This window comes from Oncorhynchus kisutch, linkage group LG5 (genome assembly GCF_002021735.2).
Source record: "Oncorhynchus kisutch isolate 150728-3 linkage group LG5, Okis_V2, whole genome shotgun sequence".
Classification (NCBI taxonomy): Eukaryota; Metazoa; Chordata; class Actinopteri; order Salmoniformes; family Salmonidae; genus Oncorhynchus; species Oncorhynchus kisutch.
The window spans coordinates 35377841-35438788 of record NC_034178.2 but is presented as its reverse complement, the minus strand read 5'-3'; the positions used below and the strand labels follow the sequence as shown (position 1 = coordinate 35438788).

General features: G+C 42.5%; 3 protein-coding genes across 11 annotated transcripts; 1 reads left to right on the top strand and 2 right to left on the bottom strand.

Moving 5' to 3' along the window:
- The first annotated feature begins 411 nt into the window (after positions 1-411).
- On the top strand, positions 412-28874 carry LOC109890970 (death-inducer obliterator 1). Of its 9 annotated transcripts, none has more exons than XM_020483179.2 (16): positions 412-643; positions 4653-4766; positions 5641-5756; positions 6034-7258; positions 7517-7835; positions 8300-8506; positions 12858-13074; positions 16081-16627; positions 18500-18659; positions 19421-19537; positions 19756-19911; positions 20336-20483; positions 20649-21322; positions 22483-22572; positions 22681-22876; positions 24468-28874. In XM_020483179.2, the coding sequence occupies exons 3-16, from the start codon at positions 5675-5677 to the stop codon at positions 28196-28198; spliced, it is 7869 nt and encodes a 2622-aa protein (XP_020338768.2). In that variant the 5' UTR covers positions 412-643; positions 4653-4766; positions 5641-5674; the 3' UTR covers positions 28199-28874. The 9 variants fall into 9 exon arrangements, with proteins under 9 accessions (XP_020338768.2, XP_020338767.2, XP_031680842.1 ...); XM_020483178.2 differs by lacking the exon at positions 412-643 and adding an exon at positions 1887-2017; XM_020483181.2 differs by lacking the exon at positions 412-643 and adding an exon at positions 1898-2029 and having other exon boundaries at positions 16099-16627.
- Positions 28869-34810, bottom strand: LOC109890972 (opioid growth factor receptor-like protein 1). The gene is made up of 8 exons (XM_020483185.2): positions 34204-34810; positions 31391-31456; positions 31208-31246; positions 30999-31053; positions 30837-30915; positions 30702-30768; positions 30407-30555; positions 28869-30240 (listed from the first exon to the last, which is right to left on the bottom strand). The coding sequence occupies exons 1-8, from the start codon at positions 34630-34632 to the stop codon at positions 29622-29624; spliced, it is 1503 nt and encodes a 500-aa protein (XP_020338774.1). The 5' UTR covers positions 34633-34810; the 3' UTR covers positions 28869-29621.
- Positions 34811-41829: 7019 nt separating this feature from the next.
- LOC109891524 (opioid growth factor receptor-like) lies at positions 41830-42983 on the bottom strand. Its single transcript, XM_020484078.1, is given in 5 exon segments — positions 41830-42178; positions 42329-42477; positions 42624-42690; positions 42761-42839; positions 42923-42983. Coding segments are annotated over 5 exon segments (693 nt in total). The 5' UTR covers positions 42972-42983.
- Between the last annotated feature and the right edge of the window lie 17965 nt (positions 42984-60948).

The window sequence follows — 60948 nt, the reverse complement described above, 5'->3', positions numbered from 1 at the left end:
AAAAATGAGATTGTGATGGCAGTTGTAGAGAGGTATTTGGGTGTGTGAGACTTTGTCAGAAGAGTAGCAGGGTGTGTTAAGTGGTGGTGTCCCATCCTTTCAAGTTGTTGGCCTGCAGTAGGACTAAATAGATGTAAATAGTGGAGTAGGGTGATGTTTATTTATTATTATGTATATATTTTTTTTTTGTGAGTGTAGTGTTAAATGGTAGGGTATTTGTTTATTTATTTTTCAAGAAAAGTATAAGGGAGTTATACTCCAGTCTAGTAGGTGGCGGTAATGCAAAATGTATTGGGATGCCAATAGCCGTTAAACCTCATCGAATAATACAATTTATCATCGGTGTGTTTTAGGACCATGCAGACCCCTCAGAGCGGTCGGGTAGGCTGTTTGGTGATTTCAGCTGGCTGAATTACAGTGCACTCGGAATCATGAGCCCCACCGTCTGCACAGTTGAAACATGGACACGTATTTTACATTTCTTACAGTGGTTTGCGGACAAACGCGCTTAAAGTGTATCTTACATAACCAAGTTTCACATGCGTAGGTAGTTTCTTTAAAACAGGACAGACATACTTTTATTTTTCTCCATTCACCCTGCGGGTCAGACGCCGGCCACAAACACACCAGGAATTCTATTCAGGTAGGCTACTCAACCTGAACATCCGTCTTCACCTTTGAGATGACTCCTTTGACGAGTGCTCTACTCCTAGATGCAAAGCACGAAACTTGACTACACTTTTCCCAGCTCATCGGCAGCTTCACAATTTGACAACTCAAAATGGGTCTCCCACATGCATGCTTACTAAACCAACGCATCCCAACACAAAACAATTATCATTCATACACGTATTCTCCATTCAAGGTTTAGGCAACTTCCTTTTTGATCCAGTTTTCGACAATACTGTTATCCATTCAGGACGTTCATCTAAACCAACTTTGCTCGACGCACTGCTTAATTCGAACTCATGATCCACTTCCACCATCTCCCCCCGCAAAATGTTGCTATTGCTGCGTTCAAAACAAACTGGCAACTCCGAAAGAAACAGGTCAAATCATTACGTCAGCGACCTTCAGGTCGGAGCTCTAGAAAGAGGCCCGATTCAGTTAAGAACAAACTCGTATTTACAATGACTGCCAAAACCGGACGACGCTGAGCCAATTGTGCGCCGCCCTATGGGACTCTCAATCATGGCCGGATGTCATACCGCCTGGATTCGAACCAGGGACTGCAGTTACGCCTCTTGCAATGAAATTCAGTGCCTTAGACCGCTGCTCCACTCAGTTCTCGAGTTGTATGACCGTTCAAATAGATATTTCCCAGTCACCTCGTTTTATTTCGAGTTCCAAATTGTTTGTACTTAAAGAGTTTTTAATGAGGATGAGTAGGTTAGTTGACACAACTACTTGTACATTTTTAGTTATAAAACGAAGAACATATATTGATGGGTGTACGGATCCTTCAAGCGTGTGCTTGTTGTGACTGTCATGCTGATATTCGCTACCTAGAGGTAGCTACTTCCGACGCCATTGCTGGACAGTTGTCAACATATTTTGGTATTACTTGTCAAGCGGGAGCTAAGGGCACTTTGTCCTCGTTGTTGCCGTTCATGCCCTCCCCATTGAGTGGTAGACTGTGTCTGTATCAATGTGTAGGCTGCTATCTTGAAATAAAGTAATGTGAGAGGAAAATGGCCACGTAACTACCATCGCCGACACGACCATGATACACAGTACGAAGCACTTCAAATCCGTAGCCACAACACCAGAGGTAATGGTCGTTTACTATCGACCAATAGTGAAGCCCAATCAGTCAAGCGAAACGGTATTGAGTGGCAAGAAACATACCCAATTAGCGGATTCACTTTACATACACCCAATCTTTTCGACACACCCACTCCCCGGTCGCCATTGGGCTGCAGTTACCCATACTTGAACTAGCGCGAGTCAACCAACACTACATGAAAATGGAGGACTGAACGTGGACCGTGCAAGAACATAACGTCGAGGTTTACAAGTGGGTCGAATTGTACGTTATTTATCCAAACGATACTTGGTTAGCATTATTTGTAAATTACAAGCTATGTTTCAATAATGTTTGTTTGAAAGTATTGGATAGCTAACTAGTTGAAAGCTAGCGTCAGCTATCTAGGCGAAGCGCATGGTTGTGGCCTAGCTTGTTCGCGTACGTTACGCGTTTTGTAGTGACGTCAGTTACGGGTGATACAGCACGCTAATTAGTTAACTATATGTTCGTAAATTATTTAGCTTTAAACGAGACCTTGTTTGTGTGTGCATTAATAACGCATGTTGTCTTGTGGCACGAGTTAATGTTGAGGTCACTGTGGTGATAGTTAACTAATCCCAGCAAATGTCTACTAACGGTAACGTTAGGTTAATTTACCGTGTGACTGACTAGTTGCGCCATCCAACACGAGTCTCGTCGTTAGCTAGCATGGTAACATGCCGTTTGATTTACCCACCGCGACCTAGCAATAGTAGCTCGCAATCTATGGTGTCGGAGTTCTCAGTGCACGCAGACTCCTTGCGCCGTATTGGCGTTTCTTCCCTGTTGCAGCCACATTAGGACGGTCAGGATTCTGTGCGGCCTGAAGAGCTATCCGGCATCTAGTTAGCACAGTCGGAATGAAATGACGTTAGGTATTTGTTTAAATAACAATTCCCTACGCTTTAGAATAACATTGTAGCTCACCGAACGTTAGCTAGTTAACAATGTTGCATTGACCACCCCTCCCCCACACGACAACTGGGGTGGGTCTGGGAGTATTTCCCCCTCTTTCTCACGTGGCTGTGTGCGGTGACCATAGTCAGGGAACAATCTGTGGTGGACCTCTCTTTCTCTCACCCCAAAATCGTAGTTCTTAAATAGTTTATGTTGAGTCACTGCTTCTTCAAATCCAGACATTTCAAATTCCATCTTGTTTTATTTTTTTATGACGATGGTATGGACGGTAGGAATGATCAAAAGGCCTGAAGTTACCACTCTGTCTTTTGTTTGCGCCCCATCTATTGGTGAGTTGTAATAATGTGGTGGGCCATTTTGCATTGCGTTTGCAAACAATCAATGTGGTGCTTTGGAGAAAAAGATACCGTTTCTATTCAGAGATGAGCAGTGAATATGAAAAAGATCAGACCAATTATTGAATGTTCAGTGAAAGTAAATGTCAATGTTTCCCTGCATGTGTGTTTGTCTCATTGAAACATGGATCAGGGTACACATTTAAAACTGAAGAACTGTTGTGTATTGGGCTACTTCGATAGAATCAAAAGCCATCCCCAGAGCTGTACTAATATAATCAAGTGGATTTTGACTTGACGTTTTAGGTGTGAAGTGTTTATTTGGTGTGGAAAGCGTTCAGTAGGATTTTATAATCTAGTTCACTGTGTCATTGTGCACATTATGGTGCAATGTTTCTTAATGTACCAACTCACAAAATAAAAATATGGCCTACTTGTATTCCAAACAACCCCAACAAAAACTGCATAAATGGTGTCTCCATTTCTTGCTGTATTTGTATATCCCCAATCCCCCTTTTTCATTGGGATATTATCATGCTGCATTGATTTATTTGAATCACTCTTGCTGTAGAAGGATAGTACCCATGTTTTGGTTATGTTTGTAAAAATCCATGCTCTTACCACAATTCTACAATTGCAACATAGTTGGTTCTATTTATTCTCAGACATGTTTTCAAGATTCTGGTGTTGTCAGTGGGATTCAGGCCAGACTGACGATCAAACTTGACTATCTAGAGGAAGTAAAAGTCGTAACAAGGTTTCCGTAGGTGAACCTGTGGAAGGATCATTCCACAGGTACATCTTCTGAAAGTTGTACATGTATAGCAAGCTGCTTTGATCATGGGGAACATGTTCCACTTTGTTGATTTGAATAGGTAAAAAAAAACATACACTACTAGGAATGTTTTATTGAGCTGTGGATTGATACGTTAGCTAATTGTTTATCATGCTACAGAGTTATTGCTCAAAATAATTATTGAAATGCTACCGTTAGCTGTTTTCAGTTCAACTGCTCTGATTTTTAAGCAGGCCAGAATTATATTATATTATTTTTGGTCAACATTTGTCACATACTGCATTCTGTTACTCAGGGGAAAGAGCATGCATGGTTTGTAACATGTAGGTCTACTTGTTGTGTTTTGTGTGATTTGATAGTGTAAACTACAATGTGGGATTTATGTTAGTTGGGATTGGGACACATTTTTTTGTTACTCTGAATGAAGTTAGGTGGGGCTGATAATGATTACCTAGCCTCTTGAGTACTCCCAATCTTTTCTGACAAGTTGACTTTGTCTACCTTACATTGAACATAATTTGCAGTTGCAACTATTATTTTGCAACCCATTTATTTAAATATATCTGATTGAAGTGAACTATCATGAGACTAAAGGAAGTCAATCTGATAATGGCAAATTGTCAGTGATGACATACTGTTTCAGCAGTGTCTTGAATTTTTAATAGGTGACCTATGATCTGAAGTCCCAGACATTGAACAAAGTTAGGCGTTGGCTGGGTGCCAATATGTTGTGATGTATTGTGCTTTTCAAGGCTGCATACTGTTGCAATTTCCAAACCCTCAAATACTTAACAGTTTTATTCTGACTTATCTACAGGTCCAAGATCCCACTACCAGGCCTGTGATGATTACTGATCAGAACCTGCTGTGTGCGGAATCTGAAATCATCAGATAAGCCCTCGGTCAGTGTCCCACCACTACAGATCAGCAGGTTGGCTCATTTTTTTTTATTCTGTGAAAGGACAAATGCCATGTACTCATTTGACTTTTGTAAACAGTATTTGTAGTGTAGATGTTTCAACAGACTTGTCCCAGTAGTGGTGTTCTATTTTGTTTTTGTAAGAATTTGATGACATTGGAGTATTTTGCCTAATTAGTGAACTTCCTCATTATTTTCTGAGCTTCCAAAATTATTTCCAATAGTAGATATCTTTTGTTAGTGAGTTAAGATGTATCAATGAGCAGCAAAGTCCCAAAATATGGCTTTGTAAAACCTGTGCATTTACAAATATTGTTCTGTGGAGGGGTTTTAGAATATTCATAACTTTGTTACATGAAAATGCTCCTGCTGTGGTTTGGTCATCTAGGGTGGGCAAACTACGGGCCATATCCTGCCCACCAGCCGATTTGAAATGTGTCTTGCGGGGGGTTTGGTTTTTAAAAAATGTGGAAGTTGTAATGGACCCATTTATAAAGAACTGCCCTTCTCTGACCCGCTAATCGATTTTGACAAACAAATCGAGAAAAAAAAAAAATTATTGTCAAAATCCAGATGTGGCCCCGAGCCAAAATGTATTGCCCACCCTGATATAGACTAACAACTGGAGCGTTATCATAACTACAGCAGCCAGCCTGCTGTAGCTTGTTTATGGAAAGGAAGAAAATTGGTATGAGAGGACTGCACTCGCTGTCAAACAAATCTGGGATTTTTTTTTGAAAGGGTTGTCTGTGGATATAAAGAAAGTAGTTGATCATGACAGTGCTGCTCCAACCCCCCTCCCCAAAACAACCACGCACTTCAGTTAAATGGAGTTGAAGAGTAGCTGTCTCACAGTTGGTCTCTTGTGCTCTTCTCTTAATTGTAGATATTCTGTTTGAAAGTAGTGAGTGACTCCATCTATGGAGGAGAATGTGAGTCCTGAGCTCTCTCTAGCTCCTGAGCCAGAGCATAGCCAGGACCCTATGGATAGCAGCTCTCAAGGTACCTTGGACTAGCTTCTTTTCCCCTTTTCAGTGAGGGGGGGGCGTCATGATTGTCTCCCTTTAAAAGGCACTGCACTGCTGGATCCTCTGCAAATCATTTGTAGGTTGTTAATTAGGTTATAGGGTCAGGATTGCTAGAATCATGACCAGCACAAGGGATTTCACTATCCCCTTATACACTTTGAATACCTAATTAGCTTTCTAGTCTTTTGATTGGCAAAATCTGCTACTTTACCTAAATGTATTGTCCCTTAATGTGTCATTTACATCAACAGCTATTCTTGAGGACTATAAAGCCGAGAAAGAGGACGGAGAAGATACAGAAGACCAAGAGCATGGTGACAATGATACGGAGGAAAAGCTAGAGAACGCAGAGCAATCTGCTAAGACCACAAACGAGTTCAAGAAAACCTGGAGATTCCGACGGACCACCATAGCCAAGAGAGAAATGCCCGGAGACACTGCTGCTGAGAGCCAGGATGGCCATGCAGGGCCTGTACGTCGTAGTGGGAGGCAGGCAAAACGCACTGACAAGCTGGAGGAGTTCCTGCTCACCACCAAGAGAGCGCGCACAGTAGGGAGGAGGAGTGCACCTGGCAGCATAGAGGCTGGGGATCCTCCCTCCCAGACCCCTACAGATGCAGAGACGGCCTCCGAGGCCAGTTTTGACGGCAACGCAGAGGCCAAGTCTGTGGACGATAAGCCAGATTCTCCAGTGAGGAAGACAAGGAGCAGGAAGAAGACTACTCGGAAGGCTAAAGGCCGTGGCAGAAGCAGAGTTGGCTCTGTCAGTGATGATGGAAGCTCTGACAATGAGAAGTTTAGTGGCGATGCACTCAAAGAGCTCCAGGAGGAGGAGGAGAAGGGTAGTGGGGATACACCCAAAAAGCTCCAGGAAGAGGAGGGTAGCGGAGATGCACCCAAAGAGCTCCAGGAAGAGGAGGGTAGCACAGATGTACCCAAAGAGCTCCAGGAAGAGGAGGGTAGTGGAGATGCGCCCAAAGAGCTCCAGGAAGAGGGGGGTAGCGTAGATGCACCCAAAGACCTCCAGGAAGAGGAGGGCAGCGGAGATGCATCCAAAGAGCTCCAGGGTAATGGAGATGCACCCAAAGAGCCACAGCCCGAGGAGAAGGAGCAGCAGGACAAGAAGACAACCAGCTCTGACGAGGAAGAGAAGGATGACACAGTGCAGCCAGAGCAGGACTCTGTGAAGAAAGAAAAAGAGGAAGAGCAGGAGAAGGAAAAAAAGGGGTGCGTGGAGAAGCCCATAGACTCCAGTGGCGAGCGTGCCTCCAGGTCCAGGAGTCCTGCTAAGGCAGCTAGTAGGGGAACCACCCCCAACAAGAGAGACACCAAGTCCAGAGGAGGGATAAAGACCCGCAATGACCAGGAGGAAGATGAATCCCCATCGTCATCCTCATCATCCAGTGACTCTGGTGACGATGAAGGATACGACCCTAATGCACTGTACTGCATCTGTCGACAGAAACACAACAAACGGTATGCATTTGGATGTCTTTCAATTGGAAATCCAATGCCTCTAGTTCTTACAAATGCTCTGTCTGATCCTTCATGGATTACCTCCATTGCCCACCTACAAGGGGATGAGTGGTTAATGATTAGTTGGCCGGAGTGATGTGCTTGACTTGTATTCTATGCTTTAGCAGCGACTTTGTTCCACATTGTTAACCCACTTTCGGACTAGCTGTTTTTTCATATCTGTCTCCGTGCTCTGCTAAGTGTTCTGTGTGCACCCAGGTTCATGATCTGCTGCGACCGCTGTGAGGAGTGGTTCCATGGAGACTGTGTGGGCATCACTGAGGCTCGTGGACGTCTGATGGAGAGGAACGGGGAGGACTATGTCTGCCCCAACTGCACCACCAAGAAGAGCCAGACGACCAAGCCCAATGGGAAACCCAAAGCAGCTGCCCCCGGGGCCCTCAAGGCCGAGCAGAGCCCCTCTGTGGGGGCTCCCTCAGCTGGGATGGAAGAAAAGGGTGACGACTTGGGGATCAAAGGGAGGATAGAGAAGACCACCAACCCCAGTGGGAAAAAGAAGATCAAGATCTTTCAGGCAGTAGGTTTCTGTTACTTTTCTCACAGCCCCGGTGAATGAAATCAACAAATGATCTATTCAGGCTTATAATGTCATGCCAATAATGACTTACTTAAAGATGTCTGAGAGCACCATATTAGGGATGGGCGTGAGTACTCGATTCAAGGTCTGTATTTGATTATTAATAATTGAGTACAAGCACTCAATGTATATGCACAGATGTAGAGAATGTCAAGTGTAGTGAAAACAATTCATTTTCAGTTGTGTATCAGAACAACCAGTAATTGGAACAACCAATGGTGTACCGCAAACAGCTTCTTAAATAATTGAGTATATGAACATACTTTCTTTGAGATGACCATCCCTACTCCATATGACAATTTGTATATTGTAATCCCTGACACTTTTGCCTGTACAAGAATCCATCTGTGGCATTGTCTGTGTTGCACTGTGCACCTGTGTGTGACCTGTTTGAATTTCATCAGGCGGCAGAGGAGTCTAAGCTGCCAAAATGCATCGGGCCAGGCTGTGAGAAGACCGCCCTGAAGGACTCTGTCTACTGCGGCAGCGAGTGCATCCTGAGACACGCCGCCGCAGCCATGGCAGCCAAGTCAATTTCTGAACCCAAGCAGAAAGATCAAGACAAGGCTAAGGGACAGAAAAAAACACCTGGTGCCAGGGCAACGACCAAGGTAAACAAAGGGTTCATAAGATAACAATGTTTATATTTTCACCTATTGTTCTGGAGAGTTGAGAAACCTTTCACTGATCTTATTGGAACCAGTGCACTGGTTATTAATACAACGAGTGGAGCATAAATTAAGCGCAATATGTATTCCAATGTTTTTGAAATAAGTTTTCTAAATCTGCCCCAAAAATGTACACTAATTTCTTATATGAAATTCTATATTTCTTTCTGTGAAATTGTGACTCTCATTACCAATGACTAACAAGGCCAGGCTAGATTTTTTAAATTATAGTAATTATTGTGAAATGACAAAATGTCATTGTTAACATTCATGGGAAGGTTGGCAATTGATTGCATCAGAAGGAACTACAAAACAGAATTCTGTTATGGGGAACATCTTGCCGAGGAGGGATTTGGGTGACGTTGCCCCAGGAGAAATGGTGCCGTGAGAAAGTTTTCATGCCTTTTGACTTATTCTACATTCTGTTGCAGGTTTTTAGACATTTTAGATCCATTTAATTTTCAATAAATTAGCCATCTAAGTATTCACACCCCTTTGCTATCACCATCAAAATTTAGCTCAGTTTAAAGACCTACACTGGTCCAAAAAGTTGCACCCCTACCTCAAGCTGATTAAGCTTGAGGTAGGAAGTGGTGACACGAGCAGGGGCCTTGCTGTGTGTGTGTGTAGGCTACTGTGAGAGTGAGCAAGGGACACTGAGTGCAGGGAGGAGGGAGAGATGGCAACCACCAAGCCGACTTGAGCTATAGTAGACTAATAGCTGCCATATCTAGGTTATTTCATTCAATATGATTACGTAGTACCTGTCTTGACTGCATCAAACTGTGAGAAGCTACTCCATTCAGAATATTTAAGTAGCAGCCTACATGTTGGCTCTTGGTTGTTGTAGCCTATCCTTCAACTTTTAATTCCATCTTCCATTGATTTGAGGTATCTCATAACTTTTGCCACACAGGGAGGCTCTGACTAGCCTATTTTCATGACTTATGATTGGCCAACAACAAGCTACACTCTCCACTCTTGTGAAAAGCAAGACCCGCAGCATAAATTATACAATATCGCTCTCTACTGCAGTGGTCACGTTTGGATATGTATGGGTCCCTCCTGACAAGCCAGTTAAAGTTACACTGACTTGTGACATTTATTTAGAATTCTGGCTCCGGACCCCCTCAGGTATTTGGGTAGAGGTGGATCCGTGACGACCTCTAGCACAGGTGCATCCAATTTCCTTTGATCAACTTGATTGGAGTCCACCTGTGGCCAATTAAATTCTTTGGACATGATTTAGAAACACACCTGTCTATATAAGATCCCACAGTTGACTGCATGTCAGAGCAGAAGCCATACCATGAAGTCCAAGGAACTCTCCGAAGATCTCCAAGTTGGAATTGTGATTAGGCATATAGTATCTGGGGAAGGGTATAAAAACTACCCAGAGTTGGCCGTCCGACCAAACTGTGCAACCGGGCAATAAGGACCTTGGTCAGGGAGGTGACCAAGAACCCAATGAACACTCTGACAGAAATAGAGAGTGCCTTGGCTGAGATGGGATAACCTGGCAGAAGGACAACAGTCTCTGGTGAAGTGCTGTAATCTGGGCTCTATAGGTTAGTGGCCAGACGGAAGCCACTCCTGAGAAATAGGCACATGACTGCATGCCTGGAGTTTGCAGAAAGGCATGAGAAAGACTTGTAATTTAAGGCAAACGAGTCTGGTGTGATGAGACACATTTTACTCTGAATGCAAAGGGCTATATCTGGAGAGGAGCAGGCACAGCTCATCACCCGTCTAACACAATCTATACTGTGAAGTATGGTGGTGGCAGCTTAGTTACAGTTCATATAAGGAAATCGCTCAATTCATAAACTCATTAGGCCCAAATCTATGGATTACACATCACCTGGGAATACGGAAATGCATTGGTTGGTCACACAGTTCATTTGGAAAGTATTCAGACCCCTTGACTTTTTCCACATTTTGTTACTTTAGTCTTATTCTAAAATTGATAAAATATTTTTTTTTCCTCGATTTACACACAATACCCCCACAATGACGAAGCAGGTTTTTAGAAAGTTTAGCAAATGTATTACAAAAAAACTGATCACATTTACATCGGTATTCAGACCCTTTACTCAGTACTTTGTTGAAGAACCGTTGGCAGTGATTACAGCCTCGTGTCTTTGGTATGACGTTACAGGCTTGGTACACCTGTATTTGGGGAGTTTTTCCCATTCTCTGCAGATCCTCTCTAGCTCTGTCAGGTTGGATGGGGAGTGTCGCTGCACAGCTATTTTCAGGTCTCTCCAGAGATGCTTGATCGGGTTCAAGTCTGGGTTCTGGCTGGGCCACTCGAGATGTGTCCCGAAGCCGCTCCTGCTCCGTTAATCTTTGCCTCGGTCCTGACTAGTCTCCCAGTCCCTGCTGTTGAAAAACAGGCCTTTCATCTTGCCACTCAACCATAAAGGCCCTGACCAAGACCCTTCTCCCCCGATTGCTCTGTTTGGCCGGGCGGCCAGCTCTAGGAAGGGTCTTGGCGGTTCCAAATGATAGAGGCCACGGTGTTCTTAGGGACCTTCGGTGCTGCAGAAATCTTTTGGTACCCTTCCTTAGATCTGTGCATCGACACAATCCTGGCTCGGAGCTTTACGGACAGTTCATTCGACCTAATGGCTTGGTTTTTGCTCTGGCATGCACTGTCAACTGTGGAACCTTTTATTTAGACAGGTGTGCCTTTCCAAATAATGTCCAATCATTTGAATTTACAGCAGGTGGACTCCAAGTTGTAGAAACATCTCAAGGATAATCAATGGAAACAGGATGCACCTGAGCTCAATTGTGAGTCTCATAGCAAAGGGCCTGAATACTTATGTAATTAAAAAATATATATATTATATATACATTTGCAAACATTTCTAAACATGTTTTTGCTTTGTCATTATGGGGTAGTGTGTGTGTATTGAGGAAACATTCAGTTAATCCAGTTTAGAATAAGGCTGTAATGTAACAATGTGGAAAGGTCTAGGAGTCAGAATACTTTCTGTTATGCACTGTGCCTTGAGAAAAAGGGCCATGGATCAGAACCTGTCAGTATCTGGTGTGACCACCATTTTTATCATGCAGTCTGACACATCTCCTTTGCATAGAGTTGAGCAGGCTGCTGATTGTGTTCTGTGGAATGTTTTCCCACTCTTCAATGGCTGTGCGAAGTTGCTGGTAATTGGCGACAACTTGAACACGCTGTCGTACATGTCAATCCAGAGCGTCGCAAACATGCTCCATGTCTGGTGAGTATGCAGGCCATGGAAGAACTGGGACATTGAGCTTCCAGGAATTGTACAGATCCTTGGGGGCCGTGCATTATCATGCTGAAGCGTGAGGTGATGGCAGCAGAGGAATGGCATGACAATGGTCTCAGGATCTCGTCACGGTATCTCTGCTTTCAAATTTCCATCGATAAAATGTTGTTTGTTCGTTGTCTGTAGCTTATGCCTGCCTATAACATAAACCCACCGCCACCATGGGGCACTCTTTACGGAGTCTTCCATCTCGGTGAATTTGAAACTGGGATTTGTCCTTGAAGTGCACACTACTCCAGCGCACCGGTGAGCATTTGAACTCTGATTTCAGATCAAAACCTTGGTGAGGACGACGAGCACACAGATGCGCTTCCCTGAGATGATTTCTGACAGTTTTTGCAGAAATTCGTTGTTTGTGCAAACCTATAGTTTCATCAGCTCTCCGGCTTGCTAGTCTCTGACCATCCCTCGGGTGAAGAAGCCGGATGTGGAGGTCCTGGGCTGGCATGGTTACACGTGGTCTACTGTTGTGAGGCCTGTTGGATGTACTACCAAAGTCTAAAAACAATAACGTTGGAGGCGGCTTATGGTACAGAAATTGCATTAAAATTTTCTGCCAACAGCTCTGGTGGACATTCCTGCAGTCAGCATGCCAATTGCACGCTCCCTCAATTTGAGACATCTGTGGCATTGTGTTGTGTGACAGAACTGCACATTTTAGCGTGGCTTTTTTGTCCCCCAGTGCAAGGTGCAACTATGTAACAATCATGCTGATATGCCACACCCATCAGGTGGATGAAATATCTTGGCAAATGAGTAATGTTCACTAATAGGGATGTAAACACATTTGTCCACAATTTGAGATTGTTTTTTTTTTTGCGTATGGGACATTTCAAGGATCTTTTGTTTCCGCTGATTGGACCAATAGTTTAGATATTTTTGTTCAGTAGACATCCTGCATTACACAAATCAAGTTTTGCTATGGAACCTTTCCTGTGCCCTGTTACTGATTTTTGACTGACTGTCTCTTCATGCAGAAGAGTTCCACCACCGGAAGGAAGACCAGCAAGAAGTCCACAGAGGAGGAGTCGTCTGACAGTGCGGATGACAAGAAGGATGGTGATGAAGAGCAGAATGCAGAGCAGCAGCCACCACCACCCACCATGTCGTCCTGGTCCAGCGACCATAATTACAATGCAGTAACGCCAGAAAAGACTACACCCATAGCACCACCAACAGTGTTAAACAAAACGTGTATGTATCTCTTTGAAGGTCTTAATAATCCACTTTTAAACATTTTGTCGACTCTCACTATAGGGGTTGTCAAGTGAGCCATCAATGTATTTGCATCGCTCTATTACGAGTTCTTAAACAAAACCACATTATTTTCCCATTGATAAATGTGGTTGCTGTTATGGCAACGTAATGCCTTCGATCAGTGGTGTCACGTTTATTTCATGGAGGGCCTAGCTTTAGTTCATCAATCAAGTACAAGGGAGGAGCGAAAACCCGCAGACACTTGGGCCTCTTTGGAATGAGATTGACACACATGCCTTGGATTAATGGCCCAGATCTTTGGGGAAAGCACTAATGAGAATGGGTCCCCAAATGTATTTGGAGTTTGAAAGTGTGTTTCATGGTTACTTAGTCAGGTATACAAAGTTACTGAGTGGGTAAGTACACATTTCTATGAAAGGATACAAACGTGACTATTTTAGGATTTATTTCTAAAGCTGTGTTAAAAAAAACAACACACAAACGGTAACCATGAACAAAGCTATGATTGGGGATTATTTATGGTAAATGAATCAAAGGTTACTGTATGCAGTGCGAATGTGTGTTGGCACTCGTGTGCTGCGTGTGAGAATCTCCACGTGCTCCTCCAAACTGCTGTTCATCTAGAGGCAGTCCCTCTCGAGCAGGTAGGTCTCAGCGTTTTTTAAAGTTTTTAATCCTGGATTTATACAGGGAACTATACAGAAATACAGCTCACACTGTTGATGAATTGAGCTATAAGTATTCGGTGCAACCAAGGAAGTATTCACGATTAGCATTGTGAATGGTGTGCTGTTTCTTTATTGAATGTCATGCATCCAAACTCCCTCTGGGGCACTGGCGATAAAATAAAAGGTGTTAAGACAGATTTTTTGGAAGCCTTGATTGATTATATGAGGGGTCTCGGATTACTTAGGATGTCCTGGCCAGTTTCTCTCGGACAGCATGTGACACAGATCTACACGCCACGAGGGGAAGTGAAAGTCTGAAGCGGACTGACCCGGACAGCTGGAACAGGAAATCTATTGTTTCTTCTACTGAGACAAGACCTGCTGAAGACACTGCCCAGAAGTCTTCAGCACACAAGTATTAGATGACCAGAAGAAGAGTGGAACACCAGAGTCGTCATTAACTAAACATAAAGAGCAGGGTGGCAGACCATTATTACCTAAGTTCTACCACACTTCTGTTTTACTGATATGAAATTACTGAGACTTTTAGGGACAATTTAGTATTTTTTGCTATGAACTCAGCCTTGTTTCAAAGCTTTAGCCAGGTTTCTAATTTTGAGGGAAGTAATTAGACAGGTTATGGATAGTTTGGAATGCAAGTATTTTAAATTTGTGTATTTGCACTGGTAGTTCATGACTTCAGGAATCTGCTTAGCCATGTAATTACAGCTGCCTGTTCTTCAGATGTATGGGGAGAGATGCCATATGTTATTAACTCATGACCTGCTTGCATGTCTATACACTCAGATCTCCAATATATTATTTTGCGCACATTTTGATAGTTTGCCAAGTGTTTTTGTGAGCAAATCAGTCGCATTGAAATTCCTATTGTGGCCTGTTTGTCTAAAAGGGTCTTGTTTGAAATCTGTGTATATGAACATATTGGTGATTTTAAAAGAATGCAAGTGATAATTGTACAGGTAAGAACAGGTTTAGTAGTTAGGGCTGGAGGTGAATGATGTGTGCCTTTGGCTCAACGAGCAATTGTGTAATTGGACATGGTAGTAGCATTTTCTGCTGATGGCACTCACAGGTATTTCTGTTTTTAATGTACAGACATTTCTCATACTTTGGTAATGAGAAACACCGACGTGGCAAATATCTGCTTTAACAAAGCTATGACTAACATCGATGTCCAAATTTTTACATATCAAGTCATACAAAAGTAATTGGTACTAGTATACTTGTCACGCACAACCAGTGCCCCTGGGGAAAGATGTTGCATTGATCTTGAATTGTTCAGCTTAATATTCCTTGACAAATATTTTGTCTTTATTGAACGCTCATTACATGTGTGTACAGCTGAAGGTAGATGGTATTGTTAGAACAACCCTAGCTCTGTGTGCTGGCCTCACAGCAATATGAATTTTCAGTGGTGAAAATATCAGATTTGGTGTGGGATGTATGAAGATATGTAGAAGGAGATGAACGTTCAGACATTCTTTGCCCAAACATGGTAAGTTGGACTATTGGTTGTTTTCTGGCCACTTGATACAGTGGGTCAACTAGTGGGATCTTCAAAGGGAGAGTTGCATCCTAATGGTATCTCATTTTAGTTTTGTGTAAACCCCTGTACCCAGTGGTTTTTTTTTAGGGCTTAATATCTGATGGGTTGTTGATCGGGGTCTAGTGCTGTAGTTCAGGAACGGATGTAAAATGGTATGCATTCATACTGTGTTGCTTTTTTTTGTGCTAATTTAGTACACAGTCGGGCCTAGGAGCGTTTAGTACGTCGGTCCCTTCTGATAACACTAAAGTGGTGTCTCGCCTACATTCTTCATGAAGAGGATCACCACCATTTGAACAAATGTTGAGAAGATTGGAATTGCAGCACCCCAAAAAATTTGTCATTTTTATCCAAATTCATTTTACATCAATTTTAGCCAGAGAATAAAATATTTCCAAATTCTGTTTTATATTTATTTAACCTATTTTATGTGCATGCTTGTGGTTGGCTTTCTCTGTGTGTGGAAAGATGTATTTTAACCAGGTTTATTTTGTGTTTGTTGAGGTATTTATCATTAGATCCAAAAGGGGGAGGAGGTCTCATCTTCAATATTTTGTTCTTTGGATGCATTCTGGCAGTCTGTCAATAAGTGAATCTAAGATCACATTACATATGCCATCATTGTAAATAATTGTGTTCTTAACTGATTTGCTATTTAAATGTTTAAAAATTTTCTCCCTGAATTCAATTGATTTGTCATTTTTTCATGGTGGGCCATAAACTGTTTCTACTTGTGTTTAATGCTAGCTGTTTTACGCTCCACAGCTCCTGTAGAGAAGGAGAGTGAAGAGGACCAGAGTGAGAAGGAATCAACCCCTTCTGAGAAGAAGTCACCTGCTTCTACAGCGCCGCTCAAAGGAGGAAAGAAGTCCCCCGGCCCCAAATTATTAAAGACATACACCAGACGCAATAAACCAGGAACTCCAGGCAGCAGTGCTAAGGCACCAAAGAAACAACCACCCCCCCCTCCTAACAAAACCAAATCCAAGAAACCACCTCCACCGCCTGCTGTCCTGACCCCTTCTGCCCCTGGTTCTTTGGATGCCCCACGACATCATGTCACAGGAGCCCTGAGGGTTGGCAAGTCCAGCTTTACCATCCCTAAGAAGCAGGCCCAGCCCCAGCAAAGGGACTCCTCAGGTCGTAGTCCGTCCAGAGTCGCATCCTCAGCCCCTTCTACCCGACACCATGAGCCAGGCGCTTCTGCACCTTCCATGATGTGCCCGACAGCTCCGCCCAACAACCAGATGAGACAGAACATCCGCCGCTCGCTCACAGACATCCTCTACAAGAGGTGAGTATCCCAGAAGTCCTAGACCTAGACTGATCCACGTTTCGAGAGAATGGCTTACATTGTCTCTTGAACTTCATGCAAGGTCATTCATCTGATTTATGGTTTTAATGTAAAAAAATATTTACGAGAATACTAAGAAGTTGTTGTAGGCCAATGGAAAATACATTTGAAGTCGGAAGTTTACATACACTTAGGTTGGAGTCATTAATACTAATTTTTCAACCACTCCACAAATTTCTTGTTCACAAACTATAGTTTTGGCAAATCGGTTAGGACGTCTACTTTGTGCATGACACAAGTCATTTTTCCAGCAATTGTTTACAGACAGATTATTTCACTTATAACTGTCACAATTCCAGTGGGTCTGAAGTTTACATACACTAAGTTGACTGTGCCTTTAAACAGCTTGGGAAATTCCAGAAAATTATGTCATGGCTTTAGAAGCTTCTGATAGGCTATAATTTGAGTCATTTGGTGGTGTACCTGTGGATGTATTTCAAGGCCTATCTTCAAACTCGGTGCCTCTTTGCTTGACATGGGAAAGTCAAAATAAATCAGCCAAGACCTCAGAAAAACAATTGTAGACCGTCGCAAGTCTGGTTCATCCTTGGGAGAAATTTCCAAATGCCTGAAGGTGCCACGTTCATCTGTACAAACAATAGTATGCAAGTATAAACACCATGGGACCACGCAGCCGTCATACCGCTCAGGAAGGAGATGCCTTTTGTCTCCTAGAGATGAACGTACTTTGGTGCGAAAAGTGCAAATCAATCCCAGAACAACAGCAAAGGACCTTGTGAAGATGCTGGAGGAAACGGGTACAAAAGTATCTCTATCCACAGTAAAAAAGTCCTATATCGACAACCTGAAAGGCCGCTCAGCAAGGAAGAAGCCACTGCTCCAAAACCGCCATATAAAAGCCAGACTACAGTTTGCAACTGCACACTTTTGGACAAAGATCGTACTTTTTGGAGAATTGTCCTCTGGTCTGATGAAACAAAAACAGAACTGTTTGGTCATAATGACCATTGTTATGTTTGGAGGGGAAAGGGGGAGGCTTGCAAGCCAAAGAACACTATCCCAACTGTGAAGCACGGGGGTGGCAGCATCATGTTGTGGGTGTGCTTTGCTGCAGGAGGGACTGGTGCACTTCACAAAATAGATGGCATCATGAAAAAGCAGGGAAATTGTGGCTATATTGAAGCAACATCTCAAGAGATCATTCAGGAAGTTAAAGCTTTGTCACAAATGGGTCTTCCAAATGGACAAACAATAGTATGCAAGCAGGCATACTTCCAAAGTTGTGGCAAAATGGCTTAAGGACAACAAAGTCAAGGTATTGGGAGTGGCCATCACAAAGCCCTGACCTCAATCCTATTGTAAATTTGTGGGCAGAACTGAAAAGGCGTGTGTAAGCAAGGAGGCTTACAAACCTGACTCTGTTACACCAGCACTGTCAGGAGGAATGGGCCAAAATTCACCCAACTTATTGTGGGAAGCTTGTGGAAGGCTACCCAAAACATTTGACCCAAGTTAAACAATTTTAAAAGCTTTGCTACCAAATATTTATTGAGTGTATGTAAACTTCTGACCCACTGGGAATGTGATGTTGAAATAAATCACTCTACTATTATTCTGACATTTCACATTCTTAAAATTAAAGTGGTGATCCTAACTGACCTATGACAGGGAATTTTTACTAGGATTAAATGTCAGGAATTGTGAAACTTAGTTTAAATGTATTTGGCTAAGGTGTATGTACATTTCTGACTTCAACTGTACATGTTCCCCACATCTTTACAACTACATTGTCTAGAATGTATAGCTCTAAAATGTGTGTGACCAATGCGATTTGATTTATTGTCCCACCAGGGTGAGTGACAGTGATGATTTGAGCATGTCTGAGAACGACGTGGGAAAACTGGCGGTCAGCATTGAGAAGGAGATGTTCAACCTGTGTCTTTGCACAGACAGCAAGTACAAGAACAAGTACAGATCCCTCATGTTTAACCTGAAGGACCCCAAAAACAAGGTGAGTCCACAGGTGTCTGCAGAAGTGACTAGTCAAGCGATAAGTTGTGTAGACTAAACCAAATATGGTAAATGTTGGAAAGCCATGTACATGTAACTGCCAAAACAACGTAAATACCAAAATTAAGTGTCTTAATAGGGCGTTGGGCCACCATGAACCAGAACAGCTTCAATGTGCATAGATTCTACAAGCATCTGGAACTCTATTGGTGGGATGCGACACCATTATTTGTTCTACAGGAAATTCCTTTGTGTTTTGTTGTTGTTGGTGGAGAACGCAGTCTCAGGCGCCACTCCAGAGTCTCCTATAAGTGTTCAATTGGGTTGAGATCTGGTAAATGAGATGGCATATGTTTAACATCGTTTTCATGCTCATCAAACCATTGTGATCACTCGTGCCCTGTGGATGGGGGCATTGTCATCCTGTGGGGATGTAACCATGGTAGACAAAATAACTGGGCCTGCCCAACATTTATACATGACCCTAAGCATGATGGGACATTTAATTGCTTAGGAATAGCTCAGGAACCATAACTGTGGAAGCACCTGCTTTCAATATATCCCTCATTCACTCAATTGTTTCCTTTTATTTTGGCAGTAACCTGTACATTTGAATGAGTATTTCTATATTATAGTATTGCGTTGTTGGTATGTGGGTGAATTGATCGTGAGTAATGAATTCAATTGGAATATTACTGAAATGTTTTATATTCACAAGCCATATGTGCCTGGTGAGTAAACGGTATGTTGTGCTTGTCTCAGGGCTTGTTCTACCGCGTGGTCTGGGGAGAGGTCAGTCCCTTCAGGCTGGTGAGGCTGAGTGCAGATGAGCTACTCTCCAAAGAGATCTCAGAGTGGAGGAAGCCTGACACCACTGAGGTAAAAAGGAACTCCTCTGTTGACCTATTAGAGAATATGATAATGAAACCAATAATTCTATAGACAGAGCAGTACTAGGAATGGTATTTATTGTGCAACTAAATATCACTACTAAAGAGACCATATAATTAGCCTAATCTTTACATATTGTATATTGTTAGACACTATATATGTTCAATAAGGCCTACATCCAAGTTGACCTCTGTTGTATCCCATAGGCTCCCAGTGCTAGATCCCAGACAGGGCAGTCCAAATCGGGCCGTAGGCTTGATTCTGGCCCCCTTGATGTGGACATGGAGGACGCTCCTCCAATGTCTGATGGAGACGTATGTAACTCTGGCACCTCTCCATCTCCTCGCATGGCTTTTTCTGCAGTAAGTGGTGGCTTTCTCACCCTTTCTTTCACTTCCGCTTGTCTTTCATCTTCATTTTCCTTGCATAAGACAATTAACCATGTTGTCCTGGGTGTTAACGTGTGGGTAACATATTGTGCTTTCACAGTTTAATTCTCTTGCCGACCTGTCCCATACCTCTTTGTCCCATACCTCTTTAAACTGTCGCTTTGTCCTACGGAAGCTCACTGCCACCCGCCCCGTGCATCACTCAAATCATGTTTCACACCCACTGTGCATCAATGTAGCTATTGTTTTAGAGATGATCTAATGATTCATGTGCTCAGAATATTTCTTCCATTCAGGACCACATCATATTTGGCTATGGTTTGATGTGCTATTTGAGATTCCATTGTCAGTTTGTAGTGTTGACTGTCTCTCTGTTTTCATTTTACAATGTGTTCAGGAACTAGAGGAAGCTAGCTCCGCTCCTGGCTCTGTTCAGGTGGGGGTGAAAAGTGGCAGTTCCCTACCAGACATCTTCAGCATGATGCGGGACACCACAGCCGAACACAGGGCCCACCTCTTTGACCTCAACTGCAAAATCTGCACAGGTAAAAATAAATGATGCAAGAAACGGTGGCATAAAAACTTTACGCGTACCTGAATTCCCCTCGCATATGTCCCTCATATCTTCATTCTTATTACTCCATCTTAACTTTGATTAGTGGATTTGAAGGTTTAGGAGGTTTAAGTAACATCTGTCTCCCCTCTTCCAGGCCAGAAGTCTGCAGACGATGAACCAGCCGCCAAGAAGGCCAAACTCTCCAAGAAGCCTGAAATGAGGCAAGAAGTGAGGCGCTTGTCCAGGTCCTCCTCAAGTGAAGGTGCCCCGGTCTCTTATTCCGGCAGTGAGACGCCAGTCCCTGAGCCCCTGCCCTACCAGGAGGACACAAGCATCCATTTTCCTCCGCCCCAGACCCCAGCCCCTATCACCGCACCAGCCGTCTCCTCTGTCAGCATCACCCGCAGAGATCCCCGCATGGCAAGACACAGCTCTGGAGTGACGGTCACCCACTCTGCCCCAGACGCATCCATGGTAGCATCCATCTCAACAGATACCTATTCAAGACCCATTCCAACAGAGTCCTATTCAAGACCTTTCCCAGCAGATACTTATTCAAGACCAGCCGTCTCAGTAGAGCCCGCTCCTGTTGCAGTGATGGAGGTGGTGCCCAAGGGGCCTCTGCCCATGCCCCCGGCTCCTCCACCTTCCATCCCCAGGTCCATCGTGCAGAAAGCTGCCTCGTCAGAGACTCCTCCAGAGGGCGAGACCGCCATCTTCCTCCATGGCCAGGAGATGATATGGAAAGGATTAGTCAACATGCACACCGTGGCCAAGTTTGTCACTAAAGCATACCTAGTCTCAGGATCCTTTGAGCACCTGAAAGAGGTTGGTTATTCATTTGTTAGAAAAAGATTACATCACTGGTAGTTGTAGTTTTTTTATGTGAGGACAACAACTGCTAAGATAACTGTTATATTTGATAATAGTGAAAGTCTCACGACATTTTGGCCTTCAGAAAGTATTCACACCCCTTGACTTTTCAACATTTTGTTGTGTTACAGCCTCAATTTAAAATTGATTAAATTGAGATTGCGTGTCACTGGCCTACACACAATACCCCATAGTGTCATAGTGGAATTGTTTTTAGACATTTTTACAAACTAATTAAAAATGAAGAGCTGAAATGTTTTGAGTAAGTATTCAACCCCTTTGTTATTTGAAGTCTAAGTTCAGGAGTCACATAAATTGCATGATCTCACTCTGTATGCAATAATAGTGTTTAACTAGGTTTTTGAATGACTACCTCACACATTTAAACTTTATTTAACTAGGCAAATTCTTATTTACAATGATGGCCTAGGAACAGTGGGTTAACTGCCTTGTGACAGATTTTGATGTAAAAACTGCAAGAAATGTGACAAAGAAATTCACTTTATTTCCTGAATACAACGCATTATGGTTGGGGCAAGTCCAACACATCACTGAGTACCACCCTTCATATTTTCAACCATCGCGGTGGCAGCATCATGTTATGGGTATGCTTGTCATTGTCAAGGACTAGGGAGAACAGAATAGAGCTAAGCACAGGCAAATCCTAGAGGAAAACCTGGTTCAATTTGCTTTCCAACAGACACTTTAAACACAAGGCCAAATATACACGGTTGCTTACCAAGATGTCATTGAATGTTCCTGAGTGGCCTAGTTACAGTTTTGTCTTAAATCTATGGCAAGACTTGAAAATGTCTGTCTAGCAATGATCAACAACCAACTTGACAGCTTGATGAATTTTGCAAAGAAGCTCATAGACTTATTTTCATTAAATTAGCTACAATTTCTACACGTTTTCACTTTGGCATATGGGATATTGTGTGTAGATGAAAATAAAGATTTAATCCATTTTGAATTCAGGCTGTAATAACAAAATGTGGAATAAGTCTAGGGTTATGAATACTTTCCGAAGGCACTGTACTTGTTTGAATTGTTTGTGAATATATGGTAATATCATCTGAGTTTAACACAAAGGTGACATTGTTAATCCTGTACAGGATCTGCCTGACACCATCCACATTGGAGGCCGAATCTCTCCCAGCACTGTGTGGGACTATGTGGGAAAACTGAAGACATCTCTGTCCAAGGTAAAGCTTCCACCACAGTCTAATAATGTGAGGTATTTATACACAACCTACTTCCTGGTTGAGGACCCTAAAGTTACAACCCTCTCTTTGTTTTTTCCTCATCTCCAGGACCTGTGTCTGATTCGGTTCCATCCAGCCACAGAGGAAGAAGAGGTTGCCTACGTCTCTCTCTTCTCTTATTTCAGCAGTAGGAAGCGTTTTGGAGTGGTTGCCAACAACAACCGCCGGATCAAAGACCTGTACCTCATCCCCCTGAGCTCCAAGGACCCCCTGCCCTCCAAACTGTTACCTTTTGATGGGCCAGGTAAGCATCTGCAGGGAGACGCACAGAGGCCTCTGATAACCCTAACACCCAAACACTGGATTGAATATGATGTGCCAAAGTCTCTATACCTCAAGACAATTAAGTTAGGCATAATGTCAGTCGATAGTTTTGTCCAGAGTGGTCACTATGTTCAGGATTTTATTAATTTACTTAGTTTTCCTCTGTGTGAAAGGAGAGCTTGTTTCATGAAGTTGATTTATGATATACATTGTAGGGGGCGAGCATGTACTTCTGCTGTTGCCTTCCTCCATAAACATCCCTCTGTACTTGTTCTATGCCCCCAGTGTACTCTCTGTGTGTATATCACCTTGTATCACACGTCGGTCTTAAATAAAGGATGTTGTGCATCACAGGTTGGTGCGGCCTTAGACGTCAGTCTCAGCCTGTTGTTTTTAAGGCTCAGCTTTTATTCTGTAGATACTCGTGTGAAATGTTTGGGTAATGATGGTGTTTCTGAAAATGACATATGCCACAGTGTGTTACATTTAAATGACTCCTCACTGCAACTTGGTGTACTGTGTTAGTGGATCTGCCTGCATCTCCAGTACCCACACATCATAACTGAATGGGCAGCACCTGACCTACACCTAGTCCATCCCATACCACCAACAATGCCTGGAAAGCCATGGTAAGTTATTATGAGAGGTCCAGCTTGGAGAGCCTTGGACAGAGATGGTTCTACTCATGTTGGTGTTTTAAAGAAGATGAAGGACAAGAGAAGAATCTATGGATCTCAAACATTTACTGAATTGAAGAAACAAACACTTAGCCATCTATATAATTAGTTGTCAGCAGAGGTTGGATAAGTAGTGTCATAATTAAAAACGTTGCATATAAGTTCAGTGGAATGCACTGTACAACACATATTGTCCGTTTTTATATAGAATAGTAAAGAATATGGAGATGTCCACTAATATTGACATGTGACTTCATGAGAATGCATGCTAATGACAATCTAGCAAGATGAGAAGCTTCGTGAAAGTGGCGAATGTTGCGTTTTTGTCTACCTGCAAAGTGTGATGTTAGATCAACAACAGAAACATGCAGTCTAATGCAGAGCACCGACAGTCCGTTCTCAAAGTATCATGGGGAGTTTAAGACTGCTCAGCAGTGTGATGACTAAGCACTCTTATAAAGGTTGTCTGTAGCTTACAATTCTTGTTTGTATTCTTTTGACACATTAATATTTTTCATTTAATGGTTATACTTGAAGCTGATTATACATGTGGCATTTTGTGCTCATGTTTTTTTCGTTAGAACAATTCGAAATGGAGAGTGAAGACCACAGCTTGTGGCTTTAAATCAACAGACCTTTTTGTGATCCATTTTGGTTTGTTGTGATCTGTGTGATTCCCGGTCTGTGAAATCCTGTTGTCGTCCATAGCATTTGGCATTTGAAACAAGCTCTCATTTCAGTTTCACTTCAAACAAATTATCTCTGGAAATTTTTGTCATTTAGCAGACAAATCTATCGGAGATATACAGTATACAAGTATGTAAGTGGATAAACGATATGTTCTAGAATGCTTTTTATTCAATTTTCACTAATTGTTTTAACTTTGCCTTGTAGGACTTGAACCAGCGCGCCCTAACCTCCTGCTTGGGTTGGTGATTTGCCAGAAGGACAAGAAGCGTGCTGGAGCCTCTTTGGAGACTGAGGAGAAGCGTTCCAAGATCCAAATCAGAGACCTAGATGATACTGGCCTTCCAAAACCAACCACCACCATCAAAGCTGAAGTCAAAGCTGAGAAAGCCTTGCGGTACACCCAGGATCTTCCCTTTAGCACAACCCCCCCAGGTACACCTCCCCCTCTCAGTTCCTCAGAGACCTCCTCCACGTCCATGGCAGCCTTATCAGTGCTGTCCTTCCTGTCCTCTGTCAAAGCCCCTGCTACAGACAAAGAGTCACCTGCCTCAAGCTCTGCTGCATCATCTGCTGCCAATGCCACTCCCCTTCAGACCATCCTGAAGACTTTGTTTGGGAACAAGAGGCAAGACTCTGAGGCCTCCATGTCTCCCTCAGAGCATGGTGCTGTTGACATCTCAGCCGTGCCTGCTACTCTGCTAGATCCCATTGTTCAGCAATTTGGACAGATTTCTAAGGAGAAGCAGGTGGAGGAAGATGAGGATGACAGACCATACGACCCAGAGGAGGAATATGACCCAGGCATGGGCTATGGAGCACCCCAGAAGTCAGTTAAAGAACCTGAGGTCATCAAGCAGCCAGAGGCTACAGATGTGGATGATGTGGCTTATGACCCAGAGGATGACACCATCTTTGAGGAGGTCAAGACTGAGGGCCCTGGTCAAGCCAAGGCCACCGGGGATCTGACCAAACAGCAGAAAATGGTGGAGGATCTCAACAAACAGATTGAGGAGCAGAAACAGCAGCTGGAGGAGCAGGAGGATTCCATCCACGAAAAAAAGTTGACTACAGGGACATCAGCTGCCTCGTTCTCAGTCACAGACGGTTTGATCTCACCATCCCAAATGGCCAACAGTCGGCTCCTGCAGCTGGGCAAAAAAGTTGAAGAGTTTGTGAAATCTTCTGCTGCTGCTCCTTTGATTAACCAGAGAAGGGACCCAAGGCAGAGTAGGGATCCCAGGAGGCTAACCTCAGACTCAATAGAAAAGGTGGAGATGCCTCCTGCCAAAGACACCACGCCACCACCACAGACTGATGTCCAAGAACCAGAAACACCACTGCCCCAAGAAGAGGTTATAACAGATTCTCTTCCCTTTCTGGAATCAGACGCAACAGAGGTTTCCATTCCCCTGTTAGGTGAGCATGTAGAACCTGCTACGGAGGTCAATTACATGGAGGAACAAACTGTTGAATCTGAGGAAGTCGACCCAACCAAGAGTGACTTGGACAAATACAGTATTTGGCCAAATGCAGACAGCATTTTAAAAACAGGGGAGATTTCTAGTTTTGAGAAGAACCATCAAGAGCCTACCTCCTCTGGCTACTTCAACATGTCCACAAACAACAACTCCTTAGCTTCACCTACAATTAATGTACTGTCTCAGGATGTCACCCAGGATAGCTCCACCCTGGTGAACACTCAATCCTCCCACATGTCACATATGGGAACATCAAGCTACATGGACTACGGCGCTCCTCCTGACATTCTCCCAACAACCACCTTCCCACCCCAGCTTGTACCACCACCAATGCAGGGTCCACCCCCAATGCTTGGGCCACCACCCATGTCAGTTCCCCCACCCATGCAGAGTATTCCTTCCTTGTCAGGCCCTCTACCTATGCAGAGACCTCCTCCACCCATTCAAGTTCCTCCACCCATGCAAGTGGAGAGCAACCAGTCTCCGTACTCCCAATATGGGCCGCCTCCTGCTGCTTATCCTCCCTATCAGAACCAATGGGGAGGCTCTCAGCAGCAGTATGAGACCCCCCCTGGTCCTCCACCCCAGACCATGATGCCACCCAGGGGACCCCCTCCATTCCAGCCGATGGGCCCGAGAGCCCCACCTCCCCAGATGTTCAATGCCCCCATGGGCTCCATGCCTCCCCAGCACATGGGGCAGCAAGGCCCCCCTCCAGGCCAGTTCATGGAGAGCCATGGCCTGCCCAGACCTAATTTTGACGGGCAAAACGGTTTAGCTCCACCAAGGATCAGTGGACTCCCTCCTCCATTCAACTTCCCTGGACCCAGGGCACCCCCTCCACCCTTCACAGGGCCTCCCCCAGGCCACTTTGACAACAGAGGACCTCCTCCATCCCACTTCCCTGGGCCCAGAGGTCCACCTTCTCATTTTGGGGATCATGGGTCCCAAGCCCACATGATTGACCCACCAAGAGGCCCTGTAGATCAGTACAACAATGTCAGTGTTGGGTCCTACCAGCAGGGCATGGACCATCACCAGGGTCAGACCCCTCCACACATGTACAAAGATAACCAGGCTCCCCCACAAGGCCCCTCTTACAGAGGACCTCCACACAACCAGTATGAGGGGCGGAGAGGCCCGGCTCCCAGTGGAGATATGGGTGGACAGCGCTTCCAGCCACCTAACCAGTTTCGGGGCTCTATAGCACCCTCCCCACCACCACACAGGGGGTCTTATGATGACCAGGGACCCCCTCAGGACCACCGTGGGGCCCCACCACAGCATTTTGGAGGACCTGACCAGTATCGCCTTGACAGTCCAGGGGACTTAAGACCAGTTCGCCACAGTGGGCCTCTGCTCCCGACCCCACCAGAGGGCCCCATACCTCTACCAAACCGCATGGGGGGTCACAGCCCAGAGTCCCACAGGGATGACCACTGGCGACGACACTCGCCTGATATGAGGAGAAGGAGCAGCTCAACCAGAGAGGGCTCAGAACCTTGCGGTGGAGACAGGTCCAGTCGGTTTGAGGGGGGCCACAGAGACCGGGAGCCAATCCCTGGCTCCTCTCAGTTGTCTGAGGAAAGGCAAAGGGACCTGTCTGAGGACCGCAGGAGGGAGCGGGACAGAGAGGGGCCCCATGGAGCCAGGCCATGGGACAGAGGCCAGGACAAGCCCTGGAGCCGGGAGAGAGAGTGGGACAGAGGCAGGGAGAGGGACAGGGGAGAGAGGGAACGAAGCCGGGAGAGGGAGCGCAGCAGAGGGAGGGAGGGAGAGCGACATGGGGAACCCGAGGGTGACAAACGCAGGGCGCCGGAGGGTGACAGACGCAGGGCGCCGGAAGGTGACAGACGCAGGGCGCCGGAAGGTGACAGACGCAGGGCGCCGGAAGGTGACAGACACAGGGCGCCGGAGGGTGACAGACACAGGGCGCCGGAGGGTGACAGACACAGGGCGCCGGAGGGTGACAGACACAGGGCGCCGGAGGGTGACAGACACAGGGCGCCGGAGGGGGACAGACACAGGGCGCCGGAGGCGGACAGACACAGGGCGCCGGAGGGGGACAGACACAGGGCGCCAGAGGGGGACAGACACAGGGCGCCAGAAGGGGACAAGAGAAGGGACAGGGAGAGAGACCGAGACAGGGGCAGGGAGAAAGAGCCTGACAGGAGAGACTACGACCGAGACAGACCCAGGATCAGAGACCGGGAGAGAGACCGCGACAGGAGAAGGGACAGGTCCAGGAGCAGAGACCGGGACAGAGGGAAGGAAAGAGAGTCTGACAGGAGAGACAACGACAGAGCACGAGACCGAGAGAGGGATAAAGACCGGGACCGGCGCGACAGGAGCAAGAGCAAAGAAAAGAGAGAAGACAAAAAAGAAACAAACAAATCTGATGTCCCAAAGGAGAGCGATAAACCTGCAGAGGTTGAAACTGATAAAAACACATCGTAATGTCTCACTTTTGAGGACAATTCACTGTAGTAAATCAATCACCTTGTAACTTTTACTTTCAGCACCATAACTAAATGTAAATAGACATTGGGAATGTGTTTCTACATGACAAATGATTTCATGGTACTCTGGTAGTTCGAAAGGTTGGATTTTTTTTTGCCACTTCATATTTTATGAATGTTATCACATTTGAAACTAATATTGAGGTCATTTAAGTTCATCTGACTATGATACCATGTCATTTACATACAAGTACCTTTCTCCTGTCAAAGTACCTTTTCTAAGAAACACATGAAAGTAACTGATTAACTCCCTGACCTTTAATGTAAATATGAATGTATTTGTGTATATACCGGTATGTTTTTAATCACATTTTTCTAAGTAGAGAAATTATAAGCCATATATCTGGAATGGATAATGTGAGAATTTAGGAAACATTGATTGCTATAGTCTGAAGTCATTGGACAGTATGTGCTATATGTTCAGCAGTTACCACTGAATGGATGTACCTATAGTATTGCTAATTACAGTTGACATTAATTTTGTTTAAAGTTGGCCAATTAAACCTTCTTTATGGCAATCTTTGTCATTAATGGGTTCTGTCTTTCCATTACATCTGACTTAAAAAAAAAAAATGTAATGTTCAAAGACTGTAATAAACACCACAGACTCCGTTTATCTATTTGTTTTATTAAAATCAAATGTATACACATCATAAGGCACCCCTGGTGGTACATGGTTAGGCACTAAAGATATTTTAAGCAGTAGAAAGTATTTTGAAATACCTTCTGAGGCAAGCATAGTCATTCAAAGCTGAACATTTACCCAAAACTCCATATAACAAATTCCCCAAACTAAAAATATGCTATTACAAAATAAACCACTAACATAATCGTTGCGGGTTTGAAAACCGTAATCAATAGTATAACATTTGTGTTTTGAAAAATGTGGGTAACATCCCACTGATATTATACATGTATAATTTCCTGATTTCTGATCAGAAATCAGATATAATAAATTGATTCATTAACATTTCATATAAATGGAAATGATTAGAATACATGGCATACATAATGTTCCTTTATTAGTGCATGACATGGTTGAATACTCTAATCAATTGTCACCATTATGTCAAACACTGAATATTTCCTTTTGGCATCTTCTCTTCATTTTCCTTTGCTGGGCTCAGCAGTACCTCTTCGGTAGGTTTCTTATTCAATTAACTATCCCGGGATGTGCTAATATTGCCCTCTGAAATGTCAGTGCATGGTTCGCTCTCTAAATGCTTACTTGCAGCTCCCTTATTCTCCCCATCACCATAATTTTCATATTTTCTGTCTGTTTCCCTCCAAATCTCCACTGTCCCTCTCTGGTTGCTCATCTGTACTCATGACCATTGGTGTTAGTCATTCCCTCTGAAGCGTCATTGATCTGCTCCCTTATTCTTTCTTTCATCATGATCAGCGTTAGTCGTTCCCTCTGAAACGTTGATACGTTTAGGAAGTTCATGCTCTGTTGACTTATCTGCAACTCTCTTTCTCCAATTATTAGTATTTCCCTCTGGATGTCCACTGCTAGTTTGATAATCTGACTGCTTCAGAGAATTGATGGTGGGGTGCTGACTAGTGTTGGGGGTAATTATAGAGCTACCTCTATCAGAAGCTTCATAACTGGATTGCGCAGTATCGATTTGCCGATAACTGGCAGTGTTGTCGTCAATGTCATCCTGTTTCAGATCAATTGGGTTATCATCTGGGAATGTCTCTCCCCTGAATATACTCTGGATTGTCTTGGGGCACCACACAAACTCATGTTTGGGCTCATAGTGTGCGTAGGCATACTTAACTAAATTCCTGCGCTCTTGCTTATCAATGACAGCGAAGATGAAGTAGTTGAGGGCACTTTCCTTCACATTGTACAGCTTGTCTTTGACAAGAGTCTGCTCTAGGAAGAAGCGGACCAGTGGGGCCTGGTAGTGGGTGAACCCCAGAGTGCCCAGGCACTTCAAGATGCGGGTGATGCGCAGGTTGTTGTGTGTGTTTCTGCCATGAACAAAAACACAAGAACAAACATACAAGGGTACTACTGTTAACCTCAAAAGCACTGTTATTCTCAAAGGTTAATTTGAAAGCTGAAATCTTAGCTAGTATGTATTGCAATCACTTTAAAATAATAACAGTTAAATGACCAAAGGAAGACATTTCTAACCTTTCCAGGTTGTCAAATCTCTCACGCCAGTTGTTCGCCAGTTTCACTTCCCCTGTTATGTCATTTGACAGCTCTATGCCGTAGAAGTCCAGCATGAGCTTGTAGGATGCAACCAGCCTCTGCTTTGCTGTGCCATCTTCAAGGAAAGCCTGAGGAGGAAGCGGATTGTCATTCAGAACGATTATGAACACATTTTCATTTGTTTCTAAGCCCCCAGTCAATAGATAATGTATGATATATGTAAATGCAGTATGCAGAGAACACTTTCCTTGTTCAAAGAAACTACTAGAAGTACCTCAATTTCCTTCTTGGTGAGTTCCTTGGCTTGATAATTCATTCCTGGTTCTTGAAGTGGGAACAACCTAAATAAAATGTTTGTATTAAACAAATATTTTAAACAATTTAACTTAGAAATGTAAAGGAAACTGACCATTGGATGTATGAGTGAACTTCTTCCAGTTTTGAATATTTCCTGTGCCATTTATTGTGAAAGTCCTCAATGAAGACACCTAATCAGAGCAAAGTTTACAGTTAAACATGTCCATGTCTTGTCAAATTGAAACTGCGCTGAAAGAAACAGTAAATAGTTTACCATCAGGGGAGGAGGGTATTTGTCCACGGTAGAACTGTAAATTAGGCATTTCATCCTGGGGGGGAAAGTAATGCAAATTCAGAAATGAGGATATTTCAGAGAGCTGTATTAAAACATTACAATAATCTCAGAGGAATTGGCCAGTAAAATGATGACTCAAATCATCCCGCTTTTCCATGTACTACATAAATAGATGAGTACTTGCTTACTTGTTGTTGCCTGCCAAAGTACAAATTTGATTCTTGCCGCTGTGGAAACAAGAACAAAGGTCTAAAGACTATGTACAAACCATTGACTGATTGATAGTCAGCAGCAGCAACATACTATGATTGAGGTGGATATATTTTATAGCATAAAGTGTGTAAGATTGTGTGAAGAGAATTATGACTTACTGGATAATCATGCCTGTACTTCTGCATGTCCCTTGCTGCACTTCTGAATCTGTTAAACTTGTTTGACTGAAAACACATTCACTCCATGAGTTCACAAAATGGCAGATACTGGAAACACCTGACCAATATTGATACGCCCACGTGTCTGATCTATATAAAGTAAAACAAACTTGGAGGGAAACTTTTACTAGCTGCAAAGGCCGGCTTGTATTCTACTTGGCTACTGACGGGCCTAGCAGACTTTATGAGTCAAATCCATTTTATGTATCTGGAAGTTATTAGATCACATAGACAGATGTAATAAAAACATCATTAGACTTAAACCCTTGACTAAAGCTTTGCATGGTGAACAGACAAGTCCTCAACTGGCATTAAATAGTACCCGCAAAACCACAGTCTCAATGTCAACAGTGAATCCGGGATGCTGGCCTTCTAGGCAGAGTTGCAAAGACAAAGCCATAACTCAGACTGGCCAATAAAAAGAAAAGTTTAAGATGGGCAAAAAAACACAGACCCTGGACAGAGGAACTCTGCCTAGAAGGCCAGCATCCTAGAGTCGCTTCTTCACTGTTGTCATTGAGACTGGTGACTTGCGGGTACTATTTAATGAAGCTGCCAGTTGAGGACTTGTGAGGCGTCTGTTTCTCAAACTAGACACTCTAATGTACTTGTCCTCTTGCTTAGTTGTGCACCAGGGCCTCCCACTACTCTTTCTATTCTTGTTAGAGTCAGTTTTGGCTATTCTGTGAAGGTAGTAGTACACAGCGTTGTACGGGATCTTCAGTTTCTTGGCAATTTCTAGCATGGAATAGCCTTCCTTTCTCAGAACAAGAATAGACTGACGAGTTTCAGAAGAAAGTTCTTTGTTTCTGGACATTTTTGAGCCTGTAATCGAACCCACAAATGCTGATGCTCCAGATACTCAACTAGTCTAAAGAAGGCCCATTTTATTGCTTATTTAATCAGAGCAAGCTTTCAGCTGTGCTAACATAATTGCAAAATGGTTTTCTAATGATCACTTAGCCTTACAAAATGATAAACTTGGATTAGCTAACACAACGTGCCACTGGAACACAGATGGTTGCGGATAATGGACCTCTGTACACCTATGTAGATATTCCATTAAAAATCTATCTGCCGTTTTTAGCTACAATAGTCATTTACAACATTAACAATGTCTACACTGTATTTCTGATCAATTTTATGTTATTTTAATGGACAAAAAATATATATTTTCTTTCAAAAACAAGGACATTTCTGTGACCCCCAAAAAATTGCACATTATTCTTGAAAAAGAATATTCAAGCCCTGTCATATTTATCATTGCTAGTCAGTCCTTTTTAAGTCTTGCCATTGATTTTGAAGACAATTTAATGCACAACTGTAACTAGGCCACTCAGGAACATTCAATGTCATCTTGGTAAGCATTTCCAGTATATTTGGCCTTGAGGTTTTAGGTTATTGTCCTGCTGAAAGATTCATTTGTCTCCCAGTTTCTGTTGGAAAGCAGACTGAACCAGGTTTTCCTCTAGGATTTTGTCTGTGGATAGCTCTATTCCGTTTCTTTTCATCCTAAAACTCCCTAGTCCTAGCCGATGACAAGCATACCCATAACATGATGCAGCCACCACCATGGTTGAAAATATGAAGAGTGGTACTCAGTGATGTGTTGTGTTGGATTTGCCCCAAACACAAAGCTTTGTATTCAGAACTTAAAGTTAATTTCTCTGGCACATATTTTTTCTCAGTTTTACTTTAGTCCCTTATTGCAAACAGGATGCATATTTTGTAATATTTTTATGTACAAGCTTCCTTCTTTTCACTCATTTACTTTCATTTTTTGGAGTAACTACAATGTTGTTGATCCACCCTCAGTTTTCGCCTATCACAGCCATTAACTAACTGTTTTAAAGTCACCATTGGCCTCAGTGTGAGATCCCTGAGCAGTTTCCTTTCTCTCCGGAAACTGAGTTAGGAATGACGCCTGTGTCTTTGTAGTGGCTGGGTGTAATTGATACACCATCCAAAGTGTAATTAATAACTTCCCCATGCTCAAAGCAATATTCAGTGTCTGCTTCTTTTTTTTGTTTACACATCTACCAATATGTGCCCCTCTTTGAAAGGCACTGGAAAACCTCCCTGGTTGTTGTGATCCAATCTGTATTTGAAATCCACTGCTCGACTGAGGGACATTACAGATAATTGTATGTGTGGGGTACAGAGATTAACTTGTCATTAAAAAAATCATGTTAAACACTATTATTGTACACAATGAGTCCATGCAACTTATGTGACTTGTTAAGCAAATGTTGACTCCTGAACTTATTTAGGCTTGGTATATCAAAGGGATTAAATACTTATTGACACAAGAGATTTTTTTTTTCATTTTTAATTAATTTATAAAAATGTCTAAAAACATAATTGCACTTTGACATTATGGGGGTATTGTGTGTAGGTCAGTGACACAAAATCTAAATGTAATCTATTTTAACTTCAGGCTGTAACCCAACAAAATGTGGAAAAAGTTAAGGGGTGTGAATACTTTCTGAAGGCACTGTATGAGAGAGCACATGTATGAGCCATTGAAGCAAGCATTTTATGTAATACATATCTATCTGAAAATTCTGAAAGATTGAGTTATAGATTGGGGAATTTTGTTTTAAATTGAAATGTTTTGGGGAAAATTAAATATGCCAGTTGTATTTTATGGTGCCAATAAGAGACGTTTGATGATGAGCTACAGTATTCTGAAACTCATCTACTGAGATACCACACCAAAAACATTATCAGGGTCCAAGGGCCTGCATACGTACATGTTTGGTCATTCTTTCACTTGTTTCTTCGCTTGGATGATCCTCCCATGTCGAGTCGTACATGCAGGAGTATTCATCGGTGTCTTCAATATCAAATGACCTGAGAACCGGAACCTCCACTTTTCCACTGGGAATGGATTCAGGCTCCACTACTACACTTACTTGAGAGTCTTGAGTCTCCACTTCATCTCTGGGAAGGGAATTCGGACTAGGATAACTTGGCATGATAAATCTCCAGATGCGTTCCAGCCAAGGCCAACAAGTTGGTATGAACGACTTCCAGCGCAGGCCCATGTAGGCGAGAACTGGAACCAGTAATAAAGTGCGTTTGTGCCTAAACCGTTCAATCCCGGGAAACATCCTAGACATGTATCGTCTCAATTTAGTAGACAATTTCAGTGCTGCTCGCAGACCTGTTCCAATTATCATTAGAAGCCCACTAACTCCGGAGCGGCGCACAAGATAATGATGTAGGACTCCGCAGTAGCCTATACAAAATGTTCCAAGGTAACAAATATTCGTTTTATCACTAACTAAATGACGAGAGCCACCACGATGTCTTGCATTCGGATCGAATAATATGTTCACATTTTCACTTTCGTTTCTTCCTGTCACTATGTTCTATACTCAACGTAAATCGAAACACTGGCGCAATATCGCGAGACTTCCGGGAACGCTTGCGAAACAGACCAAGCAGACCGGGATTTGAATGAGAAGTCAATGAGAGAATCGAAAAATTATTCCTTAGTAGTTCATTTTCTCGAAATCTAAAGGCATAATCTAGATTTGAGTTCATGGGTCCGTATACTTTTTGTCCAATTAATATTTCCAAGATAAAAAACGAATAAAAAATGTAAGTGCTCGTTTATTTCATTTGAATCAGAAATCAAACAACGCATAAACGGTTTTGTTTTTTGTTTTTATTGTCTAAAGGAAATATAAAAAAACGAGAAAATGAATAATTATTTGATTATTTATATGTTGTGTTTTTAAATTAACGGTTCTGGTTCGACCCCTGCACCATAGGTTTTGGTCAATGAATAGTCGTGGTTTCTTGACAACACAGAAAATGATGAATGAGTCTTTCTTCATGTTTTTGATCTGCATATGTAATCGAATAAACAATTAAACGTTATATATATTTGTTTAATGTATCATTCCAATGATTTGATGATTGACAGTCAACTGTAGTGGGTCATGTGACATGTCCTGAGTCTAATTTTTTTCCTAACTTTTTTCATTGTTCCGCTCTAATGAGGGACTGATTTAGACCTGGGACACCAGGTGTGTGCAATCAATTATCAGATAGAACAGAAAACCAGCAGGCCCCGGACCTCGTAGGATAAGAGTTAAGTACCCCTGCTCTATAACAAGCCACCGATCACTACAAGATTCAGTGCCTATGAGAATAGACGACATAACCACATAGGCAGTCAGTCCGATGAAATTTGCCTGTCATGACCGATGGAAAACAGTTTTTAGTGTTGTCTATATCAGGATCTGGCCATTTGTGATGAGCCTATAAGGTACACCAATAACAAGGTATTATATATATTTTTTAAGATCTGTCAATTGACCTATAGCATATGACACGTCTTTTGAAACTCGCTGATGCACAACCATGGGTAAAGACCAAGGGCCTGTTTCCCAAAATCATATTTGGTTCATCGTTAGAACCATATCCGATGGTTCTTACGAGGAACTTCGCCTTAAGATGCTTTTGGAAAATCGAGCACTGGGCCTCGTTTCCCGGAGCCTTCGTATAGTGTTAAAATCATCGTTAGAACCATTTTACGATGTATCTTTAGTAGTCGAGGTGTTTCCCATAACCTTCGTTACTAACGTGGCTCTGAAACCCTTGTACATCTACGACTGATCCAGACCACTCAGAGCAGCCAAAGTGCACCGTTAGGTTTATTTTATGCCTTACCTCACAATATATAATTCTAAAACCATTTAAGAGTTTTATGTAAATGGCATGGTCATAAAACGATACATGTTTTATTTGGGCAATATATAGGATCAAATGTAATATTTAAAAAATGTAGTTGTAACATCCCAAGCTGAATCTTATCCGGTAATTGGGAACACTGGAAACGGCAAACCATTGTCAGATGTCAGCGGAACGAACAAAATACAGCAGATTGTTGCTCTGCGTTTACGCAGTGGGGAGTTTTCTCCAAGTCCCTCGGGATGGACACATCCTCAGATTATTCTTTTTTTTAAACATGTGTGCTGTAAAAGTTCAGTTAGGCTACTGTATATAGCTGTGGGCTAAAACCAAACTGAGACGGATATTTATTTAATTATTAATGTATTTGTCCGAGACACTGCGCAACAGAAACAAAGGCTAAGTCTCAGCTGACTGAGAACATGTTGCAACAGATTTAGCTAATAGCTCATTTCCATGTGTAACCCCTAAAACATCAAGACACAGGGTGACATCTAGACATGGAATCATTATATACAAAACAGAAACCCATCACAGTTAAACAAAACAACAAAAAACAGATAAGGACGTTGTGATGCAGTGTGCAAATCAAATCAACATGACATGACAAATGGTTGGTTTGGAGATTATGGTGTTATTTTCGTTAATAAAACCGAGTCTGCGAAATATATAGGCCTAGACTGCGTTTTACGTGAAATATGGTCTATTAAAGGCTCTGCAGTGGCAGAGCAGAGCTGTTGCAAAGAAAGTTTGAGGAAGTGAGGTTATGTTTATACTGGATCTCCCGCCCTTACCTACCGTCAACAAATCATGTAAATGGGGAGCTATATGGAGCCCCCGCATTGATACAAAATTTGGGCGGCGCACAGTGATGCGGAACAGAGCTCAATTTGGCCCCTGCGTGCCTCCAGAGGCTCCGCGATTGTGTCACAACTTCCATACGACGCATCTGACCACATTTTCAGATCAAGCATAAAATTATTTTTAGTGGTGTTTGATTATGACGCAGGCTACATCGATTACAACACCAGGGAACTGGACAGCTCCCCCAAAGGAATCGTGAAAAAGCAAACATTGCCCAAACAACAACGCTCTTAGCTGACACTCTTACAGGTTAACTCAACGTGCTTGCTTGGGAAACTATTAAAAAGTTGAATTGTAAATAACGCATCTTCTAGGACCATGAAATGCTTAATGCGGTAATCAGCACTATAGCAACAATAACAAAGTGGACTCCTCACCCTTGGTTTGGTAAAAAGTCGAGGGATGGGTCTGGAAAAATGCTACCATTCTCAAATTCATAGACAGCTATGGACGCCAGGACCATCCATGATATAAAAAATGTTTTTTTGTGACTATATACGTTTCTTCATTTTTTTTGTTTTCTAACGTTGGAGTAAAACAAGCTTATATTTTGGTTTCTGATGGGGTATGACAGTTGAACTAAGCTTATGATATATAAATTATATTATTCAAGAATCAATGGGTGCATATTAAATTATAAATCCCAAAAATGTATGTAGCAACTACTGTTTGCCCCTTGAAGTTACATCGCAACTGCGAAACTAGGCCCTGATATATCCGTCGGTCTCTCTTGGACTGTCACCTTCAGTGTTCTCCAGACAGTCCCGCGGAAAATTGCCAATTTGGTTTTCAAAGTGTGAGGCAATGACGTAGGTTACGCTATGGTTTAAATGGTTATTTGTTCAATTATGTAGGCTATATGCCGTGGTTCGCCATATAAGATGGATAAATGTAGCCTATGCCTACAAGTGGATATCGATCAACTTGAAACGCACTTTACTCTGCCTCTCTCTGAGCTGCTATTTCACTGACGACCAGCAACTATTTTCTAGAATTCCTAGCTTCCCGAATATCCAGCGATTTTACTATTGCCCCTATTCTGGGCGCAGGCCTAGGCCTATATGATCAAGTGCGTCGGATAAATTACTTCCCAAGTAATTATATTTTTTCAGTAGCCTATTGTGAGGGAAATGGTTCATAGAAATAGGCCTATAGGCTACTGTGATTGGACAGTAGCCCACGATTTGATTACGCTACAAATGAATAGGCCTACGATAGCATATATTTTATAATCGAGGACGGGGTTTATGCAGTATTCCATGGCGTCCGTCTTGTAACCAGTATTGTCGGCCAATCTGTAGGCCTAGATACTGCATCTGTCTCAAAGGCTACATAATCTCACTCACGCCAAATTGGAACATCGTCCATTTTAGCGGGGCTAGAAACTGTTGTCTACAAGGCTGTTGTCACCGGTAGTAGTGGAATACTGAGATTCGACGTGAAGATCAGTGTCTGGGTGTTAGCAGGCAATGCGGAGGCTGGAGGGTCAACGAAAAGTCAACAGCCTAAATAACTCATGCTGTATTCGTAGGTAGTTCGAAAAATACCATGTCTCAACAGCAGAGCTAGAGAGCTTTGTATCATGTAGCCTTCCCGTCTGGGCTCGGAAGAGCGGTCATGTTTCTCCTCCTCGGACAGTATGTGCTTGTATGTTCAGCAGTTAAGCACTGAATGGATGCATCTATAGTATTGCTAATTACAGTTGGCAGTCATTTTGTTTAAACTTGGTCAATTAAACCTACTGTATGGCAATCTCTGTCATTTATGGATTGTCTTTCCATTACATTTTTTTTGTTTGAGATGTAATGTTCAGAGACTGTAATAAACACCACATAGACTCCGTTTATCTAAACTTTATTAAAATTACATTTCGAAGTCATATTTATGCAAATCATTAGGCTCCCCTGGTGGTACATGGTTAGGCACTAAATATATTTTAAATATTTTAAACAGAAAGTATTTTGAAATACCTTTTCAGGCAAGCATTCAAAGCTGAACATTTACCCCCAAATCAAAATAACAAATTCCCCAAACTAAAAATATGCTATTACAAAATAAACCAATAACATAATCGTTGCAGGTTTGAAAAAAGTAATCAATAGTATAACATTTGTATTGTTTTGAAACGTGGATAACAACCCACTGATATTATACATGTGATCAGAAATCAGATGTAATAAATTGATTAACTTTAAATAGCTTCTACACCCAATCCATAACACTCCTGAACAGCTAATCAAATGGCTACCCAGACCACTGCCACTCTCTGCTTTCCTGTCTGTAGCTACCCCACTCTTATGATCATTGGTATCATTCTTTCAAAACCATACCGCTTGGTTCACGATCTGCTCCCTTACCCGCAGCTCCCTTCTTTCATCATGATCAGTGTTAGTCATTCCCTCTGAAACGTTGATACGTTCGGGAAGTTCATGCTCTGCTGGCTTATCTGCAGCTCTCTGTGATCAGTAATTCTCGTTGAATGATCGTCAGTAATTCTCTCTGAATGATCGTCTGTAACTCTCTCTGAATGTCCACTGCTAGGTCGACAATCTGACTGCTTCGGATAATCAATGGTGGGGTGCTGACTAGTGTTGGGGGTCGTTATAGAGCTACCTCTATCAGAAGCTCCATAACTGGATTGAGCAGTATCGTTTTACCTAATTGGTAGAGCCTCATGGGATGAATCAGCATTGGTGTTTTGATTCCTTCCACCAGTAGACTTTGTGCCCTGACTAGTCCCTTTGTTTCTCAGAGTGTACCTCGTCGACAGATCAGGCACGTTATCACGAGGTATGGATACATTTTTATTTATTTCGCCTTTATTTAACCAAGTTCTCATTTACAATTGCGACCTGGTCAAGATAAAGCAAAGCAGTTCAACACATACAACAGAGTTACACATGGAGTAAAACAAACATACAGTCAATAATACAGTAGAAAAATAAGTCTATATACAATGTGAGCAAATGAAGTGAGATAAGCGAGGTAAAGGCAAAAAAAAGGACATGGTGGCGAAGTAAATACAATATAGCAAGTAAAACACTGGAATGGTTGATTTTCAGTGGAAGAATGTGCAAAGTAGAGAGAAATAATGGTGTGCAAAATAAATAAATACAGTAGGGAAAGAGTTGTTTGGGCTATGTACAGGTGCAGTAATCTGTGAGCTGGTGCTTAAAGCTAGTGAGGGAGATAAGTGTTTCCAGTTTCAGAGATTTTTGTAGTTCATTCCAGTCATTGGCAGTAGAGAACTGGAAGGAGAGGCGGCCAAAGGAAGAATTGGTTTTGGGGGTGACCAGAGAGATATACCTGCTGGAGCCTGTGCTACAGGTGGGTGCTGCTATGGTGACCAGCGAGCTGAGATAAGGGGGGACTTTACCTAGCAGGGTCTTGCAGATGACCTGGAGCCAGTGGGTTTGGTGATGAGTATGAAGCGAGGAGCCTGCCAACGAGAGCGTACAGGTCGCAGTGGTGGGTAGTATATGGGACTTGTGACAAAACGGATGGCACTGTGATAGACCGCATCCAATTTATTGAGTAGGGTATTGGAGGCTATTTTGTAAATGACATCGCCGAAGTCGAGGATTGGTAGGATGGTCAGTTTTACAAGGGTATGTTTGGCAGCATGAGCGAAGGATGCTTTGTTGCAAAATAGGAAGCCAATTCTAGATTTAACTTTGGATTGGAGATGTTTGATGTGAGTCTGGAAGGAGAGTTTACAGTCTAACCAGACACCTAGAATATGTGGACAACTTCAAATACCTAAGTCAGAGCTGTCCAGAGTAGTGATGTTGGACAGGCGGGCAGGTAGCGATCGGTTGAAGAGCATGCATTTAGTTTTACTTGCATTTAAGAGCAATTGGAGGCCACGGAAGGAGAGTTATGGCATTGAAGCTCGTCTGGAGGGTTGTTAACACAGTGTCCAAAGAAGGGCCATAAGTATACAGAATGGTGTCGTCTGCATAGAGGTGGATCAGAGACTCACCAGCAGCAAGAGCGACATCATTGATGTATACAGAGAATAGAGTCGGTCCAAGAATTGAACCCTGTGGCACCCCATAGAGACTGCCAGAGGCCCGGACTACAGACCCTCCGATTTGACACACTGAACTCTATCAGAGAAGTAGTTGGTGAACCAGGCGAGGCAACCATTTGAGAAACCAAGGCTGTCGAGTCTGCCGATGAGGATGTGGTGATTGACAGAGTCGAAAGCCTTGGCCAGGTTAATGAATACGGCTACACAGTATTGTTTCTTATCGATGGCGGTTAAGATATCGTTTACGACCTTGAGCGTGGCTGAGGTTCACCCATGACCAGCTCTGAAACCAGATTGCATAGCGGAGAAAGTATGGTGGGATTCGAAATGGTCGGTAATCTGTTTGTTGACTTGGCTTTCGAAGACCTTAGAAAGGCAGGGCTTTCGAAGACCTTAGAAAGGCAGGGTAGGATAGATATAGGTCTGTAGGAGTTTGGGTCAAGAGTGTCCTCCCCCTTTGAAGTGGAGGATGACAGCAGCTGCTTTCCAATCTTAGCCACTGTAACAGTACTCTTCCTGTGTTGTGTTCAATCAATCATCGACACGAGTTCCAACTTGTAACACCAGTCATGGAGCTTTATTCTGATAGAAACAGCACAAAATTGCACATCATGCAATGCACAACTCTGCCCTCACGCAAGCTGGTTTGGTGCTTGTTCACTACATGTCTCAACCATGCATCGTTTGGCGACCCTAATCACATTACATCACTAACCTCACCTGCCATTCCACTCCTATCCATTGGCTCATTCTTGTTAACATCGTGAGAGACAGACTGTTAACTGGCAGTGTTGTCGTCAATGTCATCCTGTTTCAGATCAATTGGGTTATCATCATCTGGGAATGTCTCTCCCCTGAATATACTCTGGATTGTCTTGGGGCACCACACAAACTCATGTTTGGGCTCATAGTGTGCGTAGGCATACTTAACTATATTCCTGCGCTCTTGCTTATCAATGACAGCGAAGATGAAGTAGTTGAGGGCACTTTCCTTCACATTGTACAGCTTGTCTTTGACAAGAGTCTGCTCTAGGAAGAAGCGGACCAGTGGGGCCTGGTAGTGGGGGAACCCCAGAGTGCCCAGGCACTTCAGGATGCGGGTGATGCGCAGGTTGTTGTGTGTGTTTCTGCCATGAACAAAAACACAAGGGTACTGTTAACCTCAAAAGCACTGTTATTCTCAGATGTTTAATTTGAAAGCTGAAATCTTAGCTAGTATGTATTGCAATCACTTTAAAATAATAACAGTTAAATGACCAAAGGAAGACATTTCTAACCTTTCCAGGTTGTCAAATCTCTCACGCCAGTTGTTCGCCAGTTTCACTTCCCCTGTTATGTCATTTGACAGCTCTATGCCGTAGAAGTCCAGCATGAGCTTGTAGGATGCAACCAGCCTCTGCTTTGCTGTGCCATCTTCAAGGAAAGCCTGAGGAGGAAGCGGATTGTCATTCAGAACGATTATGAACACATTTTCATTTGTTTCTAAGCCCACAGTCAATAGATAATGTATGATATATGTAAATGCAGTATGCAGAGAACACTTTCCTTGTTCAAAGAAACTACTAGAAGTACCTAAATTTCCTTCTTGGTGAGTTCCTTGGCTTGATAATTAATTCCTGGTTCTTGAAGTGGGAACAACCTAAATAAAATGTTCGTGTATTAAACAAATATTTTAAACAATTTAACTTAGAAATGTAAAGGAAACTGACCATTGGATGTATGAGTGAACTTCTTCCAGTTTTGAATATTTCCTGTGCCATTTATTGTGAAAGTCCTCAATGAAGACACCTAATCAGAGCAAAGTTTACAGTTAAACATGTCCATGTCTTGTCAAATTGAAACTGCGCGGAAAGAAACAGTAAATAGTTTACCATCAGGGGAGGAGGGTATTTGTCCACGGTAGAACTGTAAATTAGGCATTTCATCATGGGGGGAAAGTAATGCAAATTCAGAATTTAGGATATTTCAGAGAGCTGTATTAAAACCGTACAATCTCAGAGTAATTGGCCAGTAAAATTATGACTCAAATCATTCCGCTTTTCCATATACTACATAAAGAGATGAGTACTTGCTTACTTGTTGTTGCCCACCAATGTACAAATTTGATTCTTGCCCCTGTGGAAACAAGAACAAAGGTCTAAAGACTATGTACAAACTATTGACTGATTGATAGTCAGCAGCAGCAACATACTATGATTGAGGTGGATATATTTTATAGCATAAAGTGTGTAAGATTGTGTGAAGAAAATAATGACTTACTGGATAATGATGCCTGTACATTTGCATATCTCTTGCTGCACTTCTGAATCTGTTAAACTTGTTTGACTGAAAACACATTCACTCCATGAGTTCACAAAATGGCAAATATGTCACGACTTCCGCCGAAGTCAGTTCCTCTCCTTGTTTGGCGGCGGTCGGCATCACCGGTCTTCTAGCCATCGTCGATTCATTTTCCATTTGTTTTGTCTTGTTTTCCTACACACCTGGTTCTCATTTCCCTCATTAATTGTTGTGTATTTAACTCTCTGTTCCCCCCATGTCTTGTGTGGAATTGTTTGTAAGTGCTTGTGCACATGTTTACTGGTGCGCGTCGGGTTTTGTACCCATGTTTGTCATTTCTTTATGCCGATGGTTTTGCTATTAAACTGCTCCGGCTATTACCTAGTTCTGCTCTCCTGCGTCTGACTTCCCTGCCACCAGTTACGCACCCCTTACAAAATACTGGAAACACAATATTGATACGCCCACGTGTCTGAGCTATATAAAGTAAAACAAACTTGGAGGGAAACTTTTACTAGCTGCTTATTAATCATATCCATTTTAGACGGACGTAATAAAAACACAATAATTATTAAACCCTTGACTAAAGCTTTATATGGTGAGCGATAGCCTTACATTACTCAATAGAACTACTCATCAATTTGAGACCCAATGTTGTACAAATTAAATAAATATTTAGAAATGAGGTCCCAAAAAACAGTCTCTCAATGTATCAGTACGTAAAGTATAAGAACAAAGCATTTACTTGTTGCGACCAACCGGTGTACTGGTGTATCCGCTCCTGAGGCAATACAACAGTGAGCATGTGGTACAAAGGACAATAGTGATTCATAGGCCTGACATTTCTCTGCAGATGTTGGCATATACAGTGCCTTCAGGAAGTATTCATACCCCTTGACTAATTCCACATTTTGTCGTGTTACAGCCTGAATTCAAAATGGATTACATTTTTTTGAAATCCACCTCTCTACACACAACGACAAAGTAAAAATATGTTTTTAGAAATGTTTGCAAATGTTTTGAAAATGAAATACAGACATATCTAAGTATTCAAATCCCTGAGTCAATTCATGTTAATCACCATTGGCAGCAATTACAGCTGTGTCTTTCTGGGTAAGTAAGACCTTTGCACACCTGGATTGAACAATATTCTTTAAAAATGATTCAAGCGCTGTCATGTTGATCATTGCTTAACAGACATTTAAGTCTTGCCATAGATTTTCAAGATTATTTAAATCAAAACTGTAACTAGTCCACTCAGCAACATTCAATGTCTCAGGAAAATTAAATGTTGTCTTGGTAAGCAACTCCAGTGTATATTTGGCCATGTATTTTAGGTTATTGTCCTGCTGAAAGATGAATTTGTCTCCCAGTGTCTGTTGGAAAGCAGACTGAACCATGTTTTCCTGTAGGATTTTGCCTGTGCTGAGCTCTATTCCGTTTCTCATTCTAAAACTCCCTAGTCCTAGCCGATGTTAAGCATACCCATAACATGATGCAACCACCACCATGCTTGAAAATATGAGTGATGTGTTGTATTTATAAAAAAGCTTTGTATTCAGAACTTAAAGTAAATTTCATCCCTGCTAGCTAGCTGCTAAAGAGTGGCTATAGTGGCTAACGCCCCTGCCATGAAGCTAGCACCAGTTAGCCGCTGTTAGTGTTCTAATACTGGAGAGTTGAGACCAAATCACGGACGCTGGACAGAGTGGATTTCAGTTGTAACAAAAGGCAGTTTATTAAAGTCAAAGATATCTTGTCCTGCAGTTTAACGTGCACGGATCTATTCACATAACTCAGTAGGGAGTTAGGTGAAAAAGGGACTTATACAGGGGTTACAGTGGTTTTTATACATTGAATAAAGTAGATAGTCTTGTCGTGTTGCCTTCTGAATGGTCCCGAAAGGTTGGAGGCGGACCTGCTCTAGCCAGAGCAGGAGCCCCATTGGTGCACAGCAGAGTCTTCTGCTCTGGGCACCCGACCAGTAGAGGGGGGGATTAAGTGTGTGTGTTTATGCAAGAAGGTATTTGTGTGTCAGGGGATCGTGAGGTAGGGAGAACTGAGAGGGGCAGTTTTATGGCTGGGTGTATGTGTTCGTGCGATGGAATGTCTGTGTTTCCTGGGGTCGTGAGACAAAAGAGCTGAGGGGGGCTGGGTGTGTGAGCTGGTTCCTGTTTTAGCAGGGGTACATAAAATGACTTGAGTCAGGCGGTTTAGTTTGGCGCTGTATAATATATGAGCTATGTGTATGAGTATAGATACATACATAGGTACGTATACATACATACGTACGCATACATATACATACATACGTATACATACGTACGTATACATACGTACGTATACATACGTACGTACACATACGTACGTACGTATACATACATACGTATATATATATATATATATATATATATATATATATATATATATATATATATATATGTGTATGTATGTATATATGTGTATGTATGTATATGTGTATGTATGTATATGTGTGTATATATATATATATGACACCGCGGGCCAGGCGCATCTCCCGGCTAGTAAACAGAATTACTACAGCTAAAATACCTCTTTCGCCATCTGGCCCGGACCCCTTGTTGACACAGCACCCCGCTGTACCACCACGACTGGTCCGCCGACGTAACTCCATCCGCTGTACCCTTCACCGGCCTTTGCCGGACGACGGCGCAGACACTTCTACTTACCCCGGCCTGCAAACTTAAAACGCTATGTCTCCAGCGTAGTAACGACTACCCCGTGGCTTCCCTGTTCCATCTATTGCTGTTCACTGGACCCTATGTTCACTTGGCTACATAGCTGATAACTGCTGGACTGTTCATTACTCACTCAATTTTATTTTTTGTTTATCTGTCGGCCCCAGCCTTGAACTCAGGCCCTGTGTGTAGTTAACCAACCCTCTCTTCCCATATTCATTGCCAATTTACCTGTTGTCTTAGCTGATAATCTGTTGTTGTCTTACCCGTTGTTGTCTTAGCTAGCTCTCCCAATCAATCCTGTGATTGCTTTATGCCTCGCTTTATGTCTCTCTCAAATTACAATATGCCTTGTACACTGCTTAGGATAGTTATAGTTGAGTTTACTGTTTTAGTTTACTGCGGAGCCCGTAGTCCCACTCAACATGCCTCAGATACCTCCTTTGTCCCACCTCCCACACATGCGGGACCTCACCCAGCATAACTAGCCCGTCCAGAGATGCAACCTCTATCACTCAGGGCCTGGGTTTACCTCCACTGTACCCGCACCCCACCATACCCCTGTCTGTACATTATGCCCTGAATCTATTCTACCACACCCAGAAATCTGCTCCTGTCCCCAACGCACTAGACGACCAGTTTTGATAGCCTTTAGCCGTACCCTCATCCTACTCCTCCTGTTCCTCGGGTGATGTGGAGGTTAACCCAGGCCATTCTGTGTACATCTGGCCCTTCTTTGGACACTGTATCCCCAGGCACTCTCATCTGTTGACCGCAAAAGCCTTGGTTTCATGCAAGTTAACATCAGAAGCCTCCTCCCTAAGTTTTTTACTCACTGCTTTAGCACACTCTGCCAACCCTGATGTCCTTGCCGTGTCTGAATCCTGGCTTAGGAAGGCCACCAAAAATTCTGAGATTTCCATACCCAACTACAACATTTTCCATCAAGATAGAACTGACAAAGGGGGAGGAGTTAGCCTGCAGCGTTCTGTCATACTTTCCAGGTCTGTGCCCAAACAGTTCAAGCTTCTAATTTAAAAAATGAATCTCTCCAGAAATAAGTTTCTAGATGTTGCAGCCTGTTATAGACCCCCCTCAGCTCCCAGCTGTGCCCTGGACACCTTATGTGAATTGATTGCCCCCCATCTATCTTCAGAGTACGTTCTGTTAGGTGACCTAAACTAGGATATGCTTAACACCCCGGCAGTCCTACAATCTAAGCTAGATGCCCTCAATCTCAGACAAATTATCAAAGAACCCACCAGGTACAACTCTAAATCCGTAAACATGGGCACCCTCATAGATATTATCCTGACCAACTCGCCATACAAATACACCTCTGTTGTTTTCAATCAGGATCTCAGCAATCACTGCCTCACTGCCCGCATCCGCAATGGGTTCGTGGTCAAATGACCACCCCTCATCACTGTCAAACGCTCCCTAAAACACTTCTGCGAGCAGACCTTTCTAATCGACCTGGCCCAGGTATCCTGGAAGGATATTGACCTCATCACATAAGTCGAGGATGCCTGGTCATTCTTTAAATGTAATTTCCTCACCATCTTAAATAAGCATGCCCCTTTTAAAAAATGTAGGCCTCCCGGGCACTGCACTGCAGCGCTAGCTGTGCCACCAGAGACTCTGGGTTTGCGCCCAGGCTCTGTTGCGACCGGGAGGTCCGTGGGGGGAGGCCAAATTGGCCTAGGGTCCCCCGGGTTAGGGAGGGTTTGGCCGGTAGGGATATCCTTGTCTAATCACAAACGATCTTCAATGTCATACAACACTCCTTCCGTGGCCTCCAACTGCTTTTAAATGCTAGTAAAACCAAATGTATGCTTTTCAACCGTTCGCTGCCCGCACCCGCCCGCCCGACTAGGTTCACTTCTCTGAAAGGTTCTGACTTAGGTATTTGTAATGGTCTACATATTCTAAGTGTCTGGCTAGACTGTAAACTCTCCTTCCAGACTCATATTAAACATTGCCAATCCAAAATAAAATTTAGAATTGTCTTCCTGTTTCGCAACAAAGCCTCCTACACTCACACTCACATCCCCATATTGTTTTTATTTACTTTCTGCTCTTTTGCACACCAGTATTTCTACTTGCACTTCACCATCTGCTCATCTATCACTCCAGTGTTAATTTGCTAAATTGTAATTACTTCGCTACTATGGCCTATTTATTGCCTTACCTCCTCACACCATTTGCACACACTGTATATAGATGTTATTTTTTTTCTATTGTGTTATTGACTGTACGCTTGCTTATTCCATGTGTAACTCTGTTGTTTGTGTCGCACTGCTTTGCTTTATCTTGGCCAGGTTGCAGTTGTAAATGAGAACATGTTCTCATCTAGCTTACCTGCTTACATTTTTTTTAAGTTCACCTGGGAGAAGGGGAAGGAAATGACGAAGAGGCAGGAAACTCAGTGGGGATAAATGGGCCAGAAATGGTGGAAGAGGAACAGGAAGCGCAGAGCAAGGGTCTGGAAAATCTAATGCGATTTTTTTTTTTTTCCTCCTATGTTAACACAGTAAAGGGGAAGGTTTGGTACTCCTCAGCTGGAAGGCACCACACTACAGAACGCCAAACAGAATGTCAAGGTAATAGATGGTGTACCTGCAAATCCTGCTAATGTACTCACCTTTCTCCATGTTTCTCATGGGAAAAAAATCTGTTATACCAGGTCACAAAGTCCAATAGCTACACAGTGGAGCAGCTGTTGGTTCCAACCCCGTTTCGGCGGACAGTGCTGAACCTGGCCCATAGCCACATGATGGGAGGACATTTATGGAGAGAAGAAAAACAGGAATGGGTGTTACAATGCTTCTTCTGGCCTGGGGTGTATGCGGATGTGATACGGTATTTCCAAGGGTGTCCTGACTGTCAGAGAACCTCACCCCTTCCTGATTTACGAAATCCCTTAATCCCGTTGCAAGTGTGTTAGTGAACTAAGGAACAGACCTTCATTGTTACTAAACTCCTGACTACATTATATACAATTGGGAATGGGAGCAAGAGAGAAAATTATTATGTACATTATAGCATTTGGACTAGTCAGTTCTGATTGGAATGTATACATAATTAGTCATTTCAACCATAATTTCCTCCAACAAAGTGATAGACAAACCATTCGATAAAATTGCTATGGATTTAATTGGACCATTACCACGGTTTGCAAAATGTTTTCAACATATACTGGTTGTAGTGGATTATGCCACCAGGTATCCTGAGGCTATTCCCCTGCATAGTGCCTTCATCAAGAGCATCGCGAGAGAGCTGCTACAGATGCTCTCCAGGGTAGGTTCACCCTGAGAGATCCTGACAGATCAAGGCAATGGGTGGCTATTTGAAGAATCTCAAATATAAAATATATTTTGATATGTCTAACACTTTTTTTTGGTCACTACATGATTCCATATGTGTTATTTCATAGTTTTGATGTCTTCACTATTATTCTACAAGGTGGAAAATAGTAAATCAACAAAAAAACAATTCAATTAGTAGGTGTTCAAAAAAGTGTATATACATCACCAGTCAAAAATGTGGATACTCCAACTCAAGACTGTTTTGCTAGCACAGACTGGAATATGTTCTGGGATTCATCCAATGCCATTAAGGAGTATACCACCTCAGTCACCGGCTTAATCAATAAGTGCTTCGAGACGACGTCCCCACAATGACCGCAGGTACATTTCCCAACCAGAAGCCATGGATTACAGGCAACATCCGCACCGAGCTAAAGGCTAGAGCTGCCACTTTCAAGGAGCGGGACACTAATCCAGATGCTTATAAGAAATCACGCTATGGCCTCAGATGAACCATCAAACAGGCAAAGTGTCAATACAAGACTAAGACTGAATCTTACTACACCGGCTCTGATGCTCGTCAGATGTGGCAGGGCTTGAAAACTATTACGAACTACAAAGGGAAACCCAGCCATGAGCTGCCCAGTGACGCGAGCCTACCAGATGAGCTAAATGCCTTTTATGCTAAGTTCGAGACAAGCAACACTGAAGCATGCATGAGAGCACCAGCTATTCCGGGCGACTGTGATCACGCTCTCCGTAGCCAATGTGAGCAAGACCTTTAACCTCTCTGGGGTTGGCGGGGCGCTTGCGTCCCACATGGCCAATAGCCAGGGAGTAGCCAGGGAAAATGCAGAGCGACAAATTTCTATAAAAATCGAACTTTTATTAAATGACACATGCAAGATAGCAAATTAAAGCTACACTCATTGTGAATCCAGCCAACATGTCAGATTTCAAAAAGGCTTTTCGGCGAAAGCATAAGATGCTATTATCTGATGATAGCACAACAGTAAACAATGAGAGTAGTATATTTCAACTCTGCAGGCGTGACACAAAACGCAGAAATAAAATATAAATCATGCCTTACCTTTGACAAGATTCTTTTGTTGGCACTCCTATATGTCCCATAAACATCACAAATGGTCCTTTTTGTTTGATTAATTCTGTCGATATATATATCCAAAATGTCAATTTATTTGGTGAGTTTGATCCAGAAAAACACCACTTCCAACTTACGCAACGTCGCTACAAAACATCTCAAGTTACCTGTAAACTTTGCCAAAACATTTCAAACTACTTTTGTAATACAACTTTAGGTATTTCTAAACGTATATAATCGATCAAATTGAAGACTGGATGATCTGCGTTCAATACAGGAGCAAAACAAACTGATGCTACTTTTCTGGTTACGCGCCTCTATCAAAAGGTACACATGAAGTGACGTTCGTTCATTACACAAAGGAAAAACCTCAACCAATTTCTACAAACTGGTGACATCCAGTGGAAACGGTAGAAACTGCAGGCAAGTTGATTAGAATTCTGGATTCCCCATGAAAACATTGAAAAGACAGTGACTTAAAAAAAATTCTGAATGGTTTGTCCTCTGGGTTTCGCCTGCTAAATAAGTTGTTATACACAGACATGATTCAAACAGTTTTAGAAACTTCAGAGTGTTTTCTATCCAATTCTAATAATAATATGCATATATTAGGATCTGGGACAGAGTAGGAGGCAGTTCAGTTTGGACACACTTTATCCAAAAGTGAAAATGCTGCCCCCTACCCCAAACAGGTTAAGCAGGTCAACATTCACAAGGTTGTGGGGCCAGACTGATTACCAGGATGTGTACTCAAAGCATGTGTGGACCAACTGGCAAGTGTCTTCACTGACATTTTCAACCTCTCCCTGGCAGTGTGTGTAATACCTACATGTTTCAAACAGACCATAGTCCTTGTGGTCAAGAAAGCAAAGGTAACCTGCCTAAATGATTACCGCCCCGTAGCACTCACATCAGTAGCCATGAAGTGCTTTGAAAGGCTGGTCATGGCTCACATCAACACCATCATGCCAGAAACCCTAGACCCACTCCAATTCGCATACCGCCACAACAGATCCACAGATGACGTAATCTCAATCGCACTCCACACTGCCCTTTCCCACTTGGACAAAAGGAACACCTATGTGAGAATGCTGTTCATTGAATACAGCTCAGCGTTCAATACCATAGTGCCCACAGAGCGCATCAGTAAGCTAAGGACCCTGGGACTAAACACCTCCCTCTGCAACTGGATCCTGGACTTCCTGAAGGGCCTTCCCCAGGTGGTAAGGGTAGGTAACAACACATCTACCACGCTGACCCTCAACACTGGGGCCCCTCTGGGGTGTGTGTTTAGTCCCTTTCTGTACTCCCTGTTCACCCACGACTGCGTGGCCAAGCACGTCATCAAAACCCATCATTAAGTTTGTTGACGACACAACAGTGGTAGGCCTCGTCACTGACAACGATGAGACAGCCTATAGGGAGGAAGTCAGACCTCTCTGTGTGACTAAGGAGACTAAGGAGCTGATCGTGGACTATAGGAAAAGCAGGGCCGAACAGGCCCCCATTAACGTCGATGGGACTGTAGTGGAGTGGGTCAAGAGTTTCAAGTTCCTTGATGTCCACATCACCAACAAACTATCATGGTCCAAACACACCAAGACAACTGTGAAGAGGGCACTACAACACCTTTTCCCCCTTAGGAGACTGAAAAGTTTGGGCATGGGCCTCCAGATCCTCAAAAAGGTCATGACGATGTTGTCTTCTATTGGGGTTGGCGGGGCCTGTAAATGCAGGCCCCGCAGCAGGTGTCTTCTACAGGGGCTGGGCAGTGATGGACCAACGCTATGGCATTAAACGCTTGCTGCAGGACCAAACACATTCCATTCAGAGACGTATGCATTTACAAATGATTCATTAACCATTACTAAGCTAATTATAAACCCTTTGTAAAGGGTCCCTTGTTGTACAATGCCATTTTGCACCTTAACTTCCTGGATATAGGGGGCGCTCTTTTAATTTATGGATAAAAAAACATGCCCGTTGTAAGCGCAATAGTTTGTCACGAAAAGATGCTCGACTATGCATATAATTGACAGCTTTGGAAAGAAAACTCTGACGTTTCCAAAAAGGCAAAGATATTATCTGTGAGTGCCACAGAACTCATGCTACAGGCGAAACCAAGATGAAACTTCAAACAGGAAATGAGCAGAATTTGAGGCTCTGTTTTCCATTGTCTCCTTATATGGCTGTGAGTGCGCCAGGAATGAGCCTGCCCTTTCTGTCGTTTCCACAAGTTGTCTGCAGCATTGTGACGTATTTGTAGGCATATCATTGGAAGATTGGCCATAAGAGACTACATTTACCAGGGGTCCGCCCGGTGTCCTTTGTCTAACCCTGTTTATACAAGAGTCTCAGTTGTGAGGCTTGCATCTAATTGTTGTATAAAATGAATGAGTAAAAATGAAACTATTTGTGAAATTATGTAATGTGATTTTAACTTGTTATGGCTGCAATCCCAATACCGGGATCGATATGACAACTACCAGTGAAAATAGAGGGCGCCAAATTCAAACCACAGAAATCTCATAATTACATTCCTAAAACATACATGTGTCTTATATCATTTTAAAGCTAATCTCGTTGCTAATTCCACCAAAGTGTCCGATTTCAAATAGGCTTTTCAGCGAAAGCACTACAAACGATTATGTTAGGTCTCCACCAAACCACAACAAGCAGACATTTTCCAGCTAAATATAGCATTCACAAAAACCAGAAATAAAGATAATTCAAGGTTAGTGATTAATTTTATCTTCATCAGATGACACTCATAGGACTTCATGTTACACAATACATGCATGTTTTGTTTGATAAAGTTCATATTTATATAAAAAAAAACAGAGTTTACATTGGCTATTTAGATTAACTAGTTCCAAAAACATCAAGTGATTTTGCATTGCCACATCATTTCAACAGAAATACTCATCCTAAATGGAGATGATAATACAAGTTAAACACATGGAATTATAGATATACCTCTCCTTAATGCAACCGCTGTGTCAGATTTCTTTTAAAGTTTATGGAAAAGCAACACATGCAATAATCTGAGACTGCGCACAGAACAGAAGCCAAATTAGCCGCCAGGTTGGAGTCAACAGAAACCAGAAAATACATGATAAATGTTTCCTTACCTTTAATGAACTTCATCAGAATGCAGTCCTAGGAATCCCAGGTCCACAATAAATGCTTGATTTGTTTGAAAATGTCAGTTATTTATGTCCAATTAGCTACTTTGGTTAGCGCGTTTGGTAAACAATTCCAAAGTCACAAACCACGTCCACTATAACGTGACGCAATGCCCAAAAGTTCTGTAAAAGTCAGTAGAAACATGTCAAACAATGTACTGAATCAATCCTTAGAATGTTGTTTACATATATTTTAAATAACCTTCCAATCTGAGAATTAGAATGACTTCAAATGAGCGGTGGAACGCAGGTGCTTCCGCTGTGAACGCGCATAGTGAATGCATGGTCAACTTGTGGCAGTGGTGACTATTTCCTGTGTCATTCGACCCCCCTTCACATTAGAATCATCAGACAAAGTTCTATTGACTGTTGACATCTAGTGGAAGGCGTAGGAATTGAAAACTCATCCATATCTCGCTGTAATTTCAATGAGAGCTTGGTTGAAGATCTGCCACCCCCAGAAGAAGAAGAAAAAACAGGAAGTGGAATTTCTCAGGTTTTTGCCTGCTATATGAGTTCTGTTATACTCACAGACATAATTCAAACTATTTTAGAAACGTCAGTGTTTTCTATCCAACTAGGCTACCCTGGGCGGCAGGGTAGCCTAGTGGTTAGCGTTGGACTAGTAACTGAAAGGTTGCAAGTTCTAATCCCCGAGCTGACAAGGTACAAATCTGTCGTTCTGCCCATGAACAGGCAGTTAACCCAGTGTTCCTAGGCCGTCATTGAAAATAAGAATTTGTTCATAACTGACTTGAAGGTAAAATGTTTTTTTTTTTTTTTTTAAGTAATAATAATATGCATATATTAGCAACTGAGACTGAGGAGCTGGCCATTTACAATGGGTACCTTTTCATCCAAGCTACTCAATACTGCCACTGCAGCCATAAATGTTAAACTGTTTAATGAAGGAAACTCCAATTCCCTTTGGAGTTTATCTAAATCATAGGCCCGCACCATGAGCACAGACATTGATCTGGCGTCATGGGACAGCCCCTTTCTGCTCTTCCGAATATAACACCCACCTTGGGAATTTATCTTCAGACCATGCTTCTCCCAATTACGAGAGGGTTAAGGTTTGAGTAGAGACCAAGCTTACTTCAATTACAAGAGGGCTAAGGTTTGAGCCCATTGCTGCATTCTTAACCATACCATGTGGTTAAACTCTGAGACTATCGAGGGCACATCTGCTATAATTTCCTTGTAACTATATCTACTGTTTGTTTGTGCATTTCTGTGATTGTTTAATTAGTTAATAAATAAATGATTTAAGACAATTGATGTATGGATGACTCATAGTGAAGACTGGGTTCGTGCAGAACAATTTACGACGTTTGGAATGAGACTAACGTGAGGTAAAGAATAATTCATTAATTAGAAGACTAATTGATCAGATATTAAAATATCTGAAAGTTATATTAGGAAAATCATAATTTTGTAATCTGAATATTTTCCTTGGTGCCCCGACTTCCTAGGTAATTACAGTTACATGATTAAGTTAGTTTAATCACGTAATAATAATTACATAGAATTTTTGATAAAAATAAGTCTTCAATTTAATGATGCCAAAGACACGACATTAAAGATCCTTGATATGCAAGATCACAGTGTGTCTAGTCCTGAACTCTCCTCGTCTCTCTGTTTCAGAGTCTCTAGTTGAGGGGAGCTGCTCCCAGAGTTTGGACCGGCAGGGCATGACTGTACCTACCGTTGCTATCCAACTTGCTGCATATGATCCACCGGCACCTGGAGTGTAGCCAACCAGTCCAGAGAAACTCCCCAGTCTGGCCCGGAACACAGAGTTGTTGTTCCAGCGCCCTGCCACCAGATGGGGCAGGCATGTTAAGAACTCAGGATGGGGAGGAGGGAAGAGGGACTCAATGATAACATTGCCAATGGATAAGGTCACCTGACCTAGATTGGGTTGAGAGTAGAGGATGAGCTGAGAGAGGAAAGGAGAGCTGAATGAGTGGTGTCATACATACCCAGCGTATGTCTGGGGGATATTATTTTGGGAGTGGGACAGTGTATTTACTCACACTACTCAAAAATGTCTCTGCCTTTTAAAATCTCTGTATTTCTGTACATGTTTTTTTTTATAGTCATTATCCTTCCCCCTTGACAACATATAGAGGATTGATCCCCTGTTACCTGCATGATCAGAGGACAGGCAGACTAGATTAGATTAGACAGGTCCTCATGCATGTTGACTGGCACAGGTGTTTTTATAGCATGAGGAGTCTACTGCAGAACTATGTGTGTGTGGTACCATTGTGAACGCGCATTGTGGAAAGGTTTCTGTACAGCAGATATTGTAGCTAATACCTAGCGAGAGATGGACTTACATGCAAAGCCGTTCCTTGAAAAACTAAGAAAAACGAATAGTCTCAGTTAACCCACACAGGTCTCAGTTAACTCAGTTTTACTCCTGGATGTTTAAACCACATTCTAACCTGAAAGGGCAATATGATTCTGTTGATAAATTATATTTTCAGGGAGCGTTTCAGCCTGGCTTTGAACTGGTCTAAACTGAATCCATTTAAGTTATTAAGACCATGGCGGATGTAATGAGCTCAGACCTCGTGCTTAAGAGCAGGAAATAGATGTGTGCGAATACAAAGCTAAATGTACATATGTATTCACCGTGTAAATACAACCAACTAACATTGCCCTTTGGATCAGCCTTTCATGGATCTTTTCTTCATTCTTATTGGGGTTGACTTTTCAAGTCATTGCATGTGGTGGTTAATTTCCTTACTATCAAATGAGGAGAGACAAACTTATCACACAAATCTGAGTTATACTTAAACTAAATCTTTAATCACTTATTAATAAGTGAACAGGTCAATACAACGGACACATATAAAGTGAATCGATTGAATGCTCTACGATAATGATGGCTGGTCGACCATTCACGCTCAGATGATTCGTTGAGAGCACCGAGACAAAAGTACAAAGGTCTTTTATAGACAAAATACGCCTCTTTCGACCTACATGACGAACAACAGATATATAGAATGGGTCACAAGGTTAAGATTTGTATGAAAGATACAGTGCCTTGCGAAAGTATTCGGCCCCCTTGAACTTTGTGACCTTTTGCCACATTTCAGGCTTCAAACATAAAGATATAAAACTGTATTTTTTGTGAAGAATCAACAACAAGTGGGACACAATCATGAAGTGGAACGACATTTATTGGATATTTCAGACTTTTTTAACAAATCAAAAACTGAAAAATTGTTTTATCACCCAAAAGACATAAATCTCCTGTCAGTGTTATCTCCTAGAGGCCCATCCTCAGAACAGACACACAATAGTTAAGAATACTCTATTCTGTTGCATAAAACAACCACTTGAGGCAATAAAAGTATTATAACATAATCTTGCAATTTTCCACGATAGTACAGAGGGAACTTAGTCCAAATGTCTCGTCTCACTTCATCACTTCACATCACTCACTTTATACTTTTCATAACCTATGGCACATAGAAAAGTGGGATGTTATGTTTTTCACTCGACTACTCCTTTTTTTTTCTCTTTTTTTTAAAGGTTTTTGCACCACCCTATTTTTATTATTATTCCATTTAAATGTCCATTTTAATGTACGAGAAATAGCTTGACCTGGCAAACTTTGGGGTCTAATATGTTGAGATAAGTGGCCGATGAAAAGTCTGGCATGGATGTACACCCTAACCTGTGATCTGTGGAAGAGGCGATATTTAGTGAGAAATTGTCAGCTGTAACCCATTCGGCTGAGGTTTTCAGCCCTCCATCAAAATATTACAAGTCATATGAGCAAAAAATAACAACTTTTGGGGTCAAAGATGAAATAACATGCCTAAACCTAACCTGTGAAAAATATCCTACCCAATTCAGTAGTGGTCTTCATTGAGGTGCACAGCTATAGCTGAAGTCTGAAGTTTACATACACCTTAGCCAAATACATTTAAATTCAGTTTTTTACAATTCCTGACAGTTAATCCTCGTAAAAAGTCCATGTCTTAGGTCAGTTAGGAGCACCACTTTATTTTAAGAATGTGAAATGTCAGAATAATAGTGGAGTGATTTATTTCAGCTTTTATTTATTTCATCACATTCCCAGTGGGTCAGAAGTTTACTTACACTCAATTAGTATTTGGTAGTGTAACCGATGTGAAATGGCTAGCTAGTTAGCGGGGTGCGCGCTAATAGAGTTTCAATCGGTGACGTCACTCACTCTCAGACGTTGAAGTAGTTGTTCCCCTTGCTCTGCAAGGGCTGCAGCTTTTGTGGAGCGATGGGTAACAATGTTTTCTGGGAGGCGGCAGTTGATGTGTGCAGAGGGTCCCTGGTTCGAGCCCAAGTAGGGGCGAGGAGAGGGACTGTAGCTATACTCTTACAGTAGCATTGTCTTTAAATGGTTTAACTTGGGTCAAACGTTTCGGGTAGCCTTCCACAACCTTCCCACAATAATGAGGTCAGGGCTTTGTTGATGGCCGCTCCAATGGGGTGGCAGCATAGCCTAGTGGTTGGAGCGTTGGACTGGTAACCGGAAGTTTGCAAGTTCAAACCCCCGAGCTGACAAGGTACAAAATCTGTCGTTCTGCCCCTGAACAGGCAGTTAACCCACTGTTCCTAGGCCGTCATTGAAAATAAGAATTTGTTCTTAACTGACTTGCCTAGTTAAATAAAGGTAAAAAAAAAATACCTTGACTTTGTTGTCCTTAAGCCATTTTGCCACAACTTTGGAAGTATGCTTGGGGTCATTGTCCATTTGGAAGACCCATTTGCGACCAAGATTAACATCAACTGATGTCTTGAGATGTTGCTTCAATATATCCAAATAATTTTACTTCCTCATGATGCCATGTATTTTGTGAAGTGCACCAGTCCCTCCTGCAGCAAAGCACCCCCACAACATGATGCTGCCACCCCCGTGCTTCGCGGTTGGGATGGTGTTCTTCGGCTTGCAAGCCTCCCACTTTTCCCTCCAAACATAACATTGGTCATTATTGCCAAACAGTTCTATTTTTGTTTCATTAGACCAGAGGACATTTCTCCAAAAAAGTATGATCTTTGTCCCCATGTGCAGTTGCAAACCGTAGTCTGGCTTTTTATGTCGGTTTTGGAGCAGTGGCTTTTTCCTTGCTGAGCGGCCTTTCAGGTTATGTCGACATAGGACTTGTTTTACTGTGGCTATAGATACTTTTGTACCCGTTTCCTCCAGCATCTTCACAAGGTCCTTTGCTGTTGTTCTGGGATTGATTTGCACTTTCACACCAAAGTACGTTCATCTCTAGGAGACAGAACGAGTCTCCTTCCTGAGCGGTATGACGGTTGCGTGGTCCCATGGTGTTTATACTTGCATACTATTGTTTGTACAGATGAACGTATGTCACGTTCTGACCTTAGTTCCTTTATGTATTTGTTTTAGTATGGTCAGGGCATGAGTTGAGTGGGTTATCTATGTTCGTTTTTCTATCATTTGGGATTTCTATGTTCGGCCTAGTATGGTTCTCAATCAGAGGCAGCTGTCAATCGTTGTCCCTGATTGAGAAGCATACTTAGGTAGCCTGGTTTCACTTTTGAGTTGTGGGTGTTTGTCTTCCGTGTCAGTGTTTGTTACCACACGGGACTGTTTCGTTTATTCACATTTATTGTTTTGTTCCAGTGTTCTGTTGTGTTTGATTAAACATTATGGACACTTACCACGCTGCACAGTGGTCCTCCGATCCTTCTGGCTACTCCTCCTCAGAAGAGGAGGACAAGATCCGTTACAACGTGGTACCTTCAGGCGTTTTAGAAATTGCTCTCAAGGATGACCCAGACATGTGGAGGTTTAAAATGGTTTTTCTGAGGTCTTGGCTGATTTCTTTTGATTTTCCCATGATGTTTGAAGGTATACCTTGAAATACATCCACAGGTATACCTCCAATTGACTCAAATAATGTCAATTAGCCTATCATAAGCTTCTGAAGCCATGACATAATTTTGGGGAATTTTCCAAGCTGTTTAAAGCAGCCAACTTAATGCATGTAAACCTCCGACCCACTGGAATTGTGATTAATTAAAGTAAATGTCTTAACCGACTTGCCCAAACTATATTTTGTTAACAAGAAATATGTGGAGTGGTTGAAAAATGAGTTTTAATGACTCCAACCTAAGTGTATGTAAACTTCCAATTTCAACTGTGCATGTTTCTGTTCATCATGACTGGGGAAGGAATTGAAGATCCTACATCCATCTTATTAGATCAGAACAGTATGGATCAACAGTGATTAATATTTCTGGTTTACACCCCAAAATATGTTTTGATCATTGTCCTCTCTTGGTTTCTTCCTAGGTTTCAGCCTTTCTAGGGAGTTTTTCCTAGCCACTGTGCTCCTACATATGCATTGCTTGCTGTTTGGGGTTTTAGTCTGGGTTTCTGTATAGCACTTTGTGACATCGGCTGATGTAAAAAGGGCTTTATAAATACATTGAATTGATTATAAATAAATTTGATTAGGGAGTCACATGATGACATGATAACCTATGAATAAACCTGCTATTCAACATGTTTGACTTACAGTATTCTTGGCTTGGAGTTTTGCATTGGCAGTCTGGCTGCTGTGGTAATGGCAGTAATACTGGAGGAGGTCCTTGGTAAGGATATAGTGTTAATATGTTGTCAGGCCTTATCTATTCAGATTCGCCAATGTCCCCCATTCTGAGAATATTGAGACACCAACGAAAAGTGAGGTTGAACCTCACAAAGCAATCGGTCTATGAAGGAACAATATATTTTTCTCATGCTATTTTGTTATCAAGGATTCAACAGTCTTAGTCAAGGGTTTAATAAAATTGCTTTTATTTAATCGGTTACTTTTTTCATACAGTATATTAACTGTTCTCACATACACCTTACGCATGCACACACACATACTTGTTTATATGGTTTATGAGGTCAATCAGTTTATAACATGGTTTTTGGGGACCCACCTTTCCCTTGGTCCTATCAATGTAATGTGATTTTATATGTAGAAGACATCTCTGACTTCAGATTTGTTGATAGGATCATATTGAAATAACATGCCTGGAAACACATACACACACCAGTGGAGACTGCTGAGGGGAGGACAGCTCATAATGTCTGGAACAGAGCGACTGGAAAGCCATCAAACAAATGGAAACCAGGTGTTAGATGTACTTGATACCATTCTACTGATTCCGCTCGTCATTACCATGAGCCCGTCCTCCCCAATGAAGGTGCCACCAACACTTGATTTGATATCATTCTCCTCACTCCTACTCTTGAGGAGGGCTGGATGGAGGCCAACTTCATCC

What these genes read in the sequence shown, in the direction of transcription:
- LOC109890970 (XM_020483179.2), top strand. Translation starts at nt 5,675, where the DNA reads ATGGAGGAGAATGTGAGTCCTGAGCTCTCTCTAGCTCCTGAGCCAGAG. An exon ending in AACAGTGTTAAACAAAACGT is followed by an intron (nt 13,075 to 16,080) that starts GTATGTATCTCT and finishes GTTTAATGCTAG; the next exon opens with CTGTTTTACGCTCCACAGCT. An exon ending in ACAGACATCCTCTACAAGAG is followed by an intron (nt 16,628 to 18,499) that starts GTGAGTATCCCA and finishes TTGTCCCACCAG; the next exon opens with GGTGAGTGACAGTGATGATT.
- LOC109890972 (XM_020483185.2), bottom strand. Translation starts at nt 34,632, where the DNA reads ATGATAATTGGAACAGGTCTGCGAGCAGCACTGAAATTGTCTACTAAA. An exon ending in ACTTTGGCAGGCAACAACAA is followed by an intron (nt 31,054 to 31,207) that starts GTAAGCAAGTAC and finishes TTTCCCCCCCAG; the next exon opens with GATGAAATGCCTAATTTACA. An exon ending in AGATTTGACAACCTGGAAAG is followed by an intron (nt 30,241 to 30,406) that starts GTTAGAAATGTC and finishes TGTTCATGGCAG; the next exon opens with AAACACACACAACAACCTGC.